Consider the following 72,089-nt stretch of genomic DNA (forward strand, 5'->3'; position numbering starts at 1 on the left):
CAATCAGATGGGGTAGCCAGATAGGATTACCAGAGAAAGTAAGGTTTGAGCTGAGGGCTGAGTAACAAAAAGCTAGCCATGAGACTATCTGGAGACTGTTCCAGGAAAAGGGAAATATAAGTGTAATATAAGTAAAGCTCTGTAGTGTGAAAGAGCTGGGCGTCTGAAATACAGAAAGAAGGCCAATATACCTGCTGTGTGGTGAGCAGTCTTCCTAGTCTGTGTTTTCACACAATTCTTACCAGGTAATAAAAGTTTAAGCAGAGTTGAAGACAGTCCTTCAGAGGCATGATTGGTCACAATTTGTCCAAAGTTTTTGTCTCAAACATTTGATCTACAAATTCAAAACGTCAGGCTTTATGACATTTAGATGTGAACATAAAGATCCCATTTACCTAATCTATAGAAATAATGCAAAACAGAGACCACACTGACATGCTTATTGCAGCATTATGTGTAATAACAAATGTAAAATGGAACAACCTAAGTGACCGGCAATAGGGGAGTGAATAAAATTAAGAATTTGTAAAATTTCTGCATTGCTTAAAATTTTCAGTGAGTTTTTTCTTATACTATTTTAAAACACTAATTTAAAAAATTCAACTTCCATTCATGAACTCAGAAATATTGAAAACCGTAGCCCACCTATACATCACACTCATCAGGCAAGGGAGCTATGAGAAAAGTGAGTCTTTTTTGGTAACTCTGGATTTACATGAAGGGAAATGGATCCCAACCTTCTTAAGTTTTTCTCTTTTGAAGTTTACATAACAGATAATTACTCTTCATTATGGAGGTTTTAATATTTATGTAAGACCAAGCTGTAAATGAATCAAATAAAAACCAAAGCTACAGTAGTAAACTGACTCAGTTTGCTTATGCTGCGGATGTATTTGAAGCAAACTTTGTTTCTGCTGTAATTTATAAACTTTTAGAATGATTCTTTAATTTGAAATCAGTCAACCCCATTTAAAGCAGCTGTTTCTTTATACACTTTTCTACCATTTCAATCAGATTTAAATCAAATTTTTGATCCCTGTACGTTCAGACCCTAGTAAATAGGCAATAATAGTTTGCTTTTATTCTAGGAATTGTTCTAAGTCCTTATATGTATCAACTCAATAGCCAACAACTCAAGGGCCCCCAGGTAGGTAATATTATCACCTCCATTTTAGAGATGAAGAAACTGAAACCAACAGATTAATTTACTTGCCCAAGATCAATCTCAACTAGGTCACTGAAATAGGATACAAACACAGGCACCACATCTCCTGACCTTGTGATTTTAATCTCTACTCTTCTTTAGTAAGTTTACAGTGACTAACAAGGCAAAGTACGTAATGTCGGTGCATTTACAGCCTAGTGAGGACATGGGCAACAGGTAACTTAGACTTTGGTGTGATAGATGCATAATAATATTCATCCCAATAGACTATTATAGAGAAAGAGTAGTAATTAAACTCCTTGAGAAAAATGGAAATAAGCTCAGGATTGAAAATAGTGAGAGAATGTGGTGAGATCAGGCTGAAAGAAAAGAATTTAGGATAGTTTAGGAACGTTCTTTATCTCCTGACCTCCAAATGGAGCAGGTGGATTGGAAACATAATGCAAAGATGACATTTCCCCATTTCTTTGCCTCTGCTGTTCCTCTTTTTCTTAAATTCTAACACAACTGCTTCTTTTCCTACAAAACAGAATCCAATTGGTCAGCCCCTTAAACCCCATAAAGAAACCACTTCAGAAGAGGATCTGATACCCACTACCCCTAAAAGAGCAAGACACATTATAAGGTGAAAATTACTTGCTTTTATTTATTGTGAAAACAACTTTATGAAATGATTTGCAATGCAAAACGTGGAAAACTGCTTTGAATAACTAGGACAATAGCTACAGCATGGGAAAACATATGTAAACAAACTTCACTGCCACCAAACTAGACTCTACTAATTTATCTCAGATGGCATCACAGAGTAGCAATGGCAGCTTCTGGTAAAAGGAGAAACAGCAGCAAAGTCCTGCAGTGAAGCTGTGATTAATTACTAAACTGAACTGTTCACTCCACTAATCCTACAACTTCCCTACATTTATCTGTCTATACATTCCTACTTACTACAGGACAAACACCCACCAAAGTGGTTCCAAAAGACAAATGAGATAGAAATTCACAGTTATATTTGTCTGCAAGACAAATCCAATAGAAGGCAGTGGAGGAAATTGGGAACTACTACGAAGTTTTACTATCTAGTCCAGGTGATGAAAACAAAGTTTTTCTTTCAAGGCTGACCACTGTCAGGAATGAAATTAAGTATCAAAACTCTCCTCACTTCTCTAGGAGTGATTCTAGCTCTTCTTGCAAAGAGCTGAGCTGCTCCTTTTCTCGGTCTTCCTTTTGTTTCAGTTCATCCAGCACAGCCTGAAATCTGTTCTTGAGAGCCAGGTTTTCCACTTTCAGGATGAGATCCTCCTGTCGCTTTGCCCTGTCCTGGGTCTCTTGGAGCTTGCCTTTCATGTTATCAATCTGTTTCTGAATTCCCATAACCAGCTGATTAGTTCCCTCGTCTTCTTGGTGGTGTTCATCTGACTCATTTAGCTTGTCCTGTAGCTGCCTTTCCAGATCTTCCTCAGTGTCAATGATGTTTATGTCTTCTTCATCTTGATGCTGTGTCTCATCTTCATCTTCACTGCTGCTGCTAAGGTCATTGAATATCTCCCGAAGCTCATCATGTTCTAATGAGTCACGGCCCTGCCTGTGGCCAGACATTCCTGGGGAAGAGATATCAAGGCCTTGGTTTTCTGCTTCTTTTGTTTCATCTTCAGCAATTATTTCCCAACGGGTACTGACAGCTTCAGCATCTGTGCTCAGCAACCGCTTTACTTCTTTTTCCACATCTGGAGACTCAATATACTTCTTCTTTGCTGTCTTACGGAACCTTCTCTTTCTGACATTTTTTAGAGGCAGAGTAATTCCATGGTTCCATACAAACTTTTTCTCTTTGTCCTTATCCTTTTTCTTGCTTGCTTTGGGATCAGCAGTGGCAACTGGTTCCTCAACAGGAGGATAGAGATCACCGTCAACTGTGGCGACAAGCATCTGAGAGACATCAGCTGTCTTGTAAAAGGTTTTTTTATCAATGGTTTTCAAACTTTCCATAACACATGGCAGATCTACCAATTTTGACGCCAATGGGACCTGGTCCACGCTGACAATTCCATGACGCCCATCAGGGTGTAACTCAATTGTCAGTCTGTCCTTCAGGTTGACATGACCAGACTGTACCGCCCGCCTCACGGTAGAGGCATACTCCAGAGGTAGGCGTAAGATAAACTGGCTCTCTAGTTCGTGAGGAGCATCATCTTTGCTCTTACTCATCTTTCTTTGTGACTCACTTTTTCTCTAATAACCACTTGTTGCACTGAAAAATTTCAGCTATTTCAACAGAAAGACCAGTTCTTTATAAATTCAAGTCTTTAATTACAAACAGTTCTGGATAGAAGAGCAACTAAGCGTCTATTCTGAATTAAGCCCCAAGTCTTTCTAAATATGCTGTAACAATACCAGTCGTTACTGACGCATTGCCTTACGCAGGTCCATTTAAATCTATCAGCTGCAATGCCACGTTCCAACCTCTAGATGCCGCTGCAGGACAACGCAGGGAAAGCAAATGGCGGCTCCCACGGAATGATGTTCGGCACAGAAAGTAAGGCTCAGCAGATACTCCCAATCCACAAACTCTCCCGGAACAAAGATACGCAAAAAGCGGGGCGTAGTGAGCTCTCTTCGCCTCAGGTACTTACAATCCAGTGACGATTATAAGTCCAGTTTCTCCGGACAGGCGCGAGCGGAAAAGGAAGCCATTCAGAGCAAGGTGGCCGGGAGCCGAGCGTCTCCTTCCGAATTCCTTCGTTCTTCCCGGCACTTGGCAAAGCGATCCGCTGATTATCGGTGAAATGGCGGAGGACGGGCAACGCGAAATCTCGCCAACAACCGCAGCTCCAAACGCCAGATTCTGCAACTCCGCAGCTCAGCGGGCCTCCGTCCGTTAACGGCCGACCTAGCCGAGAAAAGACAACTACGTCACCACACGGGACGGGAAGCTGCTGTGAGTCGCAACACGCCTCGGGCGGAAGTACGGGCTTCCCAAGCGCGCGCAGGCGCAACGCCCGAATACGCGCTCCGGCGTGTCTTGTCGTCTCGCGAGAATTTGGCCTTAACGGGATGAAGATTATGTTCCGTAAAGAGCGATTGGCTTAGGGCTTTCCTGTTGGCGCAGCGGTTGGGAGTCCGCTTGCCGATGCAGGCGTCGCGGGTTCGTGCCGCGGAGCGGCTGGTCCCGTGAGCCGTGGCCGCTGGGCCTGCGCGTCTGGAGCCTGTGCTCCCCAGCGGGATAGGCCACAACATTCACAGGCCCGCGTACCGGGAAAAAAAAAAAAAAAAAAGCTGTAGGTTCACAAGTATTTAGAGAAAACGGTTATAAAAAGGACATAGATTGTCCCGTCCGCCTCCGCTCAGCTAGGGCTTTTACCGGATCTCTGTGGGGCCGGATACCTCCTAGGCTTCCGCGTGATTGCCGGAGATAGGGCGTCCGTGCGAAAGTGGTTTTTGTTTCTGGAAATATCTAGGCATCTCCACAGGCTATATTCAATCTGGAGCCGATAAAAAAAACTCATAACTAACCATACCGTGGATTTTAAAGTACCCAAGTCAGTGGAGTGAGGACGTGAAGCCCACTATAATTCTTAGTCTCTGTTTCTTGATTATGAAGATGACTGTAGGGGGCCCGTGACTCGGTCTGTTTCTGTTTTGAAGACCCCGTGAGGGAACAAGGATGATTCCTCTTTTTTTATTTTAGTTCATTTATTTTTTTATACAGCAAGTTCTTATTAGTCATCCATTTTATACATATTAGTGTATACATGTCAATCCCAATCTCCCAGTTCATCCCCGCCCTCCCCTCCCCTGCCACTTCCCCCCCCTTGGTGTCCATACGTTTGTTGTCTGCATCTGTGTCTCAATTTCTGCCCTGCAAACCGGTTCATCTGTACCATTTTTCTAGGTTCCACGTATATGCGTTAATATACGATATTTGTTTTTCTCTTTCTGACTTCACTCTGAAGTCTCTAGATCCATCCACGTCTCTATAGATGACCCAATTTCGTTCCTTTTTATGGCTGAGTAGTGATTCCTCTTTTTAATGTGTTTGACGTAGATATAAATGTAAACAGAGAAGGTCGTGTTCTTCTGGAGGCCCACGTTCATTTAGGACAGTTGGCTGAAAGACGAATAGTCTGATTAAAGTAGAATATAATTGAAGTATTACTTCCTTCTACTCATTTGCCAGTAATTTTTAAATTAGTTTGGAATTTTAAAAAATCCACCTCTACTGTTTGGATAACTTTTCTGCTTGCCTATTCTTTAGGTGGTCAAGTATTCTTCAACATGTATTTATAGTACTTCAGTCTAACTGTGTAACAGTTTCCACTTATTCCTATTCATTTCCATTTACTTATTAATAGGATCAATTTGGTAGACTATCGAGGTCATTAAAATTTCAATTTCTATTCTCTAATATATCAACACCTGCATCTAAGTTTTAGAGAATTCACTTAAAATGTGATTAACATTTAGAAAATTCACTTTATTTCTTTATGTACTTATTGTTTCCCTCACCTAAGACTGGAAGCTCCATGATAATCAGGAGTCTAATATCATGTTCATCTGGTCCCAGTGCCTAGTATCAAAACGTGGGAGATAAAAAATATTTGCTAATTGAATGAAACAATTGATTCATCCACAAAGAACGTAAATACAATCTAAATCCGATAATAATTTGTCAGAAAATACATTCTGTGTCGCCTTAAAATGAGATAGAGCCACTTTATATATACATTTCCTCTCCAGTCACGGACGGTGCCAATTGTTATGAGGCCAGAAGTTTGCAAATAGCGTGTGTGAATGTGACCCCTTTTGTTTCGTACACTGTGCTACCGTGTGCAATTTAAATGGTTTGGTACCAGTCTGGTTTTTTATGTTAAGTTTGAAGGAAAATTATGCTCTTCTACATAACTGTACTTTAGTTCTTTGTTCTGTAATGTGTTGAAGAACGTTAGCTGATGTATATGTAATTTCCAGGATGATCTACTTCCTCTTTTTGAAGAAGTTTTTCCAATGTGCTTGTCCCTTAATTGTACCTGATTTTACTTACTTCATAGATATGAGTTTAGCATGCTAGCCTTTGCATACTGCTTTACTTAACCCTATAAAATGTGAGGCCATGCTTATACGTGAAAATAATCCAAATATTGCTTTGCATTTTAATTGCCTATGAGTTTTATGATGCTCAAATATCTTTTTCACAGAAAATAACTTGAGATAAATTCTGGGCAATTCAGATTTGCCAAAATTATAGTGTAGTTTAGTTATTAAACCTTGAAATGGAAGGTTGTCAGAGTTAATTAAAAGGATCAACTGAAGTGTCCCCTAAAGTATCTACCTCCTTCAATCCTGAAACATATTTTCTGTTTTTGAGTTTAATACATTTTCTGAATGCTATTTTTTGAGGGGTAGTTACACTGATCTTAAAGCTAAGGGCACTGCCACATCACCATTACCTTAATGTCTATTGATAAATCCAGTTGTTGTTCTTGTTGTTTTGACTGGGGAACGGAATTTTATTTATTTATTTTATTTTTGGCTGCATTGGGACTCTGTTGCTGCGCGCCGGCTTTCTCTAGTTGGAGCGAGCTGGGGCTACTCTTCATTGCATTGCGTGAGGTTCTCATTGCGGTGGCTTCTCTTGTTGCAGAGCACGGGCTCTAGGAGCGGGGGCTTCAGTAGTTGCAGCACGCAGGCTCAGTAGTTGTGGCTCATGGGCTTAGTTGCTTTGCGGCATGTGGGATCTTCTCGGACCAGGGCTCGAACCCGTGTCCCCTGCATTGGCAGGCAGATTCTTAACCACTACACTGCCAGGCAAATCCCAGGGAACTGAATTTTTAATTTTGTTTATTTTTTTAACACCTTTATTGGAGTATAATTGCTTTACAATGGTGTGTTAGTTTCTGCTTTATAACAAAGTGAATCAGCTACACGTATACATATATCCCCATATCTCTTCCCTCTTGCATCTTCCTCCCTCCCATCCTCCCTATCCCACCCCTCTAGGTGGACACAAAGCGCCGAGCTGACCTCCCTGTGCTATGCGGCTGCTTCCCACTAGCTATCTATTTTACATTTGGTAGTGTATATATGTCCATGCCACTCTCTCACTTCGTCCCAGCTTCCCCTTCCCCGTGTCCTCAAGTCCATTCTCTATGTAGCAGCTGGTTTCTTAATGATGGTCTTCTTCCTGGCTTGCAGGCTGCAGCCTCCTCACCATGTACATATACATACACCATGTACATATACATACACCATGTATGTATACATACACCATGTATGTATACATGGTGTAAAGAAGCAGCTATGATATTTCTTCCTCTTCTTATAAAGACACTAATCCCATCATAGTCTCCACCCTCATGACTTTATCTAAACCTAATTAGTGCCCAAAGGCCCCTCGTCCTAACACCATCACAGTGGGGGCTAGGGCTTCAATATATGAACTAGGGTAGGGGGTGGGGCACAAATATTCAGTCCATAACACAGATCAATGCGAAAAGATGAAATGTTCAGTTAAAAATGGTTATCCAAAGAGAAAAAGATTAAATTGGGTCTTAATTCAAATGGTTCTAAGACTCAAATGTCAAAAACAAAAACAAAACCCAAAACAACGTTCAAGCTCTTAGTGGAAAATACAGGTTAATGGATTTTAGACCCTTGGGCTAGAAATAATTTCTTTAAAAAGAAATTATTTCTGACCATAGAATAAAAGATTAATACAGTTGTAATAAAATCAAGAAACTTCATTTATCAATAGACATGTTAAAGATGCGAAAAGGTACAAACCAGGAGAGGATACTCACATATACACACTGACAAAGAATTAATATCAAGGATATATAAAGAACTCCTACAAACCAATATAAATAAAAATAACAATAGAAAAATGGTAAAAGATATGAACAAACATTTCACAGAAGAAACATATAACCAATAGATGCACAAAGAGATGTTCTTTTGCTGTAATTAGAGAAATATAGATCAAAACCAAGATCAGGTAGATTTTTTTGTCTGACAGAAATTTAAAAGCCTGACAATGCCAAGTGTTAGAAAGCATGTGGATACAAGAGATTCAGGCCTATATACTGCAAGTGCATGTAAAAATCAGTACAGCTACTTTGCAAAATAGTTGAATATTAGCTAATAAATATAACGATTACTCCTAGATAAATACTTGCTAGTTCCAGAATTTCTATTCCTAGTTATATACCCAAAAGAAATTCTTGTACATTTGCATCAGGAGGTATATATAAGAATGTTTATATTGACAGTGGGCAACAGGAGCAAAAATCAGGAAACAATCAATATGCCTATTAACTGAATGAATAAGCTATGGCATACTCACAAAATGGAATGTTTTACAGTAATCTAAATAAATGAATTACAGGAACACAAGATGACTGGATTTTAAAAATAAATATTAGAGAAAAAAAAGTACCAAAGTATCACATACAGTATTTTACCCTTACCATAAAATTTAAAACAACTAGAAAAATATATATGTGGGAGTAACATATAATACAAAAAAAAATTCAGAGGAGCAAAGAATGATGCACATAGAATTCCGGATGATAATTACCTTGATCTGCTGGGTCCAGGGAGTGGTAGGAGGGACCATTTGTACGATCAGATATATATTACTACCAAGGTCCTGGCATTTGTGGGGAGGACTGTGTTCACAAATTCTTATTACTATTTCGATAGATAACTGCATATATAGATATACAGCTAAATGATACTGGATAGGTAAGTAAATAAACAATGCAGGTCAGGTATGGACTAATGATGACAGTTTATCATAATCCAATTCTGTGAACTTGAGGTCCAACCATATAAAAATAAAACAAAACAGCACATGTGAGAGAATATAAAGCACACAGAATCACCAATGAAGTATTCTTGCCAAAAATGTTTAAGCTCAACCAAGCCTTTAGACCTTCTCTCAAGGAGTGAAAGTCCTGAAACCCAGGAGACTTCCTGCCTAGTTCTTCACACTAACAGACCATAATCAACCTGGAGGAAAAACCCTTGGATATAGTGCAAGGCTCTTACCGACGTGGTTCAGCTTTGACTCCAGATGGAAAAGAGAAGTGGAGAGGCAAGCATAAAAATAGAAGCAGAGAATTAAAAATAAAAAGCAGTGTGTGCTAAAATCCTTAATGCATTACAAAAGACAGTAATGGCTCCGCGGCAGCCTCCGAACGCAGAACCGAAGACTTATCCTGCTGCACGGCCTATAGACACATGAAAAGATGCTCAACATCACTGATTAGTAGATAAATGCAAATCAAAAGTACATTCAGGTACCACCTCACAGCGGTCAGAATGGCCATCATTAAAAAGTCTACAAATAACAAATGCTGGAGAGGGTGTGGAGAAAAGGTAACCCTCTTACACTATAGGGGGGAATATAAATTGTTGCAGCCACTATAAAAAACAGTAGGCAGGTTCCTCAAAAAAGTAAAGCTAGAATTACCATATGATCCTGCAATTCCACTCCTGGTCATACATCCAGACAAAACTACCATTCAAAGAGATACATGCACCCCTAGGTTCACAGGAGCACTAACCACGATAGCCAAGACACGGGATCAACCTAAATGTCAATCAAGAGATGAAGGGATCAAGACGACATGGTGTATATATACATATATAATGGAGTACTACTCAGCCATAAAAAAAGCTGAAATAATGCCATTTGCAGCAACACGGATGGACCAAGAGAGTATCACATTGGCTTGGCCAAAAAGTTCATTCAGGTCTTTCCGTGACATGATACGGAAAACATCTTCCCACTACCACTTCCCAAAACTAAGTGAAGGAAGTCGGAAAGAGAAAGCCAAATACCATATGGTATCACTTACATGTGGAATCTGAAATATGACAAAAAGGAACTCATCTGCACAGACTCAGAGACAAAGAACAGACCAGGGGTTGCCAAGGGGCAGAAGGGCAGGGAACGGATGGATTGGGAGTTTGGGATTAGCATACATAAACTATTACATGGACAGTGGACAAACAAACTAGGTCCTTCTGTATACCACAGGGAACTATAAACAACATCCTGTGATACACTGTAACAGAAAGGAATATGAAAAAGAATCTTTATATAGTAATTCTAAATACTGTGCTGCACAGCAGAAAATTAACACAACATTGTATATCAAATATACTTCATTAAAATAAATTGAAAAAAAACACCACAGTGTGGTATTGGCACAAAAACAGACATATAGATTAATGAACCCCAATAAGGAACCCAGAAAGAAATCCACATACCGACAGTGAATTAATCTGTGATGAAGGAGCAAGTATGTACAATGAAGAAAAGACAGTCTCTTCCGCCAGTGGTATAGGAAAAGATAAACAGCCACATGTAAATCAATGAAGTTAGAACACTCCCTCCCACCGTACCCAAAAATAAAATCAAAATGGCTTAAAGACTTTAATATAAAGACATGACACCATAAAACACCTAGAAGAAATCACAGGCAAAACATCCTCTGACAAAAATCCTAGCAATGCTTTTTTAGATCAGCTGGCCAACAAAAAAGAATTAAAAGCAAAAATAAGCAAACGGGACTAATCAACCTTAGAAGCTCTTCCACAGCAAAGGAAAGCATCAACAAAACAGAACAAAAAAACTACAGAATGAAAGAAAATGTTTTCTATGATGCGACCAACAAGGGTTTAACTTCTAAAATATACAAACAGCACATACAACTCAATACAAACCAACAAACAAACTAAACAACCAATCCAAAAATGGGCAGAAGACTTAGAGATTTATTCAAAGAAGACATCCAGATGGCCAATGGACATATGAAAAATGCTCAGTATTGCTGATTATTAGGGAAATGCAAATCAAAACTACAAAGTGGTATCACCTCACACCACTCAAAATGGCCATCACTAAAAAGCCTCCAAAGAAGAAATGCTGGAGAGGGTGTGACAAAAGGAAACCCTCCTACACTATTGGTGGGAATGTAAATGGGTGTAGCAACTAGAGGAAACAGTAAGCAGTGTCCTCCAAGAAGTTCAAAAAGAGTTACATTATGATCCAGCAATCCTAGTCCTCGGCATATATCCAGAAAAGACTATCATTCTAAGAGATACATGCATCCCTATATTCACAGCAGCACTATTCAAAAGCCAAGAAATGGGAATATCCTAAATGTCAATCAACAGATGAATGGTTCAAGAACATGTGGCACATATATTCAATGGAATATTGCTCAGCCATAAAAGGAAACGAAATTGAAGTATTTGTAACGAGGTGGATGGACCTACAGTCCGTCATACAGAGTGAAGTAAGTCAGAAAGAGAAAGACAAATACCGTATCCTAACACATATATATGTAATTTAAGAAAAAAAAAATGTCATGAAGAACCTAGGGGTAAGACAGGAACAAAGACACACACCTGCTAGAGAATGGACTTGAGGATATGGAGCAGGGAAGGGTAAACTGTGACAACGTGAGAGAGTGGCATGGACATATATACACTACCAAACGTAAAATAGATAGCTAGTGGGAGGCAGCCACATAGCACAGGGAGATCAGCTCAGTGTTTTGTGACCACCTAGAGGGGTGGGATACGGAGGATGGGAGGGAGGGACACGCAAGAGATATGGGAAAATATGTGTATGTATAACTGATTCACTTTGTTATAAAGTAGAAACTAACACACCATTGTAAAGCAATTATACTCCAATAAAGATGTACAATAATAATAACAAAGTAAAATAAAATTGGAAAAAAAGAGAAGATGTGGTACATGTATACAGTGGAGTACTACTCTGCCATAAAAAATAATGCAATAATGCCATTTGCAGCAACCTGGAAGGACCTAGAGATTATCATATTACATGCAGGAAGTCAAAAAGAGAAAGACAAATACCATGTGATATTACTACTACAGGGAATCAGAAATAGGACACAAATGAACTTACCTACATAAGAGAAACAGACTCAAAGACATAGAAAACAGACCTGTGGTAGCCAAGGGGGAGAGGAACTGGGAGAGGGATGGATGGCAAGTTTGGGATTAGCAGATGCAAAGTATTCTATAGAGAATAAATAAACAACAAGGTCCTATTGTACAGCACAGGGAACTACATTCGATATCCTCTGATAAACTGTACTAAAAAAGAATGTGGAAAGTATATATATATATGTAAAACTGAATCACTGTGCCGTACACCAGAAAGCACTGTAAATGAACTATACTTCAATAAAATAAATCAAAAGAAACATAATGTGGTATAGGCAAAAAACAGATACATACATCACTGTAACAGATGAAGGAGCCCAGCACGAAATCCACAGACCAACGGACGATTAATCTTCCATGAAGGAGGCAAGTATATACAATGCGGAAAAGACAGTCTCTTCAGCAAGTGGTACTGGGAATGAGGACAGACACATGAAAATCAATGAATAGACACTCCCTCCCACTTTATACAAAAATAAACTCAAAATGCCTCAAAGACTTAAATGTAAGACCGGACACCATAAAACTCCTAGAACATAGGCAAAACATTCTGTGACATACATTGTAGCAATAATTTCTTAGATCGGTCTCCCAGTGCAAAAGAAATGAAAGCAAATATAAACAAGTGGGACCTAATCATCCTTATATGCTTTTGCATAGCGAAGGAAAGCATCAACAAAACAAAAAGATCACCTTCGGAATGGGAGAAAAGATGTGCAAAGCATGTGACCGACAAGGGCTTAACTGCTAAAATATACAAACAGCTCATAGAAACAAATGTATAAAAGAAAAATGAACATCCCAGTCAAAAATGCACAGAAGAGCCAAACAGACATTTCTCCAAAGAAGACATCCAGATGGCCAATAGACACAAGAAAAGATGCTCAACATCACTGATTAGTAGAGAAATGCAAATCAAAAGTACACTGAGGTACCACCTCACTCGGGTCAGAATGGCCATCATTAAAAATCTACAAATAACAAATGCTGGAGAGGGTGAGGAGGAAAGGTAACCCTCCTACACTGTGGGGGGAAATATAAATTGCTGCAGCCACTATAAAAAACAGTAGGCAGGTTCCTCAAAAAAGTACAGCTAGAATTACCATATGATCCTGCAATTCCACTCCTGGTCATACATCCAGACAAAACTATCATTCAAAGAGATACATGCACCCCTAGGTTCACAGGAGCACTACCCACGATAGCCAAGACACGGGATCAACCTAAATGTCAGTCAAGAGATGAAGGGATCAAGACGATATGGTGTATATATACATATATAATGGAGTAGTACTCAGCCATAAAAAAAGCTGAAATAATGCCATTTGCAGCAACACGGATGGACCAAGAGAGTATCACATTGTCTTGGTCAAAAATTTCATTCTGTTCTTTCCGTGACATGGTACAGAAAACAGCTTCCCACTACCACTTCCCAAAACTAAGGAAGGAAGAAGTCAGAAAGAGAAAGACAAATACCATATGGTATCACTTACATGTTGAATCTGAAATATGACAAAAACGAACTCATGTACAAACAGAAACAGACTCAGAGTCATAGATAACAGACCTGTGGTTGCCAAGAAGGAGAGATATGGATTGGGAGTTTGGGATTAGCAGATGTAAACTATTATACAGAGAATGGATTAAGAAGGAGGTACTACTGTATAGCACATTTAACTATACACAATATCCTATGATAAATAGTAATGGACATGAATATGAAAAAGTATCTGTATGTATGTAAAACTGAATCACTCTCCTCTACATCAGAAATCATCACAACATCATAACTCAACTATCCTTCAATAAAATAAATTACAAACAACACAGTGTGGGGACTTCCCTTGCTATTCATTGTTTAAGATTCTGTGCTCCCAATATAGGGGGCGTAGGTTCGATCCCTGGTCAGGGAACTAAGATCCCCTATGCCGCACTGCACGGTCTTAACAAAAGAAAGGACCTTAGCAGTCCTGAAAAAAATGATTGGAAAACACATACATACACACACACACACACAAACACACACCAGATCCCTTGCCCTTGCCCAAGTGCAATCCAAAATTTAAAAAATATTATTAAAAAAACCACAGTGTGATATAGACACAAAAACAGACATACAGATCAATGGGAAAGAATAAGCATCCTGGAAATAAATCCACACACTGACAGTCGATTAATCTTTGATGAAGGAGAGAAGAATAAACAGTGGAGAAAAGACAGTCTCTTCTCACTGGTGTTGGGAACTCTGGACAGCCACATGTAAATTAATGAAGTTAGAGTACTCCCTCCCACCATACACAAAAATAAACTCAAAATGGCTTAAAGACTTAAATATAAGACACGACACCATAAAATTCCTAAAAGAGAACATACGTAAATGATTCTCTGATATAAATTACAGCAATATATTCTTAGATTAGTCTCCCAAGGCAAAAGAAATAGAAGCAAAATTAAACAAATGGGACCTAATCCACCTTATTAGCTTTTGCAGAGCAAAGGAAACCATCAAGAAAACAAGAAGACAACCTACAGCACGGGAGAAAATATTTACAAACGATGCGACCAACAAGGGCTTAATTTCTAAAATATCCAAACAGCTCATACAACTTAATACCAAAAAACAAACAAACATACAAACAAACAACCCAATCAAAAAATGGGCAGAAGACCCAAATAGACATTTCTCCAAAGAAGACATCCAGATGCCCAACAGACACATGAAAAGATGCTCAACATCACTGATTAGTAGAGAAATGCAAATCAAAACTATAATAAGGTACCTCCTGACACCGGTCAGAATGGCCATCTTTAAAAAGTCTACAAATAACAAATGCTGGAGACAGTGTGGAGAAAAGGCAACCCTGCTACACTGTTGGTAGGAATGTAAATTGGTGCAGCCACTATGGAGAACAGCATGGAGATTCCTATAAAAACTACAAATAGAGTACCATATGATCCAGCAATCCCACTCCTGGCCATAATCCAGACAAAACTATAATTCAAAGAGATACACGCACCCCTACGTTCATAGCAGCACTACTCACAATCGCCAAAACATGGAAACAATGGAAATGTCCATCAACAGATGAATGGATAAAGATGTGGTGTACATGTACAAAAAGAATGTTACTCAGCCGTGTAAAAGAATGAAATAATGCCATTTGCAGCAACATGAATGGACTTAGAGATTATCATAGAAAGTGAAGTCAGTCAGACCAAGAAAGACAAACATTATCTGGTATCGCTTATATATGGAATATAAGAAATAATACAAATAAACTTGTTTACAAATTAGAAAGACTCACAGACAGAAAACAAAATTATGGTTACTCAAGGGGAAGGGAGAGGAGATAAAATAGGAGTTTGGAGTAACAGATATACAATATTATATATAAAACAGATAAACAACAAGGATTTACTATATAGCACAGGGAGCTATATTCAATATCTTGTAATAACCTATAATGCAAATGAATCTGAAAAAGAATACATATATGTATGTATATATTTCTATATCACTTTGCTGTACACCTGAAACTAACATGATAGTGTAAATCAACTATACTTCAATAATAGAAAGTTGCTATGAGAGGAGAGCTCAATATTGTCACCATAATTACAACAACAACAAAACGGAAATTGAACTGATTGTGTAGTTTCCAATGATGGAATATTCACGCAAATCTCATGCACTTCCTCATGTACATTCTGGTACTCCAGAAGAATTTTTCAAAGGGAGAACATCTCAGATTCATAGATTTTTCTCAGAATACAGAAAGGAAGTCTACAAGTAATACTTGGAAATGTAGCGCTTCTATACATCTGCCTTCCCTTTGGAACCAAAGGCTCTTCTGTGGGTGGATCTAAGATATTCTTTGGTTTCTTTGTAAACCACCCTGCTTGGGTCTGTCCTCTTGCCACTACTCTAATATTCCCCTTTCTGCTGCAAGATGTTTACCACAGTAAGGTCAGTTAACATATCCTTTTTCTGACATAATTACCATGTATATATACACACCACATTTTCTTTATTCATCCATGGGTGGACACTTAGGTTTTTTCCATGTCTTGGCTATTGTGAATAATGCTACAATGAACATAGGGGTGCAAATATTTCTTCGAGATACTGATTTCATTTCCTTCAGATATATACCCATAAGTGGAATTGCTGGATCATATGATAGTTCTTTTTTTGAGGAACCTCCATACTCTTTTCCATAGTGGCTGCACCAATTTACATTCCCACCAACATACACAAGGGAGTCATTTAGACTTACATTTGTTGGTAGGAGTAAACCGAAGTATGTAGATAAGTGCCTTGTTTTCACTGTATCACCACTTAAAATAGCTAGCACTTATGAAACACTATGATGTTCCAAGAACTAGGCTGACTATTTCATAAGCATTGTTTCACTTAGTTCTTACAAATTCATGAAGTAGATACCATCCTTACATCCTTTTTTTTTTTTTCCTTCAGATGAGGAAACTGAAGTCTGGAGAGAGTAAAGAATTTTCCTAACTTAACATATATGATGTAGCAGAGCCAGTACTTGAATATGAGTCTTCCTGACATAAAAGTCTGTGCTCTTAATCACCACTCAAAAATATCTCCTAAAGATACTGTTAACAGAACAAGCCACTCATACACACACATACTCATGCTTAGGACTCTCCTTTAAGTTGAGTATTAGATAGGTGAGCAAATTGAAATAGGAAACAAGGGCCCAGCCCTAGTCTTTTAGTTAGTTGTCACCCCACAACACGTCATACAGAACTCTGTGATGTTGACTGAGTAAAAGACTGTATCCCAAATAAGCCATGATGTTTCCATCATTTGAGTAAATCTTCTTTCCTGTAAAATCAGAAATACTTTATCTGCAGCAGAAAACTATTTCAATGGGTTTCTTTTTAAGTTGGTACCATAAAATTCAACTTAGCTCGAACCTCACCTCCTCTGAGAATCTTTCCTGATACCCCATTTCTGTTCTTACTTAAATATTCCTTTTGAGTACTTCAGAGTGCCTGTGCAAATCTCTGTCTTAGCACTTATGACTCACTACAGTAATTATCGTTTTACTTTACTTCTAGGCTGTAACCTCTTGGGGTGTAAGTATCAGGCTGTATTCCATTTTATATCCCTAATGCCTTTCACAGTGCCTGAAATTAATCTGTGTGTAATAAACACCTGCCGATGAATTTAAAAACTCAGTGAATATACAGCCCAACGACTGGCCTGTCTAAAATGGAAGAAATCAAATTCAAATTACTCTCAAAAGAAATTGTACAGCTGGATGATAATAAAGCCGTATACTAATTAAAAATTGTAATTAGCTAAACCAAAAGTCGGAGAAGTAATTTAAACTATCAGGAGGTAAGAATTGTGCCACTAGGCCACGTGACACGAACACTTTTTTGTTTTTGTTTGTTTCTTTTTTTTTTTGACAGTTTCTGAGGGAAAGCGCTGTACAAACCAGGTTTTCAGTTCAGACGCCTGGCGACGCTGCAGGCTAAAAATGGAGGTGGAGCCAGGCGCTTGCCACAGACTCCATTTTACAAAAGACAAAACTGAGAGGGGCTGGGGGTTGACGCGCCTTGGAAGACGTCGGCAGCAAGCTGAGATTTTAGACCTTTCTTCAAACAAATGGGAACTAGATATATGTTGATGTTATCCCTACTGGAAGACTTCCGAAGGCTTCTTTCATTAAAGACAACGTAGTCAAAGAGGCTATGCTGGAAACTGAGAGAAAATCCAGCAGAAAAAGGCAAGTGGTGAGTTTTCCTTTACTTCCTGGGCGTAGCGTAAGCAGTCCAGGAAAAGGAAGGCTGCTTTTTATAGCCGGTTCCTGGAGATTTGGCCTCGCAGCCGAAAGGGGAGTGTCTGCGTAGCGGCGGGCGGACAGACCTGAGCAAGGTGGTTTCCAAACTGACCAAAGATTCGTGAGTAAAGAATCACGAATCACGAAGAATGGGTGGATCTAAACTATTAAGAGATCAAAGAATATTTTAGATACACCCACAGAAAAGCCTTTCCTCCCGAATAGGAAGGCAGACCTATAGAAACTATACATTTCCAAGTATTACCTGTAAACTTTTTTGTTTTCTGAGAAAAATCTATGAATCTGAGAAGTTGCCCCTTTGAAAAATTCTTGTGAATGTTTCAGAATGTGCATGGGGATGTGCATGAGATTTGGTCGAATTTTCCACCATTGGAAACCACACAGGGAGTTTAATTTCACAATAATATGCGATGCAATAGTGGGGTGAGTAATTTGCCCATTCTTGGGGGAAAATCACTGGATGAAGAACAACCTATGGTAAGTTTAACTCTCACAGAAGAAAATGGTAGGTATCAACACTAGTCGCAGACCTCCTAAGGTCCAGATCGTGACAATCAGTGACAACCTTTGAGATGCATGATTCTCAGCAACCTGGTTGTCAAAGCCTGCTCAAGATTTAATCTCAGTATATTAAGGAGCTGTTCACAGAATTCTCCAGACTCACTGAATTTTCCAGTCTCACTGAAATCTCCAATCTCTGGTGCGTACTCATCACACATTTTAAATACCACTCATATCTGTGCATTATAAACATCCACTGCAAGAAAATTACCAGGCAACTTCATGGCTACATGGCAAACATTCAGGCAATTTACACAGAAAATAGTTTCAGAAATACCTTTCTTCATGTAAAAGATGTTGGAAATAGTTTCAGAAATACCTTTCTTCATGTAAAAGATGTTGGATGACAATTCCATAAAATTGGTGATGTTGACACTTACCTGCTCATCCTACAAGTACTTCCAGAAGAAGACTTCACCTCTTTAAGGATTATCTCAGAACTCTGGAATAAAAAGAAAATGCCTTGGTCCTTCCTTCCAGAATTTTCTTTCCATTGAATGTAAAAAAAAAAAAAAAAAAAAATTCCCATATTCTGCCAACCTAATGGAAGACAGAGAGACGGGAGATACATCTCTTTAACATCACCTTATCTCCAATTAAATTAGGTTACTTGAAGCTAAAAACAAGATAGTATATGGAGACAGCTATCACCCTTGGCATTCTTGCTTTTTGGGCTCTGGGTAAAAAGTAGAGGAAACACCCCCTTTCTGAATAATGCTATAGTTATTGTTTTATTGCTCTGAATAATGCTATAGTTATTGTTTTATTGCTCTATCTTCAGTAGTGTTTTCTTTTCTTCTGAAGCATAGCTAATTGTTAATTTATAGTCACAAGTACCAATGCCTTAGCTATTTTTATCTTTTGTTTACCTATAAGACAACTGATCTGGACACTTCAAAAAATTCAATATCAATAAAATACAGGGGACTGTTCTAGAATAAACAGATGTAACACCAATACAATCATGAAACTTGGTTTAAAAACATTTTCTAAGACATTCCTTATGTCAAGTGGTTAAGAAAATAAGTGCATTTGTAAAAGGAAGTCAAGAGTGAATATGAATTCTTATTTAAGTTGAAGAAAACTGGGGGATGATAATGGAAGGATAATTTTAAAAAGTTATTAGGGACTGGATTTTAGTTAATATGGAATTATTGTTACTTCGGTACATTGAGAGACACTACTTGAAAATATTCCATTTAGATTGCCATCAGTCTGAAAGCAAGGATTGGGATTTCCTTAATGTTTTGGTAAAAGTAAACACTCGGAAAGGACGCAGGGTGGCGCTGCAGCATTAGAAGTAGAAGGAAGAAAGCTACCAGTCTGCGCTCCTCTAGCCAGATGCTCTGCTAAAGAAGCAAGCAGGAAAAGGAGGCTTTCTAAGGCAGTTGCTCCGGGAAATCAGGGCCATAGGCATCTCCACTTATCCCAGTGTCTGAGTGATACTGGGAGATAGATCAGCGACAATGTGAATCCGAGCTGCGTCAAGTTTGCTGGGAGACGAGAGTGCGATGGAGGCAGGAGAGAGGAAGAAATGCTTTCTGAAACAAAGGCAAGTCTTGATATTCTTTGTTTGGCTGGGCATAGCTCAGGCTGGCTCTGAGCCTAGGCGTTATTCAGTGGCCGAGGAAATGGACAGTGGCTCCTTTGTGGCCAATCTGTTGAAAGACTTGGGGTTGGAAGTAGATGATCTAGCTGCTCGGGCCCCCCGGGTCGTTTCCAAAGGGAAAAAAATGCGTTTGCATTTTGATAGGCAGACCGGGGATTTGTTGTTAAATGAGAAACTGGACCGGGAGGAGCTGTGTGGCCCTACCGAGCCCTGTGTACTACCTTTCCAGATGTTACTGGAAAATCCCTTGAAGTTTTTCCAGGCTGAGCTACGGATTAGGGACATAAATGATCATTCTCCAGTTTTCCTAGACAAAGAAATAATATTGAAAATTTCAGAAAGTATCACTCCTGGAACTACTTTCCTAATAGAGCGTGCCCAGGACTTAGATGTAGGAAGCAACAGTCTCCAAAGTTACACAGTCAGCCCCAATTCCCACTTCTATCTTAAATTACAAGACAGTTCCGACGGCACAATATTACCACGGCTGGTGCTGGACAAAGCACTGGATAGAGAGGAACAGCCTGAGATCAGATTAACCGTCACAGCGCTGGATGGCGGGATTCCACCCAGGTCTGGGACCGCCCTAATCCGCATTGAAGTCTTAGACATCAATGATAATGCCCCCGAGTTTGCAAAGCTGCACTATGAGGCGCATGTCCTAGAAAACAGCCCCATTGGATCCCAGGTTGCCATTGTCTCTGCCAGAGTTTTAGATATTGGAACCTATGGAGAAATATCTTATGTACTTTCCCAAGCATCTGAGGATATTCGGAAGACATTTTGGAATAAATGCAAAATCGGGAGAACTCCTTTTAACACAGGAACTGGATTTTGAATCTATTCAGACTTATACATTAAATATTCAGACGACAGATGGTGGGGGCCTTTCTGGCAGTTGTGTGGTGTTTGTCCAAGTGATGGATTTGAATGACAAACCGCCGGAACTGACCATGTCAACGCTTATCACTGAGATCCCAGAAACCTTGCAGGAGACTGTAATTGCTGTATTCAGCGTTTCAGATCCTGACTCTGGAGACAATGGAAGGATGGTTTGCTCCATCCAAGATGATGTTCCCTTCATTCTTAAACCCTCTGTTGAGAATTTTTACAGTTTAGTCACAAACACAGACCTGGACCGAGAAACAAGATCCGAATATAACATCACCATCACCGGCACAGATATGGGGACACCGAGACGGAAAACCCAGCACAACATAACCGTGCTGGTGTCCGACGTCAACGACAACGCCCCCGCCTTCACCCAGACCTCCTACACCCTGTCCGTCCGCGAGAACAACAGCCCCGCCCTGCACATCGGCAGCGTCCGCGCCACAGAGACGCGGGCGCCAACACCCAGGTCACCTACTCGCTGCTGCCGCCCCTCGACGCGCACGTGCCCCTGGCCTCCCTGGTGTCCATCAACCCGGACAACGGCCACCTGTTCGCCCTGAGGTCCCTGGACTACGAGGCCCTGCGGGCGTTCGAGTTCCGCGTGGGCGCCGCCGACCGCGGCTTGCCCGCGCTCAGCAGCCAGGTGCTGGTGCGCGTGCTCGTGGCGGACGACAACGACAACGCGCCCTTCGTGCTGTACCCGCTGCAGAACGCCTCGGCGCCCTGCACCGAGCTGGTGCCCAGGGCGGCCGAGGCGGGTTACCTGGTGACCAAGGTGGTGGCGGTGGACGGCGACTCTGGCCAGAACGCCTGGCTGTCGTACCAACTGCTCAAGGCTACGGAGCCCGGGCTGTTCGGCGTGTGGGCGCACAACGGCGAGGTGCGCACGGCCCGGCTGCTGAGCGAGCGCGACGCGGCCAAGCACAGGCTGGTGGTGCTGGTCAAGGACAACGGCGAGCCGCCGCTCTCGGCCAGCGTCACGCTGCACGTGCTGCTGGTGGACGGCTTCTCGCGGCCCTACCTGCCGGCCCCGGAAGCGGAAGCGGCGGACGCGGTCCCGACCGCCCCGCTCACCGTCTACCTGGTGGTCGCCTTGGCGTCGGTGTCGTCGCTCTTCCTCTTCTCGGTGCTGGTGTTCGTCGCGGTGCGGCTGTGCAGGAGGGGCGGGGCTGCCTCGGTGGGTCGCTGCTCGGTGCCCGAGGGCCCCTTTCCAGGCCACCTGGTGGACGTCAGCGGCACGGGGACCCTGTCCCAGAGCTACCAGTACGAGGTGTGTCTGACGGGAGGCTCCGGGTTAAATGAGTTTAACGTCTTGAAGCCGATTCTCCCTAGTGGTCTGGTTCAAGACACTGGGCAGGACTAGTGCAAAAAGGCAATTGCAAGAATAGCATAGGTTTCATTAACAGAAGAATCAGAAAGTTGTCTGGCTTCGAATGCTTTCTTTTAAGTCAAGGCTCTTGAGTTGATATAGTATTTTCTTTATATCTTGATTTTACTTTCTGTCTAGTTAACCCTGCATGTTCTTTTTTGATCTACTTCCTACCTTTTCAATCCAGTATTAATGCCTCTTTCTTTTTCTAATAGGTGAGTAAAAATAAATGCATTATCTTTTAATGATGATTTCAAAAAGGGTTATTTAAGGTAGTTATTTCAAATTCTCTATGCAAAGCAATGTAGAGAGAGTTCTGAACCACCAATATTAATAATTTACCCTATTGAATATAGTCAGGTAATATTCTTTATAATACTCCTAAAGCAGCTTTGTCTGTGGTTAATGAAGTGGATAACTAAAAATGTTTTAATATGTACCATTTTAAGGTGTATCATCCTGTAGGGGCTTAGTACTCAAATACAACTTACACATATAATTCATTTTCTGTTTTGACATTTGCAATTAATATTTCAACACTGTATATGCTTATATTGGCTAAAAATGGACAAAAAATGTAGGTCAGATTACTCCTAGATTTGCCTAAAGTGTATTTATGATGGATGACTGAGAAAAAAAATTAAACATAGGCATTTTGAACAACTGATCGTGCTTTTTCGTTTGGCATGAAAAGATTATTTAATAAGCATCTGGTGGAATGACAATTTGTTTTTTAACTTCTGAGATGTAAGTATTATCAACCTGAGGGCCATTTTAAAAAAATTTCAAGAAAGTACATGTATATATGTTCTCTAAATGCTTTATAGCAAAAGTGGTGTCCCATCCAATCCTACTTTAAAAAAATTAATATCTACTTGGCATTTATATGGTGATATATGAAGGAAATATTTTCTTTGTTTCCTCTCTTAGTTCCCTCCTTCAGATTTCAACCTGACATGACTTAGGATTATGTATGGTCCTTCTGGGATAAACACTGCCCAACCACATCAGCATTCTACCTCCTATAGAGTAATTAAAAGAAGATTAGAAGAATGGGAAGTTCTAAAGGGGAGAGAGCGATATCACTGTGAAAGTCTAAATTAACTACAACTAAGAATAAACTCTTGAAGCAACCAAACATCAATTTTTATGTCTATTTTGAATGAAATAGAAAAAAACCTTATTTTAAAGTACAAAATATTTAGTCTCCAATTTAAAAATCTGATTAGGAAAAAATAAAATTTCTCCTCATAGGCATTTTCTCATCCAGAGGCATAGAACTTTCCAGAAATTGAATACTCATGACTAGAAGAAAGAGAACTGAAGTTTCTCAAATATTTTGAAAATTCTCAAAAGAGAAAAAGAATGTTGTTAACTAGATGTTAACTAGACTTATGTCATCATTTGCAATATGCACAAATATCAAATCATTGTCACACCTGAAGCCAATATAGTGTTACATGTCAATTACAGCTCAAAAATTTAAAATGCCTAATGACTGTTAAAAAAAAATTTAATACTGACATGTCTTCAATCACACATAAAGTTATAATCATATTAAAATGGTGTTATTTTAGGTATGAGAGTGAAATACACGAATCCTTACTAATCAGGGGAAAGACAGTATTTCCTTTCACTCATTAAGTACTTTATAGAGATATTGAATCTGAATCTTTGGTCAGATTTCTTTTTCTTCTTTTCATACTTAGCTGAATTTTCATGAAGATCAGAGAAAAGGCAAAGAATTCTGATCAAGACTTCTCTGTATTTGGCTGGCTTAGTTCCAGCTCATGTGAGAACCAGGGAAGTTTTCAACTACAGAAAATATGGAGGCCAGTTCTTTTTTGGCCAATATGGTATATGATTTTGGACTCAAATTGGAGGCACTATATAACCGGGGAGTTATTTAGACCCAGACATAAGAAGACAGATACTTAATAATATCTTAGTTGATAGATGCACTGAATTCACATATTGTTGAGAAGTGATCAGAGTTTCGTAAAGCCAGAAAAGATCATATGGACTAAATTTGAAGATAGGAAAAAATTATACCTTACTCTTGGTTCAAAGTTGCTTTTATTTCTTGGCTATTGGAAACCTTTTACCCTTTTATTTGAAGACAACTTTCAGAAACTTCTTTACCTGGATATTTTATTAAGTACATGACAGAGAGGGCACTATATGTATAGTACTAAGTATCTTTGCCACTTTTTGGAACTCCCCCAACCGAAAGTCCAGCACTAGGTAAAAATGATGACTTTCTACATTCATAATAATTTCCCAGTAGTTTTTCTTTTAAAGGATGGACAAATTCATTACTGTGAATTATTTCCAGATTGATCTCTTACTAATATTCTAATCTAGTTTTTAATACTGAAAGGCAAAGAGATGAAAATGAACTTTAAACTTTTATGTAGAGTTGTTAAAAGACTAAACTATATTCAAATATCACTCATTAAAACTAGTGAACTAACTTACCACACTTTTAATAAATCTTCCTTAATCCTTGAATATGGCTTCCTTGCAAATGGGGACTTTAAAAAATGACAGTTTTTAAACATATATTCCACTACTATATTTTGCTTTTTAGAGTAGATTGTTACATGTTTTAAAGCTGGCAACTTATTAGGCATAATTCAGTTATTTGTATGTCTAATCCTCATGTTCTTAGCCAATAGTTTGGTTGGTCATAGATTTTAAAATGTAAACTAGGGACTTCCCTGTTGGTGCAGCGGTTAAGAATCCGCCTGCCAATGTAGGGGACACGGGTTCGAGCCCTAGTCTGAGAAGATCCCACATGCTGCGGAGCAACTAAGCTCGTGAACCACAACTACTGAGCCTGCGCTCTAGAGCCCACAAGCCACAACTACTGAAGTCCACGCGCCTAGAGCCCATGTTCTGCAACAAGAGAAGCCACTTCAATGAGAATCGCGCGCACCGCAACGAAGAGTAGACCCCGCTCGCCGCAACTAGCAAAAGCCCGTGCACAGCAACGAAGACCCAACGCAGCAAAAAAATAAATAAATTTATATAAAAAAATAACATGTAAACTAATTTTCCTTCTCCCTCTTTTGGTATTGAAGACTGTTGATGAACAGTCTATCAGTCTAGTTCTCATTCTTTTATCTGTAAACTTCTTTTCTCTAAGATGTTTTCTTTATTCTTGATGTTCTGATATTTGCTAGGTCCAAACCTGAGATTCACCCAATATACTGAATTTTTTTAAGTTAACTATAGTTTTTGGTGGGCTTTTTTCCCCCAAAATTTCCATTTGGCAGGTTTTCACAACAATTTGTTCTTTTTTTTTTTTTTAAACAATTGCCATTTCCTTCTTTTTTGTTGGAGGAAATTAAATATCTTTTACTTTTAAGTTCTTTCCATGTTGTTCCAATCTCTGTTTCTTCTGTAAACATCTTTTATTTGTTGAGTCTGTTTTTCACACTGTTAGTCTTGTTAGTTGGTGATATTTTATTGAGAACTCATGTTCTATTGGAGGTTTCCCTCATACCATTACTGGTTTTGGTAGTCTTGCAAAGGGAGGAAGGAGTCTCAAAGTGGTTACAGCCTCAGGCTCTACAAATCCAAGCCTTAATTAAGAAGCTTAGCTCAACTTTGCCACACACAAGTAGAAGTTCTGGACCAACACCTAATGATGTGTTTGAGCTGGGCCCCAGTCTCCCTTGGGTGGCACTGCTCTGCATTTGCTCTATGAAGCAAAATCTTAGGGACTGTCACCCTCTGCTTCTTGGCTGTCATGATGTCTGATAAGGCTATAGACATGAGAGCTAATGAAGACATCATTTACTTTTCAATCTTTAGAGTAAACAAGCTGATTTAATCTTAGAATAAAGCTGATTTTGAGGAAAATGAGTTGTAACTGAAGTAATTGATACATGAGAATTACCTACAGGGAAAAAACATGGTCTTGATTCATATGCATGACAGTGCTGCATATGGTGGTCCTGGATGACACACCCAACTTGCTGGATGACAAAGAAAACCCACTGCTAAGCAATCCTATATTGTGTACTGAGTTGGTACCAGGTAGAACAAGGTGGTATCCTGGATGGTGATGAACTAGAACTCATGACTATTTTATCAAAGATTCAAAGCCTCAAAGTACTTAATGTTTAGCACATGGACCCACAACCTGGAAGTATAGAGCACTGAAGCATATCTAGGCTCCTAAGAGACAGACACAGCCAGGCACAAACATGTGCTGTTATTAAAGACAACTAGAAGCCACCTTCTATTTGGCATAATCATGCTATACCTGGTCTAGGACCTATCCCAGCCCTACCTTCTGTTCCTTGAACCACCCACAGAAGTTTACTCAAGCCAACACATGCTCTATCCTCTTGATCACTAATTTGATTTAGCCATCTTCCTCTTCCAATTCTCTCTGCTCCTATTCAATGATACTCAGATGTGGAGGATGAACAAGGAGCCTTCAGTGGAGAGCTGCTCATAAGGCCACCTTCTGAGCATTCTGGGGATGTCAACATCACTAAGACTAAGTTCCAGAACTACTAATATGAGAGGTTTCTGATTGGAATATCAGAGACAAATGAGTTCAGATTTATTTTTTTTTTGGTACGCGGGCCTCTCACTGTTGTGGCCTCTCCCGCTGCGGAGCACAGGCTCTGGACGCACAGGCTTTTTCTTCCAAGTTCAACAACTTGGGGACATTTTCTTGTTTAATTCAAGAAAATGATCAAGTTTGATACTCCACTGCCAGATATGGTCCTTCTGAGATATTACATATACTTAACTGCTGTAGCTTGGTATTAGTATCCCATGAAAGCTGGAACAGAGAATGAATTTCTAGCTACAGTATCACTATAGCATTGCAAGATGCATACCATCTGGTCCTGACAGTAGACCAAAGGGTATAATAAGATTTTTCAAAGTTGAGGGATACCAGGGAGTTCCCTGGCAGTCCAGTGGTAGGACTCGGTGCTTACACTGCCATGGCCTGGGTTCAATCCCTGGTCGGGAACTAAGATCCTGCAAGTTTTGCACCATGGCCAAAAAAAAAAAAAAAAAAAAAATTGAGGGATAGCAGAGAAAACTCTAATTTTAAAAGATACATGCAAGTTCACAGTAGCACTATTTATAATAGGCAAGACATGGAAGCAAGCTAAATGTCCAACAACAGATGAATAGATAAAGAAGATGTGGCATATATATATATATATATATATATATATATACACACATACACACACACACACAATGGAATATTATGCAGCCATAAAAAGAATGAAATAATGCCTTTTGCAGCAACATGGATGGACTTAGAGTTTACCATATTAAGTGAAGTAAGTCAGACAGAAAAAGACAAATATATGATATCACTTATTTGTGGAATCTAAAAAGATGATACAAATGAACTTATTTACAAAACAGAAATAGAGTCAAAGACTTATGCCTACCAAAGGGGAGTGGGGGAGGGAGGGATAAATTAGGAGTTTGGGATTAACACATACACACTACTATATATAAAATTGGTAAACAACAAGGACCTACTCTTTAGCACAGGGAACTATACTCAATATCTTGTAATAACCTATAATGGAAAAGAATCTGAAAAAGTATATATATATATATATATACACACACACACATACACACACATGTATAACTGAATCACTTTGCTGTACTCTGGAAACTAACAACATTGTAAATTAACTATACTTCAATAAAAATAATTTTTAAGGGCTTCCCTGGTGGCGCAGTGTTTGGGAGTCCGCCTGCCGATGCAGGGGACGCGGGTTCGTTCTCCAGTCCGGGAAGATCCCACATGCCGCGGAGTGGCTGGGCCCGTGGGCCATGGCCGCTGAGCCTGCGCGTCGGGAGACTGTGCTCCGCAACGGGAGAGGCCACAACAGTGAGAGGCCCGCATACCGCAAAAAAAAAAAAATAATAAATAATAATAATAATAATTTTTAAAAAGTTGAGGGATAAATTATACCATATGGAAATAAAGTTTAAAATAAGGCTAGGCATCAGAAATATGGATTTGACCAACTTAAATCTTAGAAATAAATACCATCTCACCTCAAAATAAATAAATAGTAACCTGTGAGGTGATGGACATTAACTAACCTTACTGTAATAATCATTTCATAATAAACACATATATAAATCATAACACTGTACACCCTAAACATGCACAATGTTATTTGTCAATTATATCTCAATAAAGCTGGGGAAGAAAAAAGAAAGAAATACCATGAAACTAATTTAAAGACTACAAAGAAACCACAATATAAAAACAAAAACACAGTTAAGGAAAAGATTTTACACACACACATCATTGATTTTACATACACACACACATAATTTGGATTCTATTTTTTGTTCTAAATTGTATTCTAGAATATTGCTCTTCTGACTGAAAACAAACATCTAGACCATCAGATCCCTGAGAACAGAAACCAGACGATTAATATCTGAATACCCAGAGCTCAATACAGTATACTGTAAATGGTGTGAATTCAATATTTTTATTTAGGTAAATAATTTAATGATAGAACACTCAAATTTCTTTAAACACAATATTTCAAGTTACTATAGTTTTGTCTGAGTACAGATCTGAAGTGGTACAAATTGTATCTAAATATTGAACCATGAATTAAGCAAAAAGGGTGGAAAACAATTCTTCTGACTTAGGTTTCAATTCCTTACTCCCACTCTTGCTTGCCTCAAATGATTTCTATTGAAGATATTTAGGTACACCTTTAATGGACAACATGTGAAAAGGTCCGTTGACTATAGGGCTAATTGAGACAAGCTCATGGGTACTGAGCAGGGGGCCTTCGGACTTTGAAAGGTCCACTTCCTGCAGAAGCCATTCCTGTTCTCTTTTCTGCTTTAATCCAGACCTGCTTGAATGAAGCCCCATTAAGTAGCTACTGACCACTTACGTACGTAATATATAACTTAAATGTATAAATAACTTAGAAGTAAAGTAGAAAAATGGTTTTCTTTTGAAGAAAAAGCAAATGGAAGACCAGCCACCGCTCTGGAGCACACCAGGCATGACACTGAGCATCCCCTCCCCAAATGTCTGCCCCAGCCCCCATTTGTCAACATCCATCACCCTGACCCTCTTGCCTCTGGCAATATGGCTAGACTTACCTCAGAGGTTTCACAGATAGAAGAAAGCTGAGGAAACTGGGGATTCCATACCAGGTGTACATTCCACCAGCAGTGATTGACACACATGCCACGTGCGATCATTGACACTGGGAGCCTGCCTGTTTTCAGCTTTACAGGCTGCTTAAGAACACTTCTTATTGAGAGAGACTCTGCTGGTCTTGGATCATCATGGAATGATGAGGCTTACTTTAGTAAGAATGACCCTCTTACATTATAGGGCCAAAGAACACATGCACAAGAGTGTGGGGATCAGACGAACTATGTTTTTCTGTTTTTGTCAGTGCCTATATACATACATATGGTACAGTTTAATAAAGTTGCTTTTCTTATGTTTCATTGCTTTGTAAAATCACATCATATATACAGTCATCAATAAAACTCACAGATGGCCAGTACGAAATTTAGAAGTTTCCAACACTGTGAAAAAATGACAAGGAGTTATTAGCCCTCAGGTAAACTTCAGGATGGGTCAGCCCTAACATTAATCACTGTGGACTGCAAGCACTAAGTTCTGTCTAGTTCTATTTGAGAGGAGAGGACTTCATCCACTGGTAACGTCACCTGATCACCATCAGGGCACAAAAAGTTCTCATGGCTTTGGCACTCTCTGTTCCCTGGAAGGGTTTCTGACTGGTGGAGGCAGAGAGGACAGTGAACGATCCAAAAGGAATCAACAACCCCTAAATGGGCTAATAGTACATCCTGGAATCCTACCCAAGCCAGGACCCTGAGACTGGAAGCCAAGAACTGTTGTCAACTACATGGGTCTTCATCCAAGCACAGAAGCACAGCCCCATCCCTCACCCCTTCCTCAGTCTAAAGTAGAGCAGAGGGGAAGCTCTTTGGGAGAAGAGAGGAAGGAAATTTGGTACAGACAAAGGCCAGGCTACTTCCCAGAGGCCTAATGCTCTAGGCCACACCTAACTAAGAGTGTGGAATATGATCCCACTTTGAAGATGAATAGCACGATTTTAAGAGTAGAACATCTTGGGAAAATCCAGGGTGCCTACTCTGAAACTTTAACTCGAGGCTGTGGAAGACACATCAGTATGCAGGAATATTCTCCTCTTAAAAATCTAAGATGACAGAGACCACCCAGGTGGTCCAGTGACTAAGGCTCCACGCTCCCAGTGCAGGGAGCCCAGGTTGGATCCCTGCACAGGGAACTAGATCCCGCATGCCACGACTAAAAAAACATTCTGCATGCTGCAACTAAAGATCCTGCATGCCGCAACTAAGACCCGGTGCAGCCAAATAAATATTAAACAAAAAATCTAGATGAGAAAAAATATGAAATCTTGCCATTTGCGACAACATGGAGGGACCTTGAGGGTATTATGCTAAGTGAAGTAAGTCAGACAGAGAAATATAAATACTATAGGATTTCACTCATATCTGGAATATGAAAAACTATAATAAACAAACAAAACCCCTAATAAATGAACAAACCAAAACCAAATAAAACAAACACGTCATTACAGACAACAAAGTAGTGGTTATCAGAGCGGGTAGGTAAACGAGGGAGACAAAGTGGATAAAGGGGATCAACTGTATGGTGATAGATGAAAAATAAATTTTTGGTGGTGAGCACATTGTAGGGTATACAGATGTAGAAATATAATGCCTTAAATCAAGATTACCTCAATAAAAAATAAAATAAATCATTGTAAATGAAAAAATGTAGATGGATATTTTCGTTTTCAAGCACCAAAAACTTTTTAAGAACTTTAATTGGCTAATATAGTGCACATGTTAAGCAGACTTTTAAAGAGACCCTACATCTTGAGTGGGTTAAGTAATCATTTATAACCATCTTGAAACATGTTTAACTCGGTTTTTCTAGTGACATGAGATTAAACATGGAAACCAAACTGTGTTTCACTCACAACATATAAGCAAACAAACTGCATGTACATGTGTAGATTTATGCAAAAGCCCGGTGATACAACTATGTTTAGCTTTTCAGATTAGGTACATACGGCCACCCACTCGCCCTGTATTATCTCACCAAACACAAGAGCAGCAACTTTTCTATTTCAATACAATTATGGGCAGAAATTATATGATATAAAATAGAGGTTCTTCCGTAAAGGTTAAGATTTAGCATATAAGCAGGGAAGACAAAAGCAAAGTTCCCATGAAGTCAAAAATAATACCACACTGGTCCAGTGCTCCATGAAACTCTGAGTTAAATTATAGTCCTCAAAGGCGTGTACTTGGATCCAGATTCACCAAGACACTTCAGTATGCTTCAAACTGGCTCATCATCATCTTCCTGCTGTATTCATAAGCCAAAAATAGTGCCGCATTGGCAGGGAACGCTCGAATCAAAGTAGCTTTCAGACCAGAATATAAAGCTGCTTACTCCTTCGTTTTTCACAACACTTAAGAGTTCTGATAAGTCCTGCCTGTTTTCCAAACATGGAAAGAACCTGAATTCTGGATTTGATACAATCCACTGGGTATATGACAAGCCAAAGGCAAATTCCAGCAATTCCACCGCTTAACATCAAGGGGACAGGGCCTAGTTCATCTTTTGATCCATCCGAGGCAAAAAACGATCGACTCAGTTCATAGCCACCGAAGAAGAAATAGCCTGGTACTACTTGAAACAGAGTGCTCGTGAGTCCGTGGTAGAAGCCCAAGGGGCCATCCTTTCTAAGGATACTCTTCACGACGGACCAAACTGTATTATGGCTTTTTGCTATCCTCCCTGACATCTCCAGTTCGTGCATGGTCTGCAGCCGGCACTTCACCAGCTCAGTGGGGCACAGGGCCAGCGCGGCAAACGCAGAGGCGACGGAACCAGCGGCCGCAGTCTGCAGATCATTCAGCTTCGCCCGCTTGTCCAATCCAACCACTTTCCTCACGAACTGTTGGCAGAAGCCGTAGCACAAGAAGAGGACTGAGTTCTCGGCGACGTAGGCCATCAGCGCGGGGGCCGGCCCCTTTGTAGAAGCCCCGCAAACCCACCTGGGAGTACGTCTTCAGGCCACAGTCGACGAGGCCCTTGTACAGGCCAGGGAACGTCTGCATCTTCACTTGCATTGTGTCGAAGGGCTGCCCGGTCAGGACGCATGCTGTGCCCCCAAGGGCCCCCGCGGTGAGGTCGATGGCGGCTTGGATGGCAGGACTGGATTTCATGTTCGCCCACTCTTCTGCTGGTCTCCGAGGAAGGGAACTCTCTGGAGCTTAGGAGGCCGTCCCGTGTCCAGCCGCCTGCTCTTGGCTCTCTCTCCGGCGCGGGAGAAGCCGCTTAACCCCAGACTAGGCCGCGGGCCGCTCTCCCCACGCACTGAAATAACCCCCGGCCCGCGGGCCCGCGCGCGCCTCTCCTGGCGCCCTGCGGCCGCCGCGTCTGGGCCCTAAACCCGTCAGCCGCCCTCCTGCTCGCTCCGCGCCGCCCGGCGGTGCCAGCGCCCGCGGGCCCCGGGGCCGACTAGAGAAACACTTCTAATGAATCTCAATACAGCAGTAGAAAGCTGTCCGATAAATTCCTGCGATTACGGCCAGAAACTCCAGGCGCTGCTGCGGCGGAGGAAGACTTGCCTTCCTGTTCGGCCAGAGACCCCCACCTCCCGGCAAAACAAAATGGGAGGTGCTTGATCGCGCCTGGGGTCAAAGAGTCAATCTACAGAGACAAAGGTTTAAAATAGGGAAAACGAACAAACACTTTGCGGGGTTTACCTGACAATCGGTGGCTCCTTCGGATCAGAAAACCCTTAATCGTCTCCGGAGAGGAATGGCGGCTCCACAAAGGTGCCGGCCGCCGCGCCTCTCCAGGTGTAGCTCTTTGCCCGCCGGGGGCTACGCCGGGGGAGGCCTGAGGCGGGCAGATCCCCTGTGTCGTGGTAACATCGCCGAGGATCCTGGCCTGAAGCCCTGTGAGCTGGTGGGACGCACACCCTCGTTATTTCTAGAGGTTAAGTCAAGGCCGTGTACAATCGCATTGGAAAACATTTATATACAGCTGAAAAACGTGATATAAAAGACCTGTGTGGCTCCAGCGCTCTGTGCGTGCTAAGTCTCGGGGTTCTTGCTGAGGAGCCATGCAGCTTTATGCAGCAGCAGTTCTGGATATAACTGACTACAGGCCTAGTAGGCAAGATGCAGTTTGGGGCATCAGTGAGGGTACCGCTGTCAGGACACACTTTTCCTCCCATATGCTTATAATCCCAGCGTTGGAACGAATTCTCTTAAAGTTTACATTTTAAGCCCTAGGCGGTATTTTACTTTGGGGGTAAAAACAAAATGGTGGAGGGGGCAGAAAGTATGCTAAAAGGATTCTTTCATTTAGAAAGCTTTCCTTGTCTGATTCTTTGGGTATCAGTTAATATTTAAAAGTGAGGCACCTAAAAGCAGATTGTGCGTGGATACTGTTTGTCAACAGGTAGACGTCATTGTAGTAAGTAGTGACTTGGCCTTTTCTTTGGAGAGTGCCCAAATGTATCTGGATTTCTTTTCTCTGGTACCATATGGTTTCTTCAGAGAATAATCCTCCAGTCTTGACTGTGTGTGTGTGTCTGTGTGTGTTTGCGGGGGAGGGGGGGTGCGGGTGGTGTTTACCTTGGGTACTAATTTAATGACACCAAGTGGGAGAAGAGGGTTGACATCCTGCAGTCAGAAAACAGACTTTCACACAATTCCCTTGTTCAATGCTATGGATCCCCAGCCTCCATCTGTGCCTTCTTTGGTTCAATTTACCCAGAAAATAAACTTTCTGTCTGTGGCATGGGGAAGGAAAAGTCATCGGGCTTGAGTGAGATAGGGCTCCTGGACATCCAACAGCTCTGAGCACAGATCTTATTATCTTATTTTTTTGTCTGTGCCACATGGCATGCAGGATCTTAGTTCCCAGACCAGGGATGGAATCTGTGCCCCCTGCGGTGGAAGCCCAGAGTCCTAACCACTGGACTGCCAGCGAAGTCCCTGAACACAGCTATTAATGAATCCTGTTTCTAGCCTCACACCTTCCCTCTTCCTTAGAAACTGCCTGCAAAAACTGAGCCTCAGTGTCTATATCAAGTGCGTGGGTTTGTTTCTCCTTGGTATACCTCCTTGCAGACATTTAGTATGTAACTTTCTGTGATCTATGAATTTATCGTTTCTTCATCTGCTTTGGCCTTCTGAAAACATTGACATCTCTCATCCACTGTTGTCTCATCTCCTATTTTCCTTGCCCTTGGCGGTTACTATATTAGCAGGCTATCTGACAGAGAAAAGAGATTCAGGAGAACAATGTGCCATTTTAAACTACAAAAAAATTTAATTTTTAAAATTTTTAAAATTTCGTATCACATTTGTTTTTTTAAAAATTAATTTTATTTATTTTTGGCTGCATTGGGTCTTTGTTGCTGTGCTCAGGCTTTCTCTAGTTGCCGCGAGCGGGGGATACTCTTCGTTGCGGTGCACAGGCTTCTCATTGCGCTGGTTTCTGTTGTTGCAGAGCATGGGCTCTAGATGCACGGGCTTCAGTAGTTGTGGCATGCAGCCTCAGTAGTTGTGGCTCACGGGCTCTAGAGAACAGGCTCAGTAGTTGTGGCCCATGGGCTTAGGTGCTCCACAGCATGTGGTATCTTCCCGGACCAGGGCTCAAACCTGTGTCCCCTGCATTGGCAGGTGGATTAACCACTGCACCACCACGGAAGTCCCTCACATTTGAGGGTTTTTAAAAACTGTTTTGGTTTTTTAAAACTGTCCATTAATTACCTATGGTTCATTGTTTGTTTTTTAGAAGCACATACTGTTTTTACAAACACAAGAGATGCTGGATACTACAATAAATCATCAACTGCTTTTGCATTAAATTCATATATGTATATGTTCTGGAGAAACCAAGTTAGTAATCAGCGCCAGGGATCATGAGGGCATTAATAGGGAAATCGTCTGTAATTTCATTGAATTATCAGACATAGCTGTGCAATAATACACAGATCTCAAGTTCCATGAAATACATTTAAACAGCTGGACTTGGAGCACATGTACTCCCACGCATACATGGAAAACAATGGCAAAGGAACTTCCAAATTTTCAGTGAAGATGCATACCCACATCACATGTTCCCTAGCAATCAGATGGAGTAGCCAGATAGGATTACCAGAGAAAGTAAGGTTTGAGCTGAGGGCTGAGTAACAAAAAGCTAGCCATGAGACTATCTGGAGACTGTTTCAGGAAAAGGGAAATATAAGTGTAATATAAGTAGAGCTCTGTAGTGTGAAAGAGCTGGGCGTCTGAAATACAGAAAGAAGGCCAATATACCTGCTGTGTGGTGAGCAGTCTTCCTAGTCTGTGTTTTCACACAATTCTTACCAGGTAATAAAAGTTTAAGCAGAGTTGAAGACAGTCCTTCAGAGGCATGATTGGTCACAATTTGTCCAAATTTTTTGTCTCAAACATTTGATCTACAAATTCAAAACGTCAGGCTTTATGACATTTAGATGTGAACATAAAGATCCCATTTACCTAATCTATAGAAATAATGCAAAACAGAGACCACACTGACATGCTTATTGCAGCATTCTGTGTAATAGCAAATGTAAAATGGAACAACCTAAGTGACCGGCAATAGGGGAGTGAATAAAATTAAGAATTTGTAAAATTTCTGCATTGCTTAAAATTTTCAGTGAGTTTTTTCTTATACTATTTTAAAACACTAATTTAAAAAATTCAACTTCCATTCATGAACTCAGAAATATTGAAAACTGTAGCCCACCTATACATCACACTCATCAGGCAAGGGAGCTATGAGAAAAGTGAGTCTTTTTTGGTAACTCTGGATTTACATGAAGGGAAATGGATCCCAATCTTCTTAAGGTTTTCTCTTTTGAAGTTTACATAACAGATAATTACTCTTCATTATGGAGGTTTTAATATTTATGCAAGACCAAGCCGTAAATGAATCAAATAAAAACCAAAGCTACAGTAGTAAACTGACTCAGTTTGCTTATGCTGCGGATGTATTTGAAGCAAACTTTGTTTCTGCTGTAATTTATAAACTTTTAGAATGATTCTTTAATTTGAAATCAGTCAACCCCATTTAAAGCAGCTGTTTCTTTATACACTTTTCTACCATTTCAATCAGGCTTTAAATCAAATTTTTGATCCCTGTACGTTCAGACCCTAGTAAATAGGCAATAATAGTTTGCTTTTATTCTAGGAATTGTTCTAAGTCCTTATATGTATCAGCTCAATAGCCAACAACTCAAGGGCCCCCAGGTAGGTAATATTATCACCTCCATTTTAGAGATGAGGAAACTGAAGCCAACAGATTAATTTACTTGCCCAAGATCAATCTCAACTAGGTCACTGAAATAGGATACAAACACAGGCACCACATCTCCTGACCTTGTGATTTTAATCTCTACTCTTCTTTAGTAAGTTTACAGTGACTAACAAGGCAAAGTACGGAATCTCAGTGAATTTACAGCCTAGTGAGGACATGGGCAACAGGTAACTTAGACTTTGGTATGATAGATGCGTAATAGTATTTATCCCAATAGACTATTAAAGAGAAAGAGTAGTAATTAAACTCCTTGAAAAAAATGTAAATAAGCTCAGGATTGAAAATAGTGAGAGAATGTGGTGAGATCAGGCTGAAAGAAAAGAATTTAGGATAGTTTAGGAACGTTCTTTATCTCCTGACCTCCAAATGGAGCAGGTGGATTGGAAACATAATGCAAAGATGACATTTCCCCATTTCTTTGCCTCTGCTGTTCCTCTTTTTTTAAAATTCTAACACAACTGCTTCTTTTCCTACAAAACAGAATCCAACTGGTCAGTCCCTTAAACCCCATAAAGAAACCACTTCAGAAGAGGATCTGATACCCACTACCCCTAAAAGAGCAAGACACATTATAAGGTGAAAATTACTTGCTTTTATTTATTGTGAAAACAACTTTATGAAATGATTTGCAATGCAAAACGTGGAAAACTGCTTTGAATAACTGGGACAATAGCTACAGCATGGGAAAACATATGTAAACAAACTTCACTGCCACCAAACTAGACTCTACTAATTTATCTCAGATGGCATCACAGAGTAGCAATGGCAGCTTCTGGTAAACTGAGAAATAGCAGCAAAGTCCTGCAGTGAAGCTGTGATTAATTACTAAACTGAACTGTTCACTCCACTAATCCTACAACTTCCCTACATTTATCTGTCTATACATTCCTACTTACTACAGGACAAACACCCACCAAAGTGGTTCCAAAAGACAAATGAGATAGAAATTCACAGTTATATTTGTCTGCAAGACAAATCCAATAGAAGGCAGTGGAGGAAATTGGGAACTACTACAAAGTTTTACTATCTAGTCCAGGTGATGAAAACAAAGTTTTTCTTTCAAGGCTGACCACTGTCAGGAATGAAATTAAGTATCAAAACTCTCCTCACTTCTCTAGGAGTGATTCTAGCTCTTCTTGCAAAGAGCTGAGCTGCTCCTTTTCTCGGTCTTCCTTTTGTTTCAGTTCATCCAGCACAGCCTGAAATCTGTTCTTGAGAGCCAGATTTTCCACTTTCAGGATGAGATCCTCCTGTCGCTTTGCCCTGTCCTGCGTCTCTTGGAGCTTGCCTTTCATGTTATCAATCTGTTTCTGAATTCCCATAACCAGCTGATTAGTTCCCTCGTCTTCTTGGTGGTGTTCATCTGACTCATTTAGCTTGTCCTGTAGCTGCCTTTCCAGATCTTCCTCAGTGTCAATGATGTTTATGTCTTCTTCATCTTGATGCTGTGTCTCATCTTCATCTTCACTGCTGCTGCTAAGGTCATTGAATATCTCCCGAAGCTCATCATGTTCTAATGAGTCACGGCCCTGCCTGTGGCCAGACATTCCTGGGGAAGAGATATCAAGGCCTTGGTTTTCTGCTTCTTTTGTTTCATCTTCAGCAATTATTTCCCAACGGGTACTGACAGCTTCAGCATCTGTGCTCAGCAACCGCTTTACTTCTTTTTCCACATCTGGAGACTCAATATACTTCTTCTTTGCTGTCTTACGGAACCTTCTCTTTCTGACATTTTTTAGAGGCAGAGTAATTCCATGGTTCCATACAAACTTTTTCTCTTTGTCCTTATCCTTTTTCTTGCTTGCTTTGGGATCAGCAGTGGCAACTGGTTCCTCAACAGGAGGATAGAGATCACCGTCAACTGTAGCAACAAGCATCTGAGAGACATCAGCTGTCTTGTAAAAGGTTTTTTTATCAATGGTTTTCAAACTTTCCATAACACATGGCAGATCTACCAATTTTGACGCCAATGGGACCTGGTCCACGCTGACAATTCCATGACGCCCATCAGGGTGTAACTCAATTGTCAGTCTGTCCTTCAGGTTGACATGACCAGACTGTACCGCCCGCCTCACGGTAGAGGCATATTCCAGAGGTAGGCGTAAGATAAACTGGCTCTCTAGTTCGTGAGGAGCATCATCTTTGCTCTTACTCTTTATTTCTTTGTGACTCACTTTTTCTCTAATAACCACTTGTTGCACTGAAAAATTTCAGCTATTTCAACAGAAAGACCAGTTCTTTATAAATTCAAGTCTTTAATTACAAACAGTTCTGGACAGAAGAGCAACTAAGCGTCTATTCTGAATTAAGCCCCAAGTCTTTCTAAATATGCTGTAACAATACCAGTCGTTACTGACGCATTGCCTTACGCAGGTCCATTTAAATCTATCAGCTGCAATGCCAAGTTCCAACCTCTAGATGCCGCTGCAGGACAACGCAGGGAAAGCAAATGGCGGCTTCTACGGAATGATGTTCGGCACAGAAAGTAAGGCTCAGCAGATACTCCCAATCCACAAACTCTCCCGGAACAAAGATACGCAAAAAGCGGGGCGTAGTGAGCTCTCTTCGCCTCAGGTACTTACAATCCAGTGACGATTATAAGTCCAGTTTCTCCGGACAGGCGCGAGCGGAAAAGGAAGCCACTCAGAGCAAGGTGGCCGGGAGCCTACAGTCTCCTTCCGAATTCCTTTGTTCTTCCCGGCACTTGGCAAAGCGATCCGCTGATTATCGGTGAAATGGCGGAGGACGGGCAACGCGAAATCTCGCCAACAACCGCAGCTCCAAACGCCAGATTCTGCAACTCCGCAGCTCAGCGGGCCTCCGTCCGTTAACAGCCGACCTAGCCGAGAAAAGACAGCTACGTCACCACACGGGACGGGAAGCTGCAGTGAGTCGCAACACGCCTCGGGCGGAAGTGCGGGCTGCCCCAGCGCGCGCAGTCGCAACGCCCGAATACGCGCTCCGGCGTGTCTTGTCGTCTCGCGAGAATTTGGCCTTAACGGGATGAAGATTATGTTCCGTAAAGAGCGATTGGCTTACGGCTTTTCTGTTGGCGCAGCGGTTGGGAGTCCGCTTGCCGATGCAGGAGTCGCGGGTTCATGCCCCGGTCCGCGAGGATGCCGCGTGCCGCGGAATGGCTGGTCCCGTGAGCCGTGGCAGCTTGGCCTGCGCGTCTGGAGCCTATGTTCCCCAACAGCAGAGGCCACAACAGTGACAGGCCCGCGTACCGAAAAAAAAAAAAAAAAAAAAAGCTGTAGGTTCACAAGTATTTAGAGAAAACGGTTATAGAAAGGACATAGATTGTCCCGTCCGCCTCCGCTAAGCCAGGGCTTTTACCGGATCTCTGTGGGGCCGGATACCTCCTAGGCTTCCGCGTGATTGCCGGAGATAGGGCGTCCGTGCGAAAGTGGTTTTTGTTTCTGGAAATATCTAGGCATCTCCACAGGCTATATTCAATCTGGAGCCGATAAAAAAAACTCATAACTAACCATACCGTGGATTTTAAAGTACCCAAGTCAGTGGAGTGAGGACGTGCAGCCCACTATAATTCTTAGTCTTTGTTTGTTGATTATGAAGATGGCTGTACGGGGCCCGTGACTCGGTCTGTTTCTGTTTTGAAGACCCCGTGAGGGAACAAGGATGATTCCTCTTTTTTTATTTTAGTTTATTTATTTTTTTATACAGCATGTTCTTATTAGTCATCCATTTTATACATATTAGTGTATACATGTCAATCCCAATCTCCCAGTTCATCCCTGCCCTCCCCTCCCCTGCCACTTACCCCACTTGGTGTCCATACGTTTGTTGTCTGCATCTGTGTCTCAATTTCTGCCCTGCAAACCGGTTCATCTGTACCATTTTTCTAGGTTCCACGTATATGCGTTAATATACGATATTTGTTTTTCTCTTTCTGACTTCACTCTGAGTCTCTAGATCCATCCACGTCTCTATAGATGACCCAATTTCGTTCCTTTTTATGGCTGAGTAGTGATTCCTCTTTTTAATGTGTTTGACGTAGATATAAATGTAAACAGAGAAGGTCGTGTTCTTCTGGAGGCCCACGTTCATTTAGGACAGTTGGCTGAAAGACGAATAGTCTGATTAAAGTAGAATATAATTGAAGTATTACTTCCTTCTACTCATTTGCCAGTAATTTTTAAATTAGTTTGGAATTTTAAAAAATCCACCTCTATTGTTTGGATAAGTTTTCTGCTTGCCTCTTCTTCAGGTGGTCAAGTATTCTTCAACATGTATTTATAGTACTTAAGTCTAACTGTGTAACAGTTTCCACTTATTCCTATTCATTTCCATTTATTTATTAATAGGATCAATTTGGTAGACTATCGAGGTCATTAAAATTTCAATTTCTATTCTCTAATATATCAACACCTGCATCTAAGTTTTAGAGAATTCACTTAAAATGTGATTAACATTTAGAAAATTCACTTTATTTCTTTATGTACTTATTGTTTCCCTCACCTAAGACTGGAAGCTCCATGATAATCAGGAGTCTAATATCATGTTCATCCGGTCCCAGTGCCTAGTATCAAAACGTGGGAGATAAAAAATATTTGCTAATTGAATGAAACAATTGATCCATCCACAAAGAACATAAATACAATCTAAATCCTATAATAATTTGTCAGAAAATACATTCTGTGTCGCCTTAAAATGAGATAGAGCCACTTTATATATACATTTCCTCTCCAGTCACGGACGGTGCCAATTGTTATGAGGCCAGAAGTTTGCAAATAGCGTGTGTGAATGTGACCCCTTTTGTTTCGTACACTGTGCTACCGTGTGCAATTTAAATGGTTTGGTACCAGTCTGGTTTTTTATGTTAAGTTTGAAGGAAAATTATGCTCTTCTACATAACTGTACTTTAGTTCTTTGTTCTGTAATGTGTTGAAGAACGTTAGCTGATGTATATGTAATTTCCAGGATGATCTACTTCCTCTTTTTGAAGAAGTTTTTCCAATGTGCTTGTCCCTTAATTGTACCTGATTTTACTTCATAGATATGAGTTTAGCATGCTAGCCTTTGCATACTGCTTTACTTAACCCTATAAAATGTGAGGCCATGCTTATACGTGAAAATAATCCAAATATTGCTTTGCATTTTAATTGCCTATGAGTTTTATGATGCTCAAATATCTTTTTCACAGAAAATAACTTGAGATAAATTCTGGGCAATTCAGATTTGCCAAAATTATAGTGTAGTTTAGTTATTAAACCTTGAAATGGAAGGTTGTCAGAGTTAATTAAAAGGATCAACTGAAGTGTCCCCTAAAGTATCTACCTCCTTCAATCCTGAAACATATTTTCTGTTTTTGAGTTTAATACATTTTCTGAATGCTATTTTTTGAGGGGTAGTTACACTGATCTTAAAGCTAAGGGCACTGCCACATCACCATTACCTTAATGTCTATTGATAAATCCAGTTGTTGTTCTTGTTGTTTTGACTGGGGAACGGAATTTTATTTATTTATTTTATTTTTGGCTGCATTGGGACTCTGTTGCTGCGCGCCGGCTTTCTCTAGTTGGAGCGAGCTGGGGCTACTCTTCATTGCATTGCGTGAGGTTCTCATTGCGGTGGCTTCTCTTGTTGCAGAGCACGGGCTCTAGGAGCGGGGGCTTCAGTAGTTGCAGCACGCAGGCTCAGTAGTTGTGGCTCATGGGCTTAGTTGCTTTGCGGCATGTGGGATCTTCTCGGACCAGGGCTCGAACCCGTGTCCCCTGCATTGGCAGGCAGATTCTTAACCACTACACTGCCAGGCAAATCCCAGGGAACTGAATTTTTAATTTTGTTTATTTTTCTTAACACCTTTATTGGAGTATAATTGCTTTACAATGGTGTGTTAGTTTCTGCTTTATAACAAAGTGAATCAGCTACACGTATACATATATCCCCATATCTCTTCCCTCTTGCATCTTCCTCCCTCCCATCCTCCCTATCCCACCCCTCTAGGTGGACACAAAGCGCCGAGCTGACCTCCCTGTGCTATGCGGCTGCTTCCCACTAGCTATCTATTTTACATTTGGTAGTGTATATATGTCCATGCCACTCTCTCACTTCGTCCCAGCTTCCCCTTCCCCGTGTCCTCAAGTCCATTCTCTATGTAGCAGCTGGTTTCTTAATGATGGTCTTCTTCCTGGCTTGCAGGCTGCAGCCTCCTCACCATGTACATATACATACACCATGTACATATACATACACCATGTATGTATACATACACCATGTATGTATACATGGTGTAAAGAAGCAGCTATGATATTTCTTCCTCTTCTTATAAAGACACTAATCCCATCATAGTCTCCACCCTCATGACTTTATCTAAACCTAATTAGTGCCCAAAGGCCCCTCGTCCTAACACCATCACAGTGGGGGCTAGGGCTTCAATATATGAACTAGGGTAGGGGGTGGGGCACAAATATTCAGTCCATAACACAGATCAATGCGAAAAGATGAAATGTTCAGTTAAAAATGGTTATCCAAAGAGAAAAAGATTAAATTGGGTCTTAATTCAAATGGTTCTAAGACTCAAATGTCAAAAACAAAAAACAAAACCCAAAACAACGTTCAAGCTCTTAGTGGAAAATACAGGTTAATGGATTTTAGACCCTTGGGCTAGAAATAATTTCTTTAAAAAGAAATTATTTCTGACCATAGAATAAAAGATTAATACAGTTGTAATAAAATCAAGAAACTTCATTTATCAATAGACATGTTAAAGATGCGAAAAGGTACAAACCAGGAGAGGATACTCACATATACACACTGACAAAGAATTAATATCAAGGATATATAAAGAACTCCTACAAACCAATATAAATAAAAATAACAATAGAAAAATGGTAAAAGATATGAACAAACATTTCACAGAAGAAACATATAACCAATAGATGCACAAAGAGATGTTCTTTTGCTGTAATTAGAGAAATATAGATCAAAACCAAGATCAGGTAGATTTTTTTGTCTGACAGAAATTTAAAAGCCTGACAATGCCAAGTGTTAGAAAGCATGTGGATACAAGAGATTCAGGCCTATATACTGCAAGTGCATGTAAAAATCAGTACAGCTACTTTGCAAAATAGTTGAATATTAGCTAATAAATATAACGATTACTCCTAGATAAATACTTGCTAGTTCCAGAATTTCTATTCCTAGTTATATACCCAAAAGAAATTCTTGTACATTTGCATCAGGAGGTATATATAAGAATGTTTATATTGACAGTGGGCAACAGGAGCAAAAATCAGGAAACAATCCATATGCCTATCAACTGAATGAATAAGCTATGGCATACTCACAAAATGGAATGTTTTACAGTAATCTAAATAAATGAATTACAGGAACACAAGATGACTGGATTTTAAAAATAAATATTAGAGAAAAAAAAGTACCAAAGTATCACATACAGTATTTTACCCTTACCATAAAATTTAAAACAACTAGAAAAATATATATGTGGGAGTAACATATAATACAAAAAAAAATTCAGAGGAGCAAAGAATGATGCACATAGAATTCCGGATGATAATTACCTTGATCTGCTGGGTCCAGGGAGTGGTAGGAGGGACCATTTGTACGATCAGATATATATTACTACCAAGGTCCTGGCATTTGTGGGGAGGACTGTGTTCACAAATTCTTATTACTATTTCGATAGATAACTGCATATATAGATATACAGCTAAATGATACTGGATAGGTAAGTAAATAAACAATGCAGGTCAGGTATGGACTAATGATGACAGTTTATCATAATCCAATTCTGTGAACTTGAGGTCCAACCATATAAAAATAAAACAAAACAGCACATGTGAGAGAATATAAAGCACACAGAATCACCAATGAAGTATTCTTGCCAAAAATGTTTAAGCTCAACCAAGCCTTTAGACCTTCTCTCAAGGAGTGAAAGTCCTGAAACCCAGGAGACTTCCTGCCTAGTTCTTCACACTAACAGACCATAATCAACCTGGAGGAAAAACCCTTGGATATAGTGCAAGGCTCTTACCGACGTGGTTCAGCTTTGACTCCAGATGGAAAAGAGAAGTGGAGAGGCAAGCATAAAAATAGAAGCAGAGAATTAAAAATAAAAAGCAGTGTGTGCTAAAATCCTTAATGCATTACAAAAGACAGTAATGGCTCCGCGGCAGCCTCCGAACGCAGAACCGAAGACTTATCCTGCTGCACGGCCTATAGACACATGAAACGATGCTCAACATCACTGATTAGTAGATAAATGCAAATCAAAAGTACATTCAGGTACCACCTCACAGCGGTCAGAATGGCCATCATTAAAAAGTCTACAAATAACAAATGCTGGAGAGGGTGTGGAGAAAAGGTAACCCTCTTACACTATAGGGGGGAATATAAATTGTTGCAGCCACTATAAAAAACAGTAGGCAGGTTCCTCAAAAAAGTAAAGCTAGAATTACCATATGATCCTGCAATTCCACTCCTGGTCATACATCCAGACAAAACTACCATTCAAAGAGATACATGCACCCCTAGGTTCACAGGAGCACTAACCACGATAGCCAAGACACGGGATCAACCTAAATGTCAATCAAGAGATGAAGGGATCAAGACGACATGGTGTATATATACATATATAATGGAGTACTACTCAGCCATAAAAAAAGCTGAAATAATGCCATTTGCAGCAACACGGATGGACCAAGAGAGTATCACATTGGCTTGGCCAAAAAGTTCATTCAGGTCTTTCCGTGACATGATACGGAAAACATCTTCCCACTACCACTTCCCAAAACTAAGTGAAGGAAGTCGGAAAGAGAAAGCCAAATACCATATGGTATCACTTACATGTGGAATCTGAAATATGACAAAAAGGAACTCATCTGCACAGACTCAGAGACAAAGAACAGACCAGGGGTTGCCAAGGGGCAGAAGGGCAGGGAACGGATGGATTGGGAGTTTGGGATTAGCATACATAAACTATTACATGGACAGTGGACAAACAAACTAGGTCCTTCTGTATACCACAGGGAACTATAAACAACATCCTGTGATACACTGTAACAGAAAGGAATATGAAAAAGAATCTTTATATAGTAATTCTAAATACTGTGCTGCAGAGCAGAAAATTAACACAACATTGTATATCAAATATACTTCATTAAAATAAATTGAAAAAAAACACCACAGTGTGGTATTGGCACAAAAACAGACATATAGATTAATGAACCCCAATAAGGAACCCAGAAAGAAATCCACATACCGACAGTGAATTAATCTGTGATGAAGGAGCAAGTATGTACAATGAAGAAAAGACAGTCTCTTCCGCCAGTGGTATAGGAAAAGATAAACAGCCACATGTAAATCAATGAAGTTAGAACACTCCCTCCCACCGTACCCAAAAATAAAATCAAAATGGCTTAAAGACTTTAATATAAAGACATGACACCATAAAACACCTAGAAGAAATCACAGGCAAAACATCCTCTGACAAAAATCCTAGCAATGCTTTTTTAGATCAGCTGGCCAACAAAAAAGAATTAAAAGCAAAAATAAGCAAACGGGACTAATCAACCTTAGAAGCTCTTCCACAGCAAAGGAAAGCATCAACAAAACAGAACAAAAAAACTACAGAATGAAAGAAAATGTTTTCTATGATGCGACCAACAAGGGTTTAACTTCTAAAATATACAAACAGCACATACAACTCAATACAAACCAACAAACAAACTAAACAACCAATCCAAAAATGGGCAGAAGACTTAGAGATTTATTCAAAGAAGACATCCAGATGGCCAATGGACATATGAAAAATGCTCAGTATTGCTGATTATTAGGGAAATGCAAATCAAAACTACAAAGTGGTATCACCTCACACCACTCAAAATGGCCATCACTAAAAAGCCTCCAAAGAAGAAATGCTGGAGAGGGTGTGACAAAAGGAAACCCTCCTACACTATTGGTGGGAATGTAAATGGGTGTAGCAACTAGAGGAAACAGTAAGCAGTGTCCTCCAAGAAGTTCAAAAAGAGTTACATTATGATCCAGCAATCCTAGTCCTCGGCATATATCCAGAAAAGACTATCATTCTAAGAGATACATGCATCCCTATATTCACAGCAGCACTATTCAAAAGCCAAGAAATGGGAATATCCTAAATGTCAATCAACAGATGAATGGTTCAAGAACATGTGGCACATATATTCAATGGAATATTGCTCAGCCATAAAAGGAAACGAAATTGAAGTATTTGTAACAAGGTGGATGGACCTACAGTCCGTCATACAGAGTGAAGTAAGTCAGAAAGAGAAAGACAAATACCGTATCCTAACACATATATATGTAATTTAAGAAAAAAAAAATGTCATGAAGAACCTAGGGGTAAGACAGGAACAAAGACACACACCTGCTAGAGAATGGACTTGAGGATATGGAACAGGGAAGGGTAAACTGTGACAACGTGAGAGAGTGGCATGGACATATATACACTACCAAACGTAAAATAGATAGCTAGTGGGAGGCAGCCACATAGCACAGGGAGATCAGCTCAGTGTTTTGTGACCACCTAGAGGGGTGGGATACGGAGGATGGGAGGGAGGGACACGCAAGAGATATGGGAAAATATGTGTATGTATAACTGATTCACTTTGTTATAAAGTAGAAACTAACACACCATTGTAAAGCAATTATACTCCAATAAAGATGTACAATAATAATAACAAAGTAAAATAAAATTGGAAAAAAAGAGAAGATGTGGTACATGTATACAGTGGAGTACTACTCTGCCATAAAAAATAATGCAATAATGCCATTTGCAGCAACCTGGAAGGACCTAGAGATTATCATATTACATGCAGGAAGTCAAAAAGAGAAAGACAAATACCATGTGATATTACTTATACAGGGAATCAGAAATAGGACACAAATGAACTTACCTACATAGGAGAAACAGACTCAAAGACATAGAAAACAGACCTGTGGTAGCCAAGGGGGAGAGGAACTGGGAGAGGGATGGATGGCAAGTTTGGGATTAGCAGATGCAAACTATTCTATAGAGAATAAATAAACAACAAGGTCCTATTGTACAGCACAGGGAACTACATTCGATATCCTCTGATAAACTGTACTAAAAAAGAATGTGGAAAGTATATATATATATGTAAAACTGAATCACTGTGCCGTACACCAGAAAGCACTGTAAATGAACTATACTTCAATAAAATAAATCAAAAGAAACATAATGTGGTATAGGCAAAAAACAGATACATACATCACTGTAACAGATGAAGGAGCCCAGCACGAAATCCACAGACCAACGGACGATTAATCTTCCATGAAGGAGGCAAGTATATACAATGCGGAAAAGACAGTCTCTTCAGCAAGTGGTACTGGGAATGAGGACAGACACATGAAAATCAATGAATAGACACTCCCTCCCACTTTATACAAAAATAAACTCAAAATGCCTCAAAGACTTAAATGTAAGACCGGACACCATAAAACTCCTAGAACATAGGCAAAACATTCTGTGACATACATTGTAGCAATAATTTCTTAGATCGGTCTCCCAGTGCAAAAGAAATGAAAGCAAATATAAACAAGTGGGACCTAATCATCCTTATATGCTTTTGCATAGCGAAGGAAAGCATCAACAAAACAAAAAGATCACCTTCGGAATGGGAGAAAAGATGTGCAAAGCATGTGACCGACAAGGGCTTAACTGCTAAAATATACAAACAGCTCATAGAAACAAATGTATAAAAGAAAAATGAACATCCCAGTCAAAAATGCACAGAAGAGCCAAACAGACATTTCTCCAAAGAAGACATCCAGATGGCCAATAGACACATGAAAAGATGCTCAACATCACTGATTAGTAGAGAAATGCAAATCAAAAGTACACTGAGGTACCACCTCACTCGGGTCAGAATGGCCATCATTAAAAATCTACAAATAACAAATGCTGGAGAGGGTGAGGAGGAAAGGTAACCCTCCTACACTGTGGGGGGAAATATAAATTGCTGCAGCCACTATAAAAAACAGTAGGCAGGTTCCTCAAAAAAGTACAGCTAGAATTACCATATGATCCTGCAATTCCACTCCTGGTCATACATCCAGACAAAACTATCATTCAAAGAGATACATGCACCCCTAGGTTCACAGGAGCACTACCCACGATAGCCAAGACACGGGATCAACCTAAATGTCAGTCAAGAGATGAAGGGATCAAGACGATATGGTGTATATATACATATATAATGGAGTAGTACTCAGCCATAAAAAAAGCTGAAATAATGCCATTTGCAGCAATACAGATGGACCAAGAGAGTATCACATTGTCTTGGTCAAAAATTTCATTCTGGTCTTTCCGTGACATGGTACAGAAAACAGCTTCCCACTACCACTTCCCAAAACTAAGGAAGGAAGAAGTCAGAAAGAGAAAGACAAATACCATATGGTATCACTTACATGTTGAATCTGAAATATGACAAAAACGAACTCATGTACAAACAGAAACAGACTCAGAGTCATAGATAACAGACCTGTGGTTGCCAAGAAGGAGAGATATGGATTGGGAGTTTGGGATTAGCAGATGTAAACTATTATACAGAGAATGGATTAAGAAGGAGGTACTACTGTATAGCACATTTAACTATACACAATATCCTATGATAAATAGTAATGGACATGAATATGAAAAAGTATCTGTATATATGTAAAACTGAATCACTCTCCTCTACATCAGAAATCATCACAACATCATAACTCAACTATCCTTCAATAAAATAAATTACAAACAACACAGTGTGGGGACTTCCCTTGCTATTCATTGTTTAAGATTCTGTGCTCCCAATATAGGGGGCATAGGTTCGATCCCTGGTCAGGGAACTAAGATCCCCTATGCCGCACTGCACGGTCTTAACAAAAGAAAGGACCTTAGCAGTCCTGAAAAAAATGATTGGAAAACACATACATACACACACACACACACAAACACACACCAGATCCCTTGCCCTTGCCCAAGTGCAATCCAAAATTTAAAAAATGTTATTAAAAAAACCACAGTGTGATATAGACACAAAAACAGACATACAGATCAATGGGAAAGAATAAGCATCCTGGAAATAAATCCACACACTGACAGTCGATTAATCTTTGATGAAGGAGAGAAGAATAAACAGTGGAGAAAAGACAGTCTCTTCTCACTGGTGTTGGGAACTCTGGACAGCCACATGTAAATTAATGAAGTTAGAGTACTCCCTCCCACCATACACAAAAATAAACTCAAAATGGCTTAAAGACTTAAATATAAGACACGACACCATAAAATTCCTAAAAGAGAACATACGTAAATGATTCTCTGATATAAATTACAGGAATATATTCTTAGATTAGTCTCCCAAGGCAAAAGAAATAGAAGCAAAATTAAACAAATGGGACCTAATCCACCTTATTAGCTTTTGCAGAGCAAAGGAAACCATCAACAAAACAAGAAGACAACCTACAGCACGGGAGAAAATATTTACAAACGATGCGACCAACAAGGGCTTAATTTCTAAAATATCCAAACAGCTCATACAACTTAATACCAAAAAACAAACAAACATACAAACAAACAACCCAATCAAAAAATGGGCAGAAGACCCAAATAGACATTTCTCCAAAGAAGACATCCAGATGCCCAACAGACACATGAAAAGATGCTCAACATCACTGATTAGTAGAGAAATGCAAATCAAAACTATAATAAGGTACCTCCTGACACCGGTCAGAATGGCCATCTTTAAAAAGTCTACAAATAACAAATGCTGGAGACAGTGTGGAGAAAAGGCAACCCTCCTACACTGTTGGTAGGAATGTAAATTGGTGCAGCCACTATGGAGAACAGCATGGAGATTCCTATAAAAACTACAAATAGAGTACCATATGATCCAGCAATCCCACTCCTGGCCATAATCCAGACAAAACTATAATTCAAAGAGATACACGCACCCCTACGTTCATAGCAGCACTACTCACAATCGCCAAAACATGGAAACAATGGAAATGTCCATCAACAGATGAATGGATAAAGATGTGGTGTACATATACAAAAAGAATGTTACTCAGCCGTGTAAAAGAATGAAATAATGCCATTTGCAGCAACATGGATGGACTTAGAGATTATCATAGAAAGTGAAGTCAGTCAGACCAAGAAAGACAAACATTATCTGGTATCGCTTATATATGGAATATAAGAAATAATACAAATAAACTTGTTTACAAATTAGAAAGACTCACAGACGGAAAACAAAATTATGGTTACTCAAGGGGAAGGGGGAGGAGATAAAATAGGAGTTTGGAGTAACAGATATACAATATTATATATAAAACAGATAAACAACAAGGATTTACTATATAGCACAGGGAGCTATATTCAATATCTTGTAATAACCTATAATGAAAATGAATCTGAAAAAGAATACATATATGTATGTATATATTTCTATATCACTTTGCTGTACACCTGAAACTAACATGATAGTGTAAATCAACTATACTTCAATAATAGAAAGTTGCTATGAGAGGAGAGCTCAATATTGTCACCATAATTACAACAACAAAACGGAAATTGAACTGATTGTGTAGTTTCCAATGATGAAATATTCACGCAAATCTCATGCACTTCCTCATGTACATTCTGGTACTCCAGAAGAATTTTTCAAAGGGAGAACATCTCAGATTCATAGATTTTTCTCAGAATACAGAAAGGAAGTCTACAAGTAATACTTGGAAATGTAGCGCTTCTATACATCTGCCTTCCCTTTGGAACCAAAGGCTCTTCTGTGGGTGGATCTAAGATATTCTTTGGTTTCTTTGTAAACCACCCTGCTTGGGTCTGTCCTCTTGCCACTACTCTAATATTCCCCTTTCTGCTGCAAGATGTTTACCACAGTAAGGTCAGTTAACATATCCTTTTTCTGACATAATTACCATGTATATATACACACCACATTTTCTTTATTCATCCATGGGTGGACACTTAGGTTTTTTCCATGTCTTGGCTATTGTGAATAATGCTACAATGAACATAGGGGTGCAAATATTTCTTCGAGATACTGATTTCATTTCCTTCAGATATATACCCATAAGTGGAATTGCTGGATCATATGATAGTTCTTTTTTTGAGGAACCTCCATACTCTTTTCCATAGTGGCTGCACCAATTTACATTCCCACCAACATACACAAGGGAGTCATTTAGACTTACATTTGTTGGTAGAAGTAAACCGAACTATGTAGGTAAGTGCCTTGTTTTCATTGTATCACCACTTAAAATAGCTAGCACTTATGAAACACTATGATGTTCCAAGAACTAGGCTGACTATTTCATAAGCATTGTTTCACATAATTCTTACAAATTCATGAAGTAGATACCATCCTTACATCCTTTTTTTTTTTTTCCTTCAGATGAGGAAACTGAAGTCTGGAGAGAGTAAAGAATTTTCCTAACTTAACATATATGATGTAGCAGAGCCACTACTTGAATATGAGTCTTCCTGACATAAAAGTCTGTGCTCTTAATCACCACTCAAAAATATCTCCTAAAGATACTGTTAACAGAACAAGCCACTCATACACACACATACTCATGCTTAGGACTCTCCTTTAAGTTGAGTATTAGATAGGTGAGCAAATTGAAATAGGAAACAAGGGCCCAGCCCTAGTCTTTTAGTTAGTTGTCACCCCACAACACGTCATACAGAACTCTGTGATGTTGATTGAGTAAAAGACTGTATCCCAAATAAGCCATGATGTTTCCATCATTTGAGTAAATCTTCTTTCCTGTAAAATCAGAAATACTTTATCTGCAGCAGAAAACTATTTCAATGGGTTTCTTTTTAAGTTGGTACCATAAAATTCAACTTAGCTCGAACCTCACCTCCTCTGAGAATCTTTCCTGATACCCCATTTCTGTTCTTACTTAAATATTCCTTTTGAGTACTTCAGAGTGCCTGTGCAAATCTCTGTCTTAGCACTTATGACTCACTACAGTAATTATCGTTTTACTTTACTTCTAGGCTGTAACCTCTTGGGGTGTAAGTATCAGGCTGTATTCCATTTTATATCCCTAATGCCTTTCACAGTGCCTGAAATTAATCTGTGTGTAATAAACACCTGCCGATGAATTTAAAAACTCAGTGAATATACAGCCCAACGACTGGCCTGTCTAAAATGGAAGAAATCAAATTCAAATTACTCTCAAAAGAAATTGTACAGCTGGATGATAATAAAGCCGTATACTAATTAAAAATTGTAATTAGCTAAACCCAAAGTCGGAGAAGTAATTTAAACTATCAGGAGGTAAGAATTGTGCCACTAGACCACGTGACACGAACACTTTTTTGTTTTTGTTTGTTTCTTTTTTTTTTTGACAGTTTCTGAGGGAAAGCGCTGTACAAACCAGGTTTTCAGTTCAGACGCCTGGCGACGCTGCAGGCTAAAAATGGAGGTGGAGCCAGGCGCTTGCCACAGACTCCATTTTACAAAAGACAAAACTGAGAGGGGCTGGGGGTTGACGCGCCTTGGAAAACGTCGGCAGCAAGCTGAGATTTTAGACCTTTCTTCAAACAAATGGGAACTAGATATATGTTGATGTTATCCCTACTGGAAGACTTCCGAAGGCTTCTTTCATTAAAGACAACGTAGTCAAAGAGGCTATGCTGGAAACTGAGAGAAAATCTAGCAGAAAAAGGCAAGTGGTGAGTTTTCCTTTTCTTCCTGGGCGTAGCGTAAGCAGTCCAGGAAAAGGAAGGCTGCTTTTTATAGCCGGTTCCTGGAGATTTGGCCTCGCAGCCGAAAGGGGAGTGTCTGCGTAGCGGCGGGCAGACAGACCTGAGCAAGGTGGTTTCCAAACTGACCAAAGATTCGTGAGTAAAGAATCACGAATCACGAAGAATGGGTGGATCTAAACTATTAAGAGATCAAAGAATATTTTAGATACACCCACAGAAAAGCCTTTCCTCCCGAATAGGAAGCCAGACCTATAGAAACTATACATTTCCAAGTATTACCTGTAAACTTTTTTGTTTTCTGAGAAAAATCTATGAATCTGAGAAGTTGCCCCTTTGAAAAATTCTTGTGAATGTTTCAGAATGTGCATGGGGATGTGCATGAGATTTGGTCGAATTTTCCACCATTGGAAACCACACAGGGAGTTTAATTTCACAATAATATGCGATGCAATAGTGGGGTGAGTAATTTGCCCATTCTTGGGGGAAAATCACTGGATGAAGAACAACCTATGGTAAGTTTAACTCTCACAGAAGAAAATGGTAGGTATCAACACTAGTCGCAGACCTCCTAAGGTCCAGATCGTGACAATCAGTGACAACCTTTGAGATGCATGCTTCTCAGCAACCTGGTTGTCAAAGCCTGCTCAAGATTTAATCTCAGTATATTAAGGAGCTGTTCACAGAATTCTCCAGACTCACTGAATTTTCCAGTCTCACTGAAATCTCCAATCTCTGGTGCGTACTCATCACACATTTTAAATACCACTCATATCTGTGCATTATAAACATCCACTGCAAGAAAATTACCAGGCAACTTCATGGCTACATGGCAAACATTCAGGCAATTTACACAGAAAATAGTTTCAGAAATACCTTTCTTCATGTAAAAGATGTTGCAAATAGTTTCAGAAATACCTTTCTTCATGTAAAAGATGTTGGATGACAATTCCATAAAATTGGTGATGTTGACACTTACCTGCTCATCCTACAAGTACTTCCAGAAGAAGACTTCACCTCTTTAAGGATTATCTCAGAACTCTGGAATAAAAAGAAAATGCCTTGGTCCTTCCTTCCAGAATTTTCTTTCCATTGAATGTAAAAAAAAAAAAAAAAAAAAATTCCCATATTCTGCCAACCTAATGGAAGACAGAGAGACGGGAGATACATCTCTTTAACATCACCTTATCTCCAATTAAATTAGGTTACTTGAAGCTAAAAACAAGATAGTATGTGGAGACAGCTATCACCCTTGGCATTCTTGCTTTTTGGGCTCTGGGTAAAAAGTAGAGGAAACACCCCCTTTCTGAATAATGCTATAGTTATTGTTTTATTGCTCTGAATAATGCTATAGTTATTGTTTTATTGCTCTATCTTCAGTAGTGTTTTCTTTTCTTCTGAAGCATAGCTAATTGTTAATTTATAGTCACAAGTACCAATGCCTTAGCTATTTTTATCTTTTGTTTACCTATAAGACAACTGATCTGGACATTTCAAAAAATTCAATATCAATAAAATACAGGGGACTGTTCTAGAATAAACAGATGTAACACCAATACAATCATGAAACTTGGTTTAAAAACATTTTCTAAGACATTCCTTATGTCAAGTGGTTAAGAAAATAAGTGCATTTGTAAAAGGAAGTCAAGAGTGAATATGAATTCTTATTTAAGTTGAAGAAAACTGGGGGAGGATAATGGAAGAATAATTTTAAAAAGTTATTAGGGACTGGATTTTAGTTAATATGGAATTATTGTTACTTCGGTACATTGAGAGACACTACTTGAAAATATTCCATTTAGATTGCCATCAGTCTGAAAGCAAGGATTGGGATTTCCTTAATGTTTTGGTAAAAGTAAACACTCGGAAAGGACGCAGGGTGGCGCTGCAGCATTAGAAGTAGAAGGAAGAAAGCTACCAGTCTGCGCTCCTCTAGCCAGATGCTCTGCTAAAGAAGCAAGCAGGAAAAGGAGGCTTTCTAAGGCAGTTGCTCCGGGAAATCAGGGCCATAGGCATCTCCACTTATCCCAGTGTCTGAGTGATACTGGGAGATAGATCAGCGACAATGTGAATCCGAGCTGCGTCAAGTTTGCTGGGAGACGAGAGTGCGATGGAGGCAGGAGAGAGGAAGAAATGCTGTCTGAAACAAAGGCAAGTCTTGATATTCTTTGTTTGGCTGGGCATAGCTCAGGCTGGCTCTGAGCCTAGGCGTTATTCAGTGGCCGAGGAAATGGACAGTGGCTCCTTTGTGGCCAATCTGTTGAAAGACTTGGGGTTGGAAGTAGATGATCTAGCTGCTCGGGCCCCCCGGGTCGTTTCCAAAGGGAAAAAAATGCGTTTGCATTTTGATAGGCAGACCGGGGATTTGTTGTTAAATGAGAAACTGGACCGGGAGGAGCTGTGTGGCCCTACCGAGCCCTGTGTACTACCTTTCCAGATGTTACTGGAAAATCCCTTGAAGTTTTTCCAGGCTGAGCTACGGATTAGGGACATAAATGATCATTCTCCAGTTTTCCTAGACAAAGAAATAATATTGAAAATTTCAGAAAGTATCACTCCTGGAACTACTTTCCTAATAGAGCGTGCCCAGGACTTAGATGTAGGAAGCAACAGTCTCCAAAGTTACACAGTCAGCCCCAATTCCCACTTCTATCTTAAATTACAAGACAGTTCCGACGGCACAATATTACCACGGCTGGTGCTGGACAAAGCACTGGATAGAGAGGAACAGCCTGAGATCAGATTAACCGTCACAGCGCTGGATGGCGGGATTCCACCCAGGTCTGGGACCGCCCTAATCCGCATTGAAGTCTTAGACATCAATGATAATGCCCCCGAGTTTGCAAAGCTGCACTATGAGGCGCATGTCCTAGAAAACAGCCCCATTGGATCCCAGGTTGCCATTGTCTCTGCCAGAGTTTTAGATATTGGAACCTATGGAGAAATATCTTATGTACTTTCCCAAGCATCTGAGGATATTCGGAAGACATTTTGGAATAAATGCAAAATCAGGAGAACTCCTTTTAACACAGGAACTGGATTTTGAATCTATTCAGACTTATACATTAAATATTCAGACGACAGATGGTGGGGGCCTTTCTGGCAGTTGTGTGGTGTTTGTCCAAGTGATGGATTTGAATGACAAACCGCCGGAACTGACCATGTCAACGCTTATCACTGAGATCCCAGAAACCTTGCAGGAGACTGTAATTGCTGTATTCAGCGTTTCAGATCCTGACTCTGGAGACAATGGAAGGATGGTTTGCTCCATCCAAGATGATGTTCCCTTCATTCTTAAACCCTCTGTTGAGAATTTTTACAGTTTAGTCACAAACACAGACCTGGACCGAGAAACAAGATCCGAATATAACATCACCATCATCGTCACAGATATGGGGACACCGAGACGGAAAACCCAGCACAACATAACCGTGCTGGTGTCCGACGTGAACGACAACGCCCCCGCCTTCACCCAGACCTCCTACACCCTGTCCGTCCGCGAGAACAACAGCCCCGCCCTGCACATCGGCAGCGTCCGCGCCACAGAGACGCGGGCGCCAACACCCAGGTCACCTACTCGCTGCTGCCGCCCCTCGACGCGCACGTGACCCTGGCCTCCCTGGTGTCCATCAACCCGGACAACGGCCACCTGTTCGCCCTGAGGTCCCTGGACTACGAGGCCCTGCGGGCGTTCGAGTTCCGCGTGGGCGCCGCCGACCGCGGCTCGCCCGCGCTCAGCAGCCAGGTGCTGGTGCGCGTGCTCGTGGCGGACGACAACGACAACGCGCCCTTCGTGCTGTACCCGCTGCAGAACGCCTCGGCGCCCTGCACCGAGCTGGTGCCCAGGGCGGCCGAGGCGGGTTACCTGGTGACCAAGGTGGTGGCGGTGGACGGCGACTCTGGCAAGAACGCCTGGCTGTCGTACCAACTGCTCAAGGCTACGGAGCCCGGGCTGTTCGGCGTGTGGGCGCACAACGGCGAGGTGCGCACGGCCCGGCTGCTGAGCGAGCGCGACGCGGCCAAGCACAGGCTGGTGGTGCTGGTCAAGGACAACGGCGAGCCTCCGCTCTCGGCCAGCGTCACGCTGCACGTGCTGCTGGTGGACGGCTTCTCGCGGCCCTACCTGCCGGCCCCGGAAGCGGAAGCGGCGGACGCGGTCCCGACCGCCCCGCTCACCGTCTACCTGGTGGTCGCCTTGGCGTCGGTGTCGTCGCTCTTCCTCTTCTCGGTGCTGGTGTTCGTCGCGGTGCGGCTGTGCAGGAGGGGCGGGGCGACCTCGGTGGGTCGCTGCTCGGTGCCCGAGGGCCCCTTTCCAGGCCACCTGGTGGACGTCAGCGGCACAGGGACCCTGTCCCAGAGCTACCAGTACGAGGTGTGTCTGACGGGAGGCTCCGGGTTCAATGAGTTGAACGTCTTGAAGCCGATTCTCCCTAGTGGTCTGGTTCAAGACACTGGGCAGGACTAGTGCAAAAAGGCAATTGCAAGAATAGCGTAGGTTTCATTAACAGAAGAATCAGAAAGTTGTCTGGCTTCGAATGCTTTCTTTTAAGTCAAGGCTCTTGAGTTGATATAGTATTTTCTTTATATCTTGATTTTACTTTCTGTCTAGTTAACCCTGCATGTTCTTTTTTGATCTACTTCCTACCTTTTCAATCCAGTATTAATGCCTCTTTCTTTTTCTAATAGGTGAGTAAAAATAAATGCATTATCTTTTAATGATGATTTCAAAAAGGGTTATTTAAGGTAGTTATTTCAAATTCTCTATGCAAAGCAATGTAGAGAGAGTTCTGAACCACCAATATTAATAATTTACCCTATTGAATATAGTCAGGTAATATTCTTTATAATACTCCTAAAGCAGCTTTGTCTGTGGTTAATGAAGTGGATAACTAAAAATGTTTTAATATGTACCATTTTAAGGTGTATCATCCTGTAGGGGCTTAGTACTCAAATACAACTTACACATATAATTCATTTTCTGTTTTGACATTTGCAATTAATATTTCAACACTGTATATGCTTATATTGGCTAAAAATGGACAAAAAATGTAGGTCAGATTACTCCTAGATTTGCCTAAAGTGTATTTATGATGGATGACTGAGAAAAAAAATTAAACATAGGCATTTTGAACAACTGATCGTGCTTTTTCGTTTGGCATGAAAAGATTATTTAATAAGCATCTGGTGGAATGACAATTTGTTTTTTAACTTCTGAGATGTAAGTATTATCAACCTGAGGGCCATTTTAAAAAAATTTCAAGAAAGTACATGTATATATGTTCTCTAAATGCTTTATAGCAAAAGTGGTGTCCCATCCAATCCTACTTTAAAAAAATTAATATCTACTTGGCATTTATATGGTGATATATGAAGGAAATATTTTCTTTGTTTCCTCTCTTAGTTCCCTCCTTCAGATTTCAACCTGACATGACTTAGGATTATGTATGGTCCTTCTGGGATAAACACTGCCCAACCACATCAGCATTCTACCTCCTATAGAGTAATTAAAAGAAGATTAGAAGAATGGGAAGTTCTAAAGGGGAGAGAGCGATATCACTGTGAAAGTCTAAATTAACTACAACTAAGAATAAACTCTTGAAGCAACCAAACATCAATTTTTATGTCTATTTTGAATGAAATAGAAAAAAACCTTATTTTAAAGTACAAAATATTTAGTCTCCAATTTAAAAATCTGATTAGAAAAAAATAAAATTTCTCCTCATAGGCATTTTCTCATCCAGAGGCATAGAACTTTCCAGAAATTGAATACTCATGACTAGAAGAAAGAGGAATGAAGTTTCTCAAAGATTTTGAAAATTCTCAAAAGAGAAAAAGAATGTTGTTAACTAGATGTTAACTAGACTTATGTCATCATTTGCAATATGCACAAATATCAAATCATTGTCACACCTGAAGCCAATATAGTGTTACATGTCAATTACAGCTCAAAAATTTAAAATGCCTAATGACTGTTAAAAAAAAAATTTAATACTGACATGTCTTCAATCACACATAAAGTTATAATCATATTAAAATGGTGTTATTTTAGGTATGAGAGTGAAATACACGAATCCTTACTAATCAGGGGAAAGACAGTATTTCCTTTCACTCATTAAGTACTTTATAGAGATATTGAATCTGAATCTTTGGTCAGATTTCTTTTTCTTCTTTTCATACTTAGCTGAATTTTCATGAAGATCAGAGAAAAGGCAAAGAATTCTGATCAAGACTTCTCTGTATTTGGCTGGCTTAGTTCCAGCTCATGTGAGAACCAGGGAAGTTTTCAACTACAGAAAATATGGAGGCCAGTTCTTTTTTGGCCAATATGGTATATGATTTTGGACTCAAATTGGAGGCACTATATAACCGGGGAGTTATTTAGACCCAGACATAAGAAGACAGATACTTAATAATATCTTAGTTGATAGATGCACTGAATTCACATATTGTTGAGAAGTGATCAGAGTTTCGTAAAGCCAGAAAAGATCATATGGACTAAATTTGAAGATAGGAAAAAATTATACCTTACTCTTGGTTCAAAGTTGCTTTTATTTCTTGGCTATTGGAAACCTTTTACCCTTTTATTTGAAGACAACTTTCAGAAACTTCTTTACCTGGATATTTTATTAAGTACATGACAGAGAGGGCACTATATGTATAGTACTAAGTATCTTTGCCACTTTTTGGAACTCCCCCAACCGAAAGTCCAGAACTAGGTAAAAATGATGACTTTCTACATTCATAATAATTTCCCAGTAGTTTTTCTTTTAAAGGATGGACAAATTCATTACTGTGAATTATTTCCAGATTGATCTCTTACTAATATTCTAATCTAGTTTTTAATACTGAAAGGCAAAGAGATGAAAATGAACTTTAAACTTTTATGTAGAGTTGTTAAAAGACTAAACTATATTCAAATATCACTCATTAAAACTAGTGAACTAACTTACCACACTTTTAATAAATCTTCCTTAATCCTTGAATATGGCTTCCTTGCAAATGGGGACTTTAAAAAATGACAGTTTTTAAACATATATTCCACTACTATATTTTGCTTTTTAGAGTAGATTGTTACATGTTTTAAAGCTGGCAACTTATTAGGCATAATTCAGTTATTTGTATGTCTAATCCTCATGTTCTTAGCCAATAGTTTGGTTGGTCATAGATTTTAAAATGTAAACTAGGGACTTCCCTGTTGGTGCAGCGGTTAAGAATCCGCCTGCCAATGCAGGGGACACGGGTTCGAGCCCTAGTCTGAGAAGATCCCACATGCTGCGGAGCAACTAAGCTCGTGAACCACAACTACTGAGCCTGCGCTCTAGAGCCCACAAGCCACAGCTACTGAAGTCCACGCGCCTAGAGCCCATGCTCTGCAACAAGAGAAGCCACTTCAATGAGAATCGCGCGCACCGCAACGAAGAGTAGACCCCGCTCGCCGCAACTAGCAAAAGCCCGTGCACAGCAACGAAGACCCAACGCAGCAAAAAAATAAATAAATTTATATAAAAAAATAACATGTAAACTAATTTTCCTTCTCCCTCTTTTGGTATTGAAGACTGTTGATGAACAGTCTATCAGTCTAGTTCTCATTCTTTTATCTGTAAACTTCTTTTCTCTAAGATGTTTTCTTTATTCTTGATGTTCTGATATTTGCTAGGTCCAAACCTGAGATTCACCCAATATACTGAATTTTTTTAAGTTAACTATAGTTTTTGGTGGGCTTTTTTCCCCCAAAATTTCCATTTGGCAGGTTTTCACAACAATTTGTTCTTTTTTTTTTTTTTAACAATTGCCATTTCCTTCTTTTTTGTTGGAGGAAATTAAATATCTTTTACTTTTAAGTTCTTTCCATGTTGTTCCAATCTCTGTTTCTTCTGTAAACATCTTTTATTTGTTGAGTCTGTTTTTCACACTGTTAGTCTTGTTAGTTGGTGATATTTTATTGAGAACTCATGTTCTATTGGAGGTTTCCCTCATACCATTACTGGTTTTGGTAGTCTTGCAAAGGGAGGAAGGAGTCTCAAAGTGGTTACAGCCTCAGGCTCTACAAATCCAAGCCTTAATTAAGAAGCTTAGCTCAACTTTGCCACACACAAGTAGAAGTTCTGGACCAACACCTAATGATGTGTTTGAGCTGGGCCCCAGTCTCCCTTGGGTGGCACTGCTCTGCATTTGCTCTATGAAGCAAAATCTTAGGGACTGTCACCCTCTGCTTCTTGGCTGTCATGATGTCTGATAAGGCTATAGACATGAGAGCTAATGAAGACATCATTTACTTTTCAATCTTTAGAGTAAACAAGCTGATTTAATCTTAGAATAAAGCTGATTTTGAGGAAAATGAGTTGTAACTGAAGTAATTGATACATGAGAATTACCTACAGGGAAAAAACCTGGTCTTGATTAATATGCATGACAGTGCTGCATATGGTGGTCCTGGATGACACACCCAACTTGCTGGATGACAAAGAAAACCCACTGCTAAGCAATCCTATATTGTGTACTGAGTTGGTACCAGGTAGAACAAGGTGGTATCCTGGATGGTGATGAGCTAGAACTCATGACTATTTTATCAAAGATTCAAAGCCTCAAAGTACTTAATGTTTAGCACATGGACCCACAACCTGGAAGTATAGAGCACTGAAGCATATCTAGGCTCCTAAGAGACAGACACAGCCAGGCACAAACATGTGCTGTTATTAAAGACAACTAGAAGCCACCTTCTATTTGGCATAATCATGCTATACCTGGTCTAGGACCTATCCCAGCCCTACCTTCTGTTCCTTGAACCACCCACAGAAGTTTACTCAAGCCAACACATGCTCTATCCTCTTGATCACTAATTTGATTTAGCCATCTTCCTCTTCCAATTCTCTCTGCTCCTATTCAATGATACTCAGATGTGGAGGATGAACAAGGAGCCTTCAGTGGAGAGCTGCTCATAAGGCCACCTTCTGAGCATTCTGGGGATGTCAACATCACTAAGACTAAGTTCCAGAACTACTAATATGAGAGGTTTCTGATTGGAATATCAGAGACAAATGAGTTCAGATTTATTTTTTTTTTGGTACGCGGGCCTCTCACTGTTGTGGCCTCTCCCGCTGCGGAGCACAGGCTCCGGACGCACAGGCTTTTTCTTCCAAGTTCAACAACTTGGGGACATTTTCTTGTTTAATTCAAGAAAATGATCAAGTTTGATACTCCACTGCCAGATATGGTCCTTCTGAGATATTACATATACTTAACTGCTGTAGCTTGGTATTAGTATCCCATGAAAGCTGGAACAGAGAATGAATTTCTAGCTACAGTATCACTATAGCATTGCAAGATGCATACCATCTGGTCCTGACAGTAGACCAAAGGGTATAATAAGATTTTTCAAAGTTGAGGGATACCAGGGAGTTCCCTGGCAGTCCAGTGGTAGGACTCGGTGCTTTCACTGCCATGGCCTGGGTTCAATCCCTGGTTGGGAACTAAGATCCTGCAAGTTTTGCACCATGGCCAAAAAAAAAAAAAAAAAAAAAAAAAATTGAGGGATAGCAGAGAAAACTCTAATTTTAAAAGATACATGCAAGTTCACAGTAGCACTATTTATAATAGGCAAGACATGGAAGCAAGCTAAATGTCCAACAACAGATGAATAGATAAAGAAGATGTGGCATATATATATATATATATATATATATACACACATACACACACAAACACAATGGAATATTATGCAGCCATAAAAAGAATGAAATAATGCCTTTTGCAGCAACATGGATGGACTTAGAGTTTACCATATTAAGTGAAGTAAGTCAGACAGAAAAAGACAAATATATGATATCACTTATTTGTGGAATCTAAAAAGATGATACAAATGAACTTATTTACAAAACAGAAATAGAGTCAAAGACTTATGCCTACCAAAGGGGAGTGGGGGAGGGAGGGATAAATTAGGAGTTTGGGATTAACACATACACACTACTATATATAAAATTGGTAAACAACAAGGACCTACTCTTTAGCACAGGGAACTATACTCAATATCTTGTAATAACCTATAATGGAAAAGAATCTGAAAAAGTATATATATATATATATATATATATATATACACACACACACATACACACACATGTATAACTGAATCACTTTGCTGTACTCTGGAAACTAACAACATTGTAAATTAACTATACTTCAATAAAAATAATTTTTAAGGGCTTCCCTGGTGGCGCAGTGTTTGGGAGTCCGCCTGCCGATGCAGGGGACGCGGGTTCGTTCTCCAGTCCGGGAAGATCCCACATGCCGTGGAGTGGCTGGGCCCGTGGGCCATGGCCGCTGAGCCTGCGCGTCGGGAGACTGTGCTCCGCAACGGGAGAGGCCACAACAGTGAGAGGCCCGCATACCGCAAAAAAAAAAAAATAATAATAAATAATAATAATAATAATTTTTAAAAAGTTGAGGGATAAATTATACCATATGGAAATAAAGTTTAAAATAAGGCTAGGCATCAGAAATATGGATTTGACCAACTTAAATCTTAGAAATAAATACCATCTCACCTCAAAATAAATAAATAGTAACCTGTGAGGTGATGGACATTAACTAACCTTATTGTAATAATCATTTCATAATAAACACATATAAAAATCATAACACTGTACACCCTAAACATGCACAATGTTATTTGTCAATTATATCTCAATAAAGCTGGGGAAGAAAAAAGAAAGAAATACCATGAAACTAATTTAAAGACTACAAAGAAACCACAATATAAAAACAAAAACACAGTTAAGGAAAAGATTCTACACACACACATCATTGATTTTACATACACACACACATAATTTGGATTCTATTTTTTGTTCTAAATTGTATTCTAGAATATTGCTCTTCTGACTGAAAACAAACATCTAGACCATCAGATCCCTGAGAACAGAAACCAGACGATTAATATCTGAATACCCAGAGCTCAATACAGTATACTGTAAATGGTGTGAATTCAATATTTTTATTTAGGTAAATAATTTAATGATAGAACACTCAAATTTCTTTAAACACAATATTTCAAGTTACTATAGTTTTGTCTGAGTACAGATCTGAAGTGGTACAAATTGTATCTAAATATTGAACCATGAATTAAGCTAAAAGGGTGGAAAACAATTCTTCTGACTTAGGTTTCAATTCCTTACTCCCACTCTTGCTTGCCTCAAATGATTTCTATTGAAGATATTTAGGTACACCTTTAATGGACAACATGTGAAAAGGTCCGTTGACTATAGGGCTAATTGAGACAAGCTCATGGGTACTGAGCAGGGGGCCTTCGGACTTTGAAAGGTCCACTTCCTGCAGAAGCCATTCCTGTTCTCTTTTCTGCTTTAATCCAGACCTGCTTGAATGAAGCCCCATTAAGTAGCTACTGACCACTTACGTACGTAATATATAACTTAAATGTATAAATAACTTAGAAGTAAAGTAGAAAAATGGTTTTCTTTTGAAGAAAAAGCAAATGGAAGACCAGCCACCGCTCTGGAGCACACCAGGCATGACACTGAGCATCCCCTCCCCAAATGTCTGCCCCAGCCCCCATTTGTCAACATCCATCACCCTGACCCTCTTGCCTCTGGCAATATGGCTAGACTTACCTCAGAGGTTTCACAGATAGAAGAAAGCTGAGGAAACTGGGGATTCCATACCAGGTGTACATTCCACCAGCAGTGATTGACACACATGCCACGTGCGATCATTGACACTGGGAGCCTGCCTGTTTTCAGCTTTACAGGCTGCTTAAGAACACTTCTTATTGAGAGAGACTCTGCTGGTCTTGGATCATCATGGAATGATGAGGCTTACTTTAGTAAGAATGACCCTCTTACATTATAGGGCCAAAGAACACATGCACAAGAGTGTGGGGATCAGACGAACTATGTTTTTCTGTTTTTGTCAGTGCCTATATACATACATATGGTACAGTTTAATAAAGTTGCTTTTCTTATGTTTCATTGCTTTGTAAAATCACATCATATATACAGTCATCAATAAAACTCACAGATGGCCAGTACGAAATTTAGAAGTTTCCAACACTGTGAAAAAATGACAAGGAGTTATTAGCCCTCAGGTAAACTTCAGGATGGGTCAGCCCTAACATTAATCACTGTGGACTGCAAGCACTAAGTTCCGTCTAGTTCTATTTGAGAGGAGAGGACTTCATCCACTGGTAACGTCACCTGATCACCATCAGGGCACAAAAAGTTCTCATGGCTTTGGCACTCTCTGTTCCCTGGAAGGGTTTCTGACTGGTGGAGGCAGAGAGGACAGTGAACGATCCAAAAGGAATCAACAACCCCTAAATGGGCTAATAGTACATCCTGGAATCCTACCCAAGCCAGGACCCTGAGACTGGAAGCCAAGAACTGTTGTCAACTACATGGGTCTTCATCCAAGCACAGAAGCACAGCCCCATCCCTCACCCCTTCCTCAGTCTAAAGTAGAGCAGAGGGGAAGCTCTTTGGGAGAAGAGAGGAAGGAAATTTGGTACAGACAAAGGCCAGGCTACTTCCCAGAGGCCTAATGCTCTAGCCCACACCTAACTAAGAGTGTGGAATATGATCCCACTTTGAAGATGAATAGCACGATTTTAAGAGTAGAACATCTTGGGAAAATCCAGGATGCCTACTCTGAAACTTTAACTCGAGGCTGTGGAAGACACATCAGTATGCAGGAATATTCTCCTCTTAAAAATCTAAGATGACAGAGACCACCCAGGTGGTCCAGTGACTAAGGCTCCACGCTCCCAGTGCAGGGAGCCCAGGTTGGATCCCTGCGCAGGGAACTAGATCCCGCATGCCACGACTAAAAAAACATTCTGCATGCTGCAACTAAAGATCCTGCATGCCGCAACTAAGACCCGGTGCAGCCAAATAAATATTAAACAAAAAATCTAGATGAGAAAAAATATGAAATCTTGCCATTTGCGACAACATGGAGGGACCTTGAGGGTATTATGCTAAGTGAAGTAAGTCAGACAGAGAAATATAAATACTATAGGATTTCACTCATATCTGGAATATGAAAAACTATAATAAACAAACAAAACCCCTAATAAATGAACAAACCAAAACCAAATAAAACAAACACGTCATTACAGACAACAGAGTAGTGGTTATCAGAGCGGGTAGGTAAACGAGGGAGACAAAGTGGATAAAGGGGATCAACTGTATGGTGATAGATGAAAAATAAATTTTTGGTGGTGAGCACATTGTAGGGTATACAGATGTAGAAATATAATGCCATAAATCAAGATTACCTCAATAAAAAATAAAATAAATCATTGTAAATGAAAAAATGTAGATGGATATTTTCGTTTTCAAGCACCAAAAACTTTTTAAAAACTTTAATTGGCTAATATAGTGCACATGTTAAGCAGACTTTTAAAGAGACCCTACATCTTGAATGGGTTAAGTAATCATTTATAACCATCCTGAAACATGTTTAACTCGGTTTTTCTAGTGACATGAGATTAAACATGGAAACCAAACTGTGTTTCACTCACAACATATAAGCAAACAAACTGCATGTACATGTGTAGATTTATGCAAAAGCCCGGTGATACAACTATGTTTAGCTTTTCAGATTAGGTACATACGGCCACCCACTCGCCCTGTATTATCTCACCAAACACAAGAGCAGCAACTTTTCTATTTCAATACAATTATGGGCAGAAATTATATGATATAAAATAGAGGTTCTTCCGTAAAGGTTAAGATTTAGCATATAAGCAGGGAAGACAAAAGCAAAGTTCCCATGAAGTCAAAAATAATACCACACTGGTCCAGTGCTCCATGAAACTCTGAGTTAAATTATAGTCCTCAAAGGCGTGTACTTGGATCCAGATTCACCAAGACACTTCAGTATGCTTCAAACTGGCTCATCATCATCTTCCTGCTGTATTCATAAGCCAAAAATAGTGCCGCATTGGCAGGGAACGCTCGAATCAAAGTAGCTTTCAGACCAGAATATAAAGCTGCTTACTCCTTCGTTTTTCACAACACTTAAGAGTTCTGATAAATCCTGCCTGTTTTCCAAACATGGAAAGAACCTGAATTCTGGATTTGATACAATCCACTGGGTATATGACAAGCCAAAGGCAAATTCCAGCAATTCCACCGCTTAACATCAAGGGGACAGGGCCTAGTTCATCTTTTGATCCATCCGAGGCAAAAAACGATCGGCTCAGTTCATAGCCACCGAAGAAGAAGAAATAGCCTGGTACTACTTGAAACAGAGTGCTCGTGAGTCCGTGGTAGAAGCCCAAGGGGCCATCCTTTCTAAGGATACTCTTCACGACGGACCAAACTGTATTATGGCTCTTTGCTATCCTCCCTGACATCTCCAGTTCGTGCATGGTCTGCAGCCGGCACTTCACCAGCTCAGTGGGGCACAGGGCCAGCGCGGCAAACGCAGAGGCGACGGAACCAGCGGCCGCAGTCTGCAGATCATTCAGCTTCGCCCGCTTGTCCAATCCAACCACTTTCCTCACGAACTGTTGGCAGAAGCCGTAGCACAAGAAGAGGACTGAGTTCTCGGCGACGTAGGCCATCAGCGCGGGGGCCGGCCCCTTTGTAGAAGCCCCGCAAACCCACCTGGGAGTACGTCTTCAGGCCACAGTCGACGAGGCCCTTGTACAGGCCAGGGAACGTCTGCATCTTCACTTGCATTGTGTCGAAGGGCTGCCCGGTCAGGACGCATGCTGTGCCCCCAAGGGCCCCCGCGGTGAGGTCGATGGCGGCTTGGATGGCAGGACTGGATTTCATGTTCGCCCACTCTTCTGCTGGTCTCCGAGGAAGGGAACTCTCTGGAGCTTAGGAGGCCGTCCCGTGTCCAGCCGCCTGCTCTTGGCTCTCTCTCCGGCGCGGGAGAAGCCGCTTAACCCCAGACTAGGCCGCGGGCCGCCCTCCCCACGCACTGAAATAACCCCCGGCCCGCGGGCCCGCGCGCGCCTCTCCTGGCGCCCTGCGGCCGCCGCGTCTGGGCCCTAAACCCGTCAGCCGCCCTCTTGCTCGCTCCGCGCCGCCCGGCGGTGCCAGCGCCCGCGGGCCCCGGGGCCGACTAGAGAAACACTTCTAATGAATCTCAATACAGCAGTAGAAAGCTGTCCGATAAATTCCTGCGATTACGGCCAGAAACTCCAGGCGCTGCTGCGGCGGAGGAAGACTTGCCTTCCTGTTCGGCCAGAGACCCCCACCTCCCGGCAAAACAAAATGGGAGGTGCTTGATCGCGCCTGGGGTCAAAGAGTCAATCTACAGAGACAAAGGTTTAAAATAGGGAAAACGAACAAACACTTTGCGGGGTTTACCTGACAATCGGTGGCTCCTTCGGATCAGAAAACCCTTAATCGTCTCCGGAGAGGAATGGCGGCTCCACAAAGGTGCCGGCCGCCGCGCCTCTCCAGGTGTAGCTCTTTGCCCGCCGGGGGCTACGCCGGGGGAGGCCTGAGGCGGGCAGATCCCCTGTGTCGTGGTAACATCGCCGAGGATCCTGGCCTGAAGCCCTGTGAGCTGGTGGGACGCACACCCTCGTTATTTCTAGAGGTTAAGTCAAGGCCGTGTACAATCGCATTGGAAAACATTTATATACAGCTGAAAAACGTGATATAAAAGACCTGTGTGGCTCCAGCGCTCTGTGCGTGCTAAGTCTCGGGGTTCTTGCTGAGGAGCCATGCAGCTTTATGCAGCAGCAGTTCTGGATATAACTGACTACAGGCCTAGTAGGCAAGATGCAGTTTGGGGCATCAGTGAGGGTACCGCTGTCAGGACACACTTTTCCTCCCATATGCTTATAATCCCAGCGTTGGAACGAATTCTCTTAAAGTTTACATTTTAAGCCCTAGGCGGTATTTTACTTTGGGGGTAAAAACAAAATGGTGGAGGGGGCAGAAAGTATGCTAAAAGGATTCTTTCATTTAGAAAGCTTTCCTTGTCTGATTCTTTGGGTATCAGTTAATATTTAAAAGTGAGGCACCTAAAAGCAGATTGTGCGTGGATACTGTTTGTCAACAGGTAGACGTCATTGTAGTAAGTAGTGACTTGGCCTTTTCTTTGGAGAGTGCCCAAATGTATCTGGATTTCTTTTCTCTGGTACCATATGGTTTCTTCAGAGAATAATCCTCCAGTCTTGACTGTGTGTGTGTGTCTGTGTGTGTTTGCGGGGGAGGGGGGGTGCGGGTGGTGTTTACCTTGGGTACTAATTTAATGACACCAAGTGGGAGAAGAGGGTTGACATCCTGCAGTCAGAAAACAGACTTTCACACAATTCCCTTGTTCAATGCTATGGACCCCCAGCCTCCATCTGTGCCTTCTTTGGTTCAATTTACCCAGAAAATAAACTTTCTGTCTGTGGCATGGGGAAGGAAAAGTCATCGGGCTTGAGTGAGATAGGGCTCCTGGACATCCAACAGCTCTGAGCACAGATCTTATTATCTTATTTTTTTGTCTGTGCCACATGGCATGCAGGATCTTAGTTCCCAGACCAGGGATGGAATCTGTGCCCCCTGCGGTGGAAGCCCAGAGTCCTAACCACTGGACTGCCAGCGAAGTCCCTGAACACAGCTATTAATGAATCCTGTTTCTAGCCTCACACCTTCCCTCTTCCTTAGAAACTGCCTGCAAAAACTGAGCCTCAGTGTCTATATCAAGTGCGTGGGTTTGTTTCTCCTTGGTATACCTCCTTGCAGACATTTAGTATGTAACTTTCTGTGATCTATGAATTTATCGTTTCTTCATCTGCTTTGGCCTTCTGAAAACATTGACATCTCTCATCCACTGTTGTCTCATCTCCTATTTTCCTTGCCCTTGGCGGTTACTATATTAGCAGGCTATCTGACAGAGAAAAGAGATTCATGAGAACAATGTGCCATTTTAAACTAGAAAAAAATTTAATTTTTAAAATTTTTAAAATTTCGTATCACATTTGGTTTTTTAAAAATTAATTTTATTTATTTTTGGCTGCATTGGGTCTTTGTTGCTGTGCTCAGGCTTTCTCTTGTTGCCGCGAGCGGGGGATACTCTTCGTTGCGGTGCACAGGCTTCTCATTGCGCTGGTTTCTGTTGTTGCAGAGCATGGGCTCTAGATGCACGGGCTTCAGTAGTTGTGGCATGCAGGCTCAGTAGTTGTGGCTCACGTGCTCTAGAGAACAGGCTCAGTAGTTGTGGCCCATGGGCTTAGGTGCTCCACAGCATGTGGTATCTTCCCGGACCAGGGCTCAAACCTGCGTCCCCTGCATTGGCAGGTGGATTAACCACTGCACCACCACGGAAGTCCCTCACATTTGAGGGTTTTTAAAAACTGTTTTGGTTTTTTAAAACTGTCCATTAATTACCTATGGTTCATTGTTTGTTTTTTAGAAGCACATACTGTTTTTACAAACACAAGAGATGCTGGATACTACAATAAATCATCAACTGCTTTTGCATTAAATTCATATATGTATATGTTCTGGAGAAACCAAGTTAGTAATCAGCGCCAGGGATCATGAGGGCATTAATAGGGAAATCGTCTGTAATTTCATTGAATTATCAGACATAGCTGTGCAATAATACACAGATCTCAAGTTCCATGAAATACATTTAAACAGCTGGACTTGGAGCACATGTACTCCCACGCATACATGGAAAACAATGGCAAAGGAACTTCCAAATTTTCAGTGAAGATGCATACCCACATCACATGTTCCCTAGCAATCAGATGGAGTAGCCAGATAGGATTACCAGAGAAAGTAAGGTTTGAGCTGAGGGCTGAGTAACAAAAAGCTAGCCATGAGACTATCTGGAGACTGTTTCAGGAAAAGGGAAATATAAGTGTAATATAAGTAGAGCTCTGTAGTGTGAAAGAGCTGGGCGTCTGAAATACAGAAAGAAGGCCAATATACCTGCTGTGTGGTGAGCAGTCTTCCTAGTCTGTGTTTTCACACAATTCTTACCAGGTAATAAAAGTTTAAGCAGAGTTGAAGACAGTCCTTCAGAGGCATGATTGGTCACAATTTGTCCAAAGTTTTTGTCTCAAACATTTGATCTACAAATTCAAAACGTCAGGCTTTATGACATTTAGATGTGAACATAAAGATCCCATTTACCTAATCTATAGAAATAATGCAAAACAGAGACCACACTGACATGCTTATTGCAGCATTCTGTGTAATAGCAAATGTAAAATGGAACAACCTAAGTGACCGGCAATAGGGGAGTGAATAAAATTAAGAATTTGTAAAATTTCTGCATTGCTTAAAATTTTCAGTGAGTTTTTTCTTATACTATTTTAAAACACTAATTTAAAAAATTCAACTTCCATTCATGAACTCAGAAATATTGAAAACCGTAGCCCACCTATACATCACACTCATCAGGCAAGGGAGCTATGAGAAAAGTGAGTCTTTTTTGGTAACTCTGGATTTACATGAAGGGAAATGGATCCCAATCTTAAGGTTTTCTCTTT

General features: G+C 40.5%; 2 protein-coding genes and 4 pseudogenes across 6 annotated transcripts; 2 read left to right on the forward strand and 4 right to left on the reverse strand.

Moving 5' to 3' along the window:
- Window positions 1–1,806: 1,806 nt before the first annotated feature.
- LOC309819646 (transcription initiation factor TFIID subunit 7-like) lies at window positions 1,807–4,427 on the reverse strand. The gene has a single exon (XM_082649999.1). It carries the CDS (start codon window positions 3,368–3,370, stop codon window positions 2,321–2,323), a length of 1,050 nt encoding a protein of 349 aa, XP_082506125.1. The 5' UTR covers window positions 3,371–4,427; the 3' UTR covers window positions 1,807–2,320.
- A 15,627-nt stretch (window positions 4,428–20,054) lies between these two features.
- Window positions 20,055–22,412, forward strand: LOC309819876 (protocadherin beta-2-like; annotated as a pseudogene). The gene has a single exon. The product of its transcript is annotated as a protocadherin beta-2-like (transcript).
- Window positions 22,413–31,823: 9,411 nt separating this feature from the next.
- LOC309819651 (mitochondrial ornithine transporter 2-like) lies at window positions 31,824–32,726 on the reverse strand (annotated as a pseudogene). Its single transcript has one exon. The product of its transcript is annotated as a mitochondrial ornithine transporter 2-like (transcript).
- A 4,715-nt stretch (window positions 32,727–37,441) lies between these two features.
- LOC309819877 (transcription initiation factor TFIID subunit 7-like) lies at window positions 37,442–39,225 on the reverse strand (the record flags this gene model as incomplete). Its single annotated transcript, XM_082650328.1, has 2 exons — window positions 37,442–39,064; window positions 39,222–39,225. 2 exons carry the CDS (start codon window positions 39,223–39,225, stop codon window positions 37,971–37,973), a joined length of 1,098 nt encoding a protein of 365 aa, XP_082506454.1. The 3' UTR covers window positions 37,442–37,970.
- Window positions 39,226–55,727: 16,502 nt separating this feature from the next.
- LOC309819617 (protocadherin beta-2-like) lies at window positions 55,728–58,082 on the forward strand (annotated as a pseudogene). Its single transcript has one exon. The product of its transcript is annotated as a protocadherin beta-2-like (transcript).
- A 9,424-nt stretch (window positions 58,083–67,506) lies between these two features.
- Window positions 67,507–68,412, reverse strand: LOC309819650 (mitochondrial ornithine transporter 2-like; annotated as a pseudogene). The gene has a single exon. The product of its transcript is annotated as a mitochondrial ornithine transporter 2-like (transcript).
- Between the last annotated feature and the right edge of the window lie 3,677 nt (window positions 68,413–72,089).

This window comes from Grampus griseus (assembly GCF_964374135.1).
Source record: "Grampus griseus genome assembly, chromosome: 3".
NCBI classification, from domain to species: Eukaryota; Metazoa; Chordata; class Mammalia; order Artiodactyla; family Delphinidae; genus Grampus; species Grampus griseus.

Bases quoted from the DNA above. Each gene is read 5' to 3' on its own strand.
- LOC309819646 (XM_082649999.1), bottom strand. From the start codon at position 3,370: ATGAGTAAGAGCAAAGATGATGCTCCTCACGAACTAGAGAGCCAGTTT.